Source organism: Eutrema salsugineum, unplaced genomic scaffold (assembly GCF_000478725.1).
Source record: "Eutrema salsugineum unplaced genomic scaffold, Eutsalg1_0 scaffold_8, whole genome shotgun sequence".
NCBI lineage: Eukaryota > Viridiplantae > Streptophyta > Magnoliopsida > Brassicales > Brassicaceae > Eutrema > Eutrema salsugineum.
Window position 1 is genome coordinate 11,171,449 of NW_006256414.1, and position 66,705 is coordinate 11,238,153.

Consider the following 66,705-nt stretch of genomic DNA (forward strand, 5'->3'; position numbering starts at 1 on the left):
TGACGCGACTCCCATGCATTATAAATAAGTTTAGAAGAAAAAGTTCTAGGATTTGCCTTCAATAGCTAATAGAATCTTCATCGAATAAGATAGCCCCCATCGAAAATCCCTTAAACCCAAAAATAAAACTACTAAGACATGATGAGCGAAAGCAAAAACATTTTATTAAAAAGCTGAGTATAAATCGATATGATAGAAGAACAAAGAGGGTTCAAGAGATAGATCTCTATCTCTCTAAACCTAAACACTAAGAAAATGAAAGACAAAAACATAAAAGCTGCAAAAAGAATAAATTGTATGTGTCTCTCTCGGTATATCTCTAGGGTTTCTAAAAACTTGTATTTATATTGTTCAAGTCGTCACTTAGGGTTTCTCTAAATGAGTGGATCATTCTGGGCTTGAAGAATGGGCTTCGGGGTCTGCCAGACCAATCTCTGTGGTCGGGAAGGTTGGGACCATGGTGAAATGGCTGTTGGCCGCGGGTAAGAATGCTTGCCGGCTGGTTTACGGGACATCTTGCTCTTCGCGTAACTTTTGATTGAACTGTTAAAATTTCCAAGATGTAAAGTGTGCTGGAAAGCTGGTTTTTCTATCTTTAAGGTCTCCAAAATTGAGCTGGATCTGAAGGTAAGAAGGTCTTCATTTGGAGGTGAACTTCTGACGGTTTGCCTCTGAGCTGAAATCTGGTATTCTATACATTTTGTTAAGCTTTTTCCTAAGTTTTCGTAAAAGAGTCTTGGAATAAGAAAACATTTGAAAGCAATAAAAAACAGAAAAAGTATTTCAAAAAGATCCACAAAAACAGTTGAAACGTATTTTGTTTTCAAAAACTATAAGGAAAATGCAAAAAGTGTAGATAATGCAAGACTCATGAAAGAAAAGTGGTTAGAAAGGGATGAAATCCTCCCCTAGACTTAAATCACACTGTCCTCAGTGTGAAACAAGTCGAGATTGGATGAGAAAAATGCATAGATATATCGAATTTGTAAGCCAAAGAGAACTTACTTGGATCCGGAATGCTGATGGAGATGGACCAGATCCATTCAGGAAGATGAGGGAAGGTGACAAATTGATAACACCGTATTTTGACCACTTTTATGTATCGTTTTGAAATACTTTTTCTATGTTTTTAATTGCTTTTAAGTACTTTTATCACGTTTTTCTAGTATTTGTAGTTCCAAGACTTTTTTCAGGTAACTTAGGGAAAAGCTTAATAAAATGGATAGAAAACCATATTTTAGCTCAGAGTCAAACCGTCAGAAGTTCACCCCTTATTGAAGGCCTTCTCTACGTCTGATCCAGCTCAAATTTGGATACCTTAAAGATGGAAGTATCAGCTTTCCAGCACACTTTACAGCTTGGCAATCCAACGTTTCAATCAAAAGATACGCGAAGAGCAAGATGTCCCGTAAACCAGCCGGCAAGCAATCCACCCGCGGCCAACAGGCCATTTCCCGCGGTCAGAAGAATCCCGACCGCGGCCAGCAGTCCATTTCCCGCGGTCACAGCCCTCCCGACCGCGGCCAGCCATCTCCGAGCCCGAAGGCCCATTTCTGAAGCCCACAATGATTCCTTCATTTGGAGAAACCCTAAGTGACGTCCAGAGATGTCTTGAGCACTATAAATACATGTCTTATGAACCCTATTTTGAATGAGAGGCTATTTTCTTATTGTTTTAGAATACTTTTTAAGATTTAGGTTTTAGGGAGAGAGAGATTTGTCTCTTGAACCCTTGTTCTTTCTTTTTCAATTTCGGTTTCTATTCTACCTATTAATACTATGTTTTTGATTTCGTTCATTATGTCTGAGTAGTTTTATTGTTGGAATTAAGGGATTTTCAGTGGGGATTTATATGTTCGATGAGGATTCCATGAGCTTTTGAGCCGAATCTTAGAACTTTTTCTTCTGAATTCGTTTTTACTACATGAGAGTAGCGTCATGAACTACAATCTGATCCAGATGCTTGGTGACACGAAAGTGTTCATCCGGTGTCAGATCTAGTTTGGGAGAGCAAAACAAACATAGGAGTGGAAACCTACCTATGGGCGATTTGTGAATGCTGACGAGTCTTAAACAAAATGCATCTCTTCTCTTCCAGGGTCAGAGTGGAAACCTACTGGTCAGGGTTGAGAGAGATAGTTGTCTATGATCACGACAGTGGCGTACTCATACGTCCGTGACTCCAGTTCGAAAAGTTTAAGCTAAGATCTTATCAAATTTACTCTCTAGCAATGTTTTGAATCGTTCGTACCCCTGAGAAAACTTCCCTGAACCCCAACGCTTTCTTCCTTATAGATTCACACCGTTTTTATTTCAAGCTCTACTTCAATATTCTCATTCCTTTTTAGTTAATTTTCATTTAAGCAATTAGAATATCCTTTTTTCTCGTTTTTATTCTTTTTCGTTAAGTTTAGTTATTAGGCCATTTAATGCCCGTAGTTTCTTTTTAGATTTCGTTTTTACATTTTAAACACACCACCCAAACGCCCACAAAACCTTTGGTTCTAGAGTTCCTTACTTTATATTTCTTTCAAAGGCTTTTGCAGGAAAAGATCCTCATTCCCTGTGGATTCGATCCCTAAGTACTACAATCGATCAGCTGTGCACTTGCGGCTATTGATTTCATTTAGGGTAAAACTTGACAACCCACACACCACCACCACATCAAGTTTTTGGCACCGTTGCCGGGGAAGGCACGCGTTTTCTTTTCCGCAAAACCCCAAGAAAGGTTGGTAAATCGACTCTAGAACCCCTTTTCTGCAATTTTCCATTTTTCGGTTATTTTGTTTCCATTTCAGAAGATATGGATCCTATAAATCGAAATATACACTATGAGGAAGGTTTCTATAACACTCCTCAAGCCACCAGACGCAGAGAGAAGCAGTATCTCTGCGCGATCTCTACGAAAAAATTCAAAGCGAAGACTACAGAACGTTCCAGAAGAAGCCCTACGCACCTCAAATGGCAAACCCTAGATATTCTATGTATCGCCTACCTCACCAGGTTCTCCAACAAGATGAGAACGTCCAGCTCAGCAACAGATTGAGTCAGCTCGAAGGCGTAATCAGACAGTTCATAGAAGCTCAAGCAACCGCTACAACTGCTCTAAACGAAAGGATTGACGGGATATCGAAACTTTTCAATGAGAAAATCGATAACCTAGCCTCACAAGTCAATTCAATAGAAGAACGTGCAACCAAGGACGCAGCTATGATCGCTAACAGGTTCAACAACATGGAGGAAGAGCAAGCAAAGCACACCTATGAGCTTCGCAACACCAAAAACAAAGTCATGGACCTGGATTTCAAACTTGATGATGTGGACAAAGCCCTAAACGAAGCTAAGAACGAGTCTTATGACTTTACAGTCAAAGTTTCAGAGAAGGTTTACAAAGTTATTGACAAAACCGAAGAGCTTGACTCAACCATGGACAAAGTAGTCTATGCGCTTGATGAAGTTGAAGAAAAGGTTGAGGAGATCATGCAAGGACTTGGAGAGCAGATTCCAGCAACCAAAACTAAAGACTCAAGTCTAGAGAGGAAGTACATCAAGCCAGAAGACCCAGGAGACCGTCCAGGAAGCAAAGGAGGAAGCAACAGCAGCAGAGGAACTCGGAGACAAATCCCCGCGGTCACGTTGGCTCCAACCGCGGCCAAGAAGCCCTCTCCCGCGGTCGTGTTAGGCCTGCCCGCGGCACATGGTCGTTTTCCCGCGGTCGCGTCACCTGCAGTGAAGGCCAACCGTAAAAACGTTCCAAAACAGTCTCGTTCAGCTCATACAAGCGTCTGTGGGTCTGGTACACCTCCTGGGATGACTAAACCACTCCATCAACAACTGGTTTGCTCCATAAGTACCCAAAAATTTGAAGAAGAGGACAAGTCATGGCCTTGCAACATGGCTTTGTCTTGTGAAGATGAGTATGAAGAACAATACTCTGAAGATGAAGAGTATGGATTGTTTGTAGAAGATCCAAACGCAGGATATTCCTCAGAAGACGGCTCAGGAGAAATTCAATGGATCACAAACAACATCAGTAGAGAGAAGCTAATGGAGTTCAACAACGTAGTCAGGTCATTCCCTGCTCATTTAAGCTTTGATGAAATCTGGAAACTTGGTCGTTTGCAAGTCTTTTTCAGGTACTGCAAGGAGTCTAAAGAGGATATCCATAGATACTTTATGCGAGCTCGATACATGACAACACCAGAAGCAGCTGTCTATGCGATTCACCTCAAAAAGCCGGAAGACTGCAGCCACTACACCAACAAAATCAGCAAAGAAAAGCTCGACGAATTCAATGATGTGGTTCAAAATTTACCTGAAGGAATCACGTTTGCCAGAGCTTGTAAAGACTTCATGATAGGCCACTACTTCTGTGAGAGCAAAGAATCAATCCCTGAGATAGAAGACTTGTTCAATCATGCCAGAAGAGGTAAACCTGTTCGAACACTTCATAAAATAGAAGGTGTAGGTCAGTTTCTTATCTCTTGTTCTATTAGAGGAGAAATGTTTAAAAACGTCCTATGTGATTCTGGAGCTTGTCTTAACATGATGTCCAAGGCAATTGCTTTGAGACTTGGTATTAAACACGTGCGCAGGACTAGAGCAAAGATTAGTCTAGCTGATGATTCAAATGCAACACCTCAAGGAATAGCTCATGAAATTCCTTTGAGAATAGGAGATTGCATAGTGCCTGTCGACTTCTACATTGTCGAAACAAGAGATGCAACATATCCAGTGATTCTGGGATGGTCTTTTCTAGCAACTTCCGGAGCTATAATGGACTGGCCAAACCGGAGGATTTCATTTGCTAATATCGACAAAGATGTCTTCACAGAAGCTGTCCCATACAACAGCAAAGCAGGAAAGCGTTCTGCAACAGAAGAGTTTGAAGAAGAACTTTGGAGTGATGAAGAACCTGCTAGGCAAAGCAAGGAGATGTCGAAAAAGACTTGTCTCAGGACAAGGTCTTCTTCATTGGAATAAGCCACGTCCAACACCAAAAGTCGAGCTAAACGACTTAAAACAGAAGCGCTTAATGGGAGGCAACCCATTTAGGTATTGTTTTCTTTAGGATTTTTCTTTCTTTTTCATTTGATCTTTTTCTTTTTCTTAGTTTCAGGTGTTTCTTATAAAACAAAAAAGCCAAAAAAATCAAAAAACCCGAAAAAACCAAAAAGAAGGATGGTACCTGACTGCTCGGCCCAGCAGGAACCAAGGAGAAGCAGGAAGAGGCCGCGAAATAAGCCCCCACGGTCGCAGACGTTCTGACCGCGGGAAACGTAGCATCGACCGCGGTCGCGTGATCCTGACCGCGGCCAAGCACCCGTTTGCCGCGGTCGCGTGACTCCTGACCGCGGCAATTGGTCGTTGAGATCAAACCCGACCCCAAACCACCCACTTCACCTCATTTCACCTCACCAATCCCCAGTCCACCTCATTCATCACCCTCCACCACCTTCATCACCACCTATCACCTTCCCAAACCCCTTCGAATGAATCCGGTTCATCTCCACCAGCATCCTGGATCCAGGTAAGTTCTCTTTGTCCTTACCAATTCGATTATCTATGCATTTTTCTCATCCAATCTCGACTTGTTTCACACTGAGGACAGTGTGATTTAAGTCTGGGGGAGGATTTCATCCCTTTCTAACCACTTTTCTTTCATGAGTCTTGCATTATCTACACTTTTTGCATTTTCCTTAAAGTTTTTCAAAATCGGTTTTCAAAACAAATTACGTTTTAAAGGGAATGGTGAACATGAATCAATGATAGTTGACTGTGTGCTTTTAGACTGTTCCTAGTGACATGCTCATTCATGATTTAGGACTAGACTAGGCGGTAGCTAAGCACATTTGAAACGAAGTACCCCAGAGGAATTTGAATGATTTCGATTTAGATGAAGGGATACACTAGCTCTGTTTTATTTGGACTTAATTTGGACTTAATTTTCTCATTGAAGCATTAGACCAGGGAAACGAATCATACATTCAGGACTCCTTTATCCTTTTACCACTCTCTGTTGATCCTGAATGGCTAGTTCATCTTTAGCTAGTTCCCCACCTTAACCAATCCTCTTTCAAACCACATGCACTCTTGTTTTCTATTGTCTTATATGCAGATAAGTGCAAAAACGTTGGAGAGAAAGAGGAACGACGCAGTTTTCAGTCACTAAGGACAGAGACCTGCGATTTGCCAGGAAAAGTTTCCGGAAGGATTCAACACAAGAGGAAGCTCAGTTTGCCTTAGAAAAATTTCAAAATTTGGTACAATCTCGTCCTCTAGTCTCTCTCTCTTTAAAAGGCATTTCCTTTCAAAAAAAAAAAAATCCGAAAATAAGAAAAGAAAGGAAATAAAAGCTTTAGAGAGTCTAGAGAGATCGAATTTTAAGTCCCAAAGCAACTGGAGTCTGATTTTATGGAGTTTTGGAGATTGTTTTCTGATTCTCGGAAAGAATCTAAGTATGGGGGAACAGCTGTTTACAACGAAGGAGAAAGGATTATGCAACAACATTTGGTAAGAAGAAGTGACTGAAAACTGTGGTCATCAACAAGTCCTTATCTCTCTTGCGGTTTTGCATATTATCTTGCATCCTCCAGATCTTCAGGTAACCCGAAACACTTTAACTCCACCACTTAAATAGCCCTTTAATGCCAAACGCCGTCTACCCTGGATGATGTCTTTAATGAGAACTCACTATTGAACTTAATGAATGTAGAGAGCTAGTTGACTGGAATCAAGATTTAAATTGTTTAAGTTTTGCATGACGGAAAATGTGGACTAGTATCTCTTGTGCATTGGTGAGAATTTTCTAGACTAAGTTATGGATTGATGCACTATCTTTGGTCCTAGTTTAGGAGTTCATGTCTATGAGATTTGTGCATTCCCTATTTTTGTTTTCACTTAACCAGTTTAGGCTTTTGCTTTGTTTGAGGACAAACAAAGGTTTAAGTCTAGGGGAGTTGATAACACCGTATTTTGACCACTTTTATGAATTGTTTTGAAATAATTTTTCTATGTTTTTAATTGCTTTTAAGTACTTTTATCACGTTTTTCTAGTATTTGTAGTTCCAAGACTCTTTTCAGGTAACTTAGGGAAAAGCTTAACAAAATGGATAGAAAACCAGATTTCACTCCTGATTGAAGGCCTTCTCACCGTCTGATCCAGCTCAAATTTGGAGACCTTAAAGATGGAAGTATCAGCTTTCCAGCACACTTTACAGCTTGGCAATCCAACGGTTCAATCAAAAGATACGCAAAGAGCAAGATATCCCGTAAACCCGTAAACCAGCCGGCAAGCAATTCCACCCGCGGCCAACAGGCCATTTGTCAGAAGCATCCCGACCGCGGCCAGCAGTCCATTTCCCACAGTCAGAGCCCTCCCGACCGCGGCCAGCCATCTCCGAGCCCGAAGGCCCATTTCTGAAGCCCACAATGATTCCTTCATTTGGAGAAACCCTAAGTGACGTCCAGAGATGTCTTGAGCACTATAAATACATGTCTTAGGAACCCTATTTCGAAGGAGAGGCTATTTTTCTTATTGTTTTAGAATAATTTTGAAGTTTTAGGTTTCAGGGAGAGAGAGATTTGTCTCTTGAACCCTTGTTCTTTATTTTTCAATTTCGGTTTCTATTCTTCTTATTAATACTATGTTTTTGATTTCGTTCATTATGTCTGAGTAGTTTTATTGTTGGGATTAAGGGATTTTCGATGGGGATTTATATGTTCGATGAGGATTCCATGAGCTTTTGAGCCGAATCTTAGAACTTTTTCTTCTGAATTCGTTTTTACTGCATGAGAGTAGCGTCATGAACTACAATCTGATCCAGATGCTTGGTGACACGAAAGTATTCATCCGGTGTTAGATCTAGTTTGGGAGAGCAAAACAAACATAGAAGTGGAAACCTACCTATGGGCGATTTGTGAATGCTGACGAGTCTTAAACATAATGCATCTCTTCTCTTCCAGGGCCAGAGTGGAAACCTACTGGTCAGGGTTGAGAGAGATAGTTGTCTATGATCACGACAGTGGCGTACTCATACGTCTGTGACTCCAGTTCGAAAAGTTTAAGCTAAGATCTTATCAAATTTACTCTCTAGCAATGTTTTGAATCGTTCGTACCCTTGAGAAAACTTCCCTGAACCCCAACGCTTTCTTCCTTATAGATTCACACTGTTTTTATTTCAAGTTTTAGTTCAATATTCTCATTCCTTTTTAATTAATTTTCATTTAAGGAATTAGAATATCCGTTTTTCTCGTTTTTATTCATTTTCGTTAAGTTTAGTTATTAGGCCATTTAATTCCCGTAGTTTCTTTTTAGATTTCGTTTTTACATTTTAAACACACCACCAAAACCTCCACAAAACCGTTTGGTTCTAGACTTCCTTACTTTATATTTCTTTCAAAGGCTTTTGTAGGAAAAGATCCTCCTTCCCTGTGGATTCGATCCTAAGTACTACAATCGATCAGCTGTGCACTTGCGGCTATTGATTTCATTTAGGGTAAAACTTGACAACCCACACACCACCACCACATCACAAATGGTAATGGGAGGTGGTGGGAAGTGATGAATGAAGGGCAATGGGACTTGGTGAGGTGGAATGATGTGAAGTGGTTGGTTTGGAGTTGGGTGTCATCTGAACGACTATTGGCCATGGTCAAGACTTACGCGACTGCGGTGAAAGCATGCTTGGCTGCGGTCATAAAGATGCGGCCATGGTCGAAGTGGTCTTGGCCGTGGTCCGGACTCCTGCGACCACGAGGGCTTAAATGCGGTATTTTTCCTGTTTCTCCTTGGTTCCTGCTGAGCCAAGCAGTCAGGGACCATCTTTCTTTTTGGTTTTTTCGGTTTTTTTTTATTTTTGGCTTTTTTTATTTGTAAGAAACACCTGATACTAAGAAAAATAAAAAGATCAATAGAAAAAGAAAGAAAAATCCTAAAGAAAACAATACCTTGATGGCTTGCCTCCCATTAAGCGCTTTTGTTTTAAGTCGTTTAGCTTGACTTTGGTGTAGGACGTGACTTAGTCCAATGAAGAAGACCTTGTCCTAAGACAAGCCTTTTTCAAAGTATCCTTGCTTAACTTAGCAGGTTCATCGTCACTCTAGAGCTCTTCTTCAACTCTTCGGTTATAGGTCGTTTTCCTGCTTGGCTGTTGTAAGGGACAACTTCTGTAAGGACATCTTTGTCGATATTAGTAAATGAGATCATCCGGTTTGGCCAGTCTATGATGGCTCCGGAAGTTGCTAAAAAGGATCATCCGAGAATCATTGGATGTGTTGCGTCTCTTGTTTCAACAATGTAGAAGTCGACATGCACTATGCAATCTCCTATTCTCAGAGGAATGTCATGGGCTATTCCTTTAGGTGTTGCATTGAAATCATCAGCTAGACTAATCTTCGCCCTAGTCCTGCGCAGGTGCTTAATACCAAGTCTCAAAACAATTGCTCTGGACATCATGTTGAGACAGGCTCCAGAATCACAAAGCACATTGTTAAACATTTCACCTTTAATCGAACAAGAGATGAGAAACTGACATTTAGTTTTGACCTTATAAAGAGTTCGAACTTGCCTTTCTTTGTAAGTGTTGGCTGATGTTTCAAATGCTGAATATGACTCACAATAGAAGGCTGCAGCGTCGTATTCAATGATTGAATCTATGTATGGCATTTTGATCTTGTCGTGCATTGGGTCTTCTTGGATTGATGAATCCGCTGAATCCTCGACACATTCCATTGCCACTTTGCAGGGGACACAAGGTATGGGTTCTTCCAAGTCCGTTTCTTCATCTGAAAACTGATTTCTTCCTACCTGAGTTGCTTTTTCAGATGCTGAAGGTTGAGGTTGGGCTGTAAATTTCTGATTGTTTCTTGAAAATCCCGGAGGTGAGTCTGAACAACCAATCCCCGCTGTCAGAGGTCTCACGACCACGGGAAAAAGAGTCTTGACTACGGTCAGAGTAGACGGACCCCCGGCTCCAAATGTGACATGCTCATAGTTTGCTTCTTTTTTCCTTGCAATTGGTACAGACCTGTTCTGGTTCTTCCTTTGGTAGACTACCATCATCTGGTCGTTTCTTGGTTAGTTCAGAACTCATACCAGGGTGATGTTGTGTCTACTCATCAGGGTCTTTGAGAGATTTCTTAGAATAATCTTACAGTCGGCTCAATGTTGGGCATTTGTCCCATTCTTGCATCAATTTCCCGTGCCTTGAGCTGGAGTTTGCTTAGCCTGTACTCGATTTCTTGCAACTCTTCATCTGTCTTCTCTCTATACCAGGAGGCGAATTTTCAATCTCCATGGATCTCCCGTTTTGATACGAAAATATCACTTGAGTTTTGTATGATATCGTACCCTTGCCTTGTCTGTACTACTGCGACTTGATCGATCATTCCGGCCAGGGTTTGTGCGTCCTTGTGGGTTTTCTCTTCCAGGATCCGGACATGATCAGCTATATCATCAAACTTCCTGTTGAAATCTTCAGAGATTGAATCAATCCTCTTGAGCAGGGTGTTTTCGGTGAGGATTTGCTGATCAAGGAACTGGTTTATCATTCCTTCGAGACGTCCCAGGCGTTTGCTGATCCTCAAGTTGTCCTCTTTCTGACTAGGGTTCTGCGGTGGGGGATGGTGGATGTACGTCCCAGAATAGATTGGAGGAAAACCATAGGAATCTTCCCGGCGGCGAGCAGGCTCTCTGTGCCGGTAATACGGATGGTTAGGCTTGGTGTATCAATCCATGTGGCTGAGATCTCAAGCTTGATGTGATGGCTTGAGTACTGTTGTAAAAGCCTCCCTCGTAGTAGGGATTTCGATTTATAGGGTTCATTGGTTCGGGAACTGAAACAAAAAGAACCAAAAATGGAAATAACCAGAAAAACGGTTCTAGAGTCGATTTACCAACCTTTCTTAGGGTTTTGCGAAAAAAAACGCGTGCATTCCCCGGCAACGGCGCCAACAACTTGATGTTGCTGTCGTGTGAGGGTTGTCAAGTTTTTCTCTAAATGAAATCAGTAGCTGCAAGTGCACAACTGATCGATTGTGGTACTTAGGGATCGAATCCACAGGGAAAGCCTTCGAAAGAAATGTGAAGTAAGGAAGTCTAGAACCAGTCGATTTTTGTAGGGGTTGTGGTGGTGTCTTTAAAACGTAAAAACAAATCTTAACGGAAAAATACGGGAATTAAAATGACCTAAAACTAAACTTATAAAAATCAATTAAAAACAAGAAAAGGGCTAAACCTAATTGCTTGTATGAAAATCGGCTAAGTGAATGAAATACTAGACAAAAAACTTGAATTAAAATCGGTGTAAATCTATAAAAAAAAGGGGCGCTGGGTTTTAGGGAAATTCTCTCCGTGGGATGAACGATTCAAAACATTGCTAAATAGTAAATTAAAAAGATCCTAGCTAAAATTTTAGAACACGAGTCACGAACGTATGAATACGTCACTATCGTGATCATAACCAACTATCTCTCTCAACCCTGACTAGTAGGTTTCCACTCTTGCCCTGGAAGAGAAAAAATGTGATATGCTTAAGACTCATCAATATTCACAGCTCTCCCATAGGTAGGTTTCCACTCCTATGGTCGATCTGCTCTTCTCGAACTAGATCTGGCCCCGAATGAAAACTTTCGCAACACCCAAGACCTAGATCAGATTGTAGTTCATGACGCTACTCCTATGCATTATAAATAAGTTTTTTTAAAAAGGTTCTAGGATTCGACTTCAATAGCTAATGGAATCCTCATCGAACATATATAGCCCCAATCGTAAATCCCTTAAACCCAAAAATAAAACTAGTCAGACATGATGAACGAAAGCAAACACATTGTATTAAAAAGCTGAGTAGAAATCGATATAATAGAAGAACAAAGAGGGTTCAAGAGATAGATCTCTATCTTCCTAAACCTAAAAACTAAGAAAATGAAGGACAAAAACTTAAAAGCTGCAAAAAGAATAAATTATACGTGTCTCTTTCGGTATATCTCTAGAGTTCCTAAAAACATGTATTTATATTTTCCAAGTCGTCACTTAGGGTTTCTCCAAATGAGGGAATCATTCTGGGCTTGAAAAATGCGCTCCGGGGTCGGACAGACCAATCTCCGCGGTCGAGAAGGTTGGGACCGTGGTGAAATGGCTGTTGGTCACGGGTAGGAATGCTTGCCGGCTGGTTTACAAGACATCTTACTCTTGGCGTGACTTTTGATTGAATCGTTGGATTTCCAAGCTGTAAAGTGTGTTGGAAAGCTGGTAGTTCCATCTTTGAGGTCTCCAAAATTGAGCTGGATCAGACGGTGAGAATGTCTTCATTTGGGAGTGAACTTCTGACGGTTTGACTCTAAACTGAAATATGGTCTTCTATTCATTTTGTTAAGCATTTTCCTAAGTTTCCTGAAAAGAGTCTTGGATACAAATAATAGAAAAACATAATAAAAACATTTGAAAGCAATAAAAAACATAGAAAAAGTACTTCAAAACGATTCATAAAAGTGATCAAAATACGGTGTTATCACTATTCTACAGAGTAATAAAGGAGATCATATTACTGGACTACCACATGTTCCAGATTCCAATATTTAAGTGCATTTAGGCTAACAGATGGAACAGAGTGAAAGAGGAAGAAGGCTTTACGCTGGTTAATCTCCATATAAAACAATCATCATTTTCAAATGATCCTTTCATTCTGCCATCACAAGCTATACGAAGATGACTATTCACTTTGGTATGTTGTTATGAGGGCACCACCAAGAAAATATCATGAGTTAGAGAGTGAAAGAGGAACAGTGAAAGAGGAAGAAGGCTTTACGCTGGTTAATCTCCATATAAAACAATCATCATTTTCAAATCATCCTTTCATTCTGCCATCACAAGTTATACGAAGATGACTATTCACTTTGGTATGTTGTTATGAGGGCACCACCAAGAAAATATCATGAGTTAGAGACAGAAAAGGATTTTATTTCTGCACAGTTATCAGTCCAACCAATTGAAGATTTAGGCGATCAATCTTCTGATGACGAGAGTTTTTGTGTTAGGGAGTACTGTGAAGGTGTGCTGGTAGAGGATTGATATTCATATCTTTACTGAAAATTTTGGTTGGGTTTCAGGTAATCGAGGAAGATCACCAGTGGAGCTGTTAACCAAGTCTGTTGCAGTAAGCGCCAAAAAGGCTTTGAGGTGAGTCCTTTGAAGTCACTAAATCCAAAGAAAAATAGGAAGCCTGCTCCAGAAGAGAATGAAGGAAGAAGATGGTAATGGCATTGCTGAAGAGGACCAACATAGTAAAGTACCATTGCCAATAGAGGAAGATAAAGTGATTGATGAAGAAGTAGAAGAACACTCACCCAATATAGAAAAAGAATCTTTCCCGCCTTCCGCAAAAAGAGTTTCCAACACTTTTGAAGAAGGTTAGACACAACAATCAGAGACCAAAAAGAGGAATACCAGAGGTCCAACTAAAATGCACAAAGTGGTAAAAGTGGAGTTCACTTCTATAGGCGAGCATGTTGGTAGTGGATCAGTAACTATTTCTTCCTTTCTTGGTCCACTTGTGAGAGAGCATGTGCCAGTACTGGTTGATGACTGGAGACATCTCGATGATCATAAAAAAGACACAATGTGGGAGGAAATTCAGGTTATTTTCTCTTTTAATTGATTGAATATGAGTATATGTATGTATACTATCAGTAAATCTTTTAATGTTTTACTTGGAAATGTTTGGCAGGGGAGGTTCAATTTGAAATAGGAATGGCAAAAAAGAATCTGTATTTAGGTAGATGGGTTGTTTGTGGAGGGCTGATAAAACCGTATTTTGACCACTTTTATGGATTGTTTTGAAATACTTTTTATATGTTTTTAATTGCTTTTAAGTACTTTTATCACGTTTTTCTAGTATTTGTAGTTCCAAAACTCTTTTCAGGTAACTTAGGGAAAAACTTAACAAAATGGATAGAAAACCAGATTTCAGCTTAGAGTCAAACTGTCAGAAGTTCACCCCTGATTGAAGGCCTTCTCACCGTCTGATCCAGCTCAAATTTGGAGACCTTAAAGATGGAAGTATCAACTTTCCAGTGCACTTTACAGCTTGGCAATCAAACGGTTCAATCAAAAGATACGCGAAGAGCAAGATGTCCCGTAAACCAGCTGGCCAGCACTTCCACCCGCGGCCAACAAGCATTTTCCCGCGGTCAGGAGCATCCCGACCGCGGCAAACCATACATTCCCCGCGGTCAGAGCACTCCCGACCGCGGCCTTCAACCTCCGAGCCCAAAAAGCCCATTTCTGAAGCCCACATTTGGAGAAACCCTAAGTGACATCCAGAGAGGTCTTGAGCACTATAAATACATGTCTTAGAAGCCCTAGAAATGGTGTGTAACCTATCACCACCGAAATATTTACTTCATATTCTTATTGTTTTTGCTTTAGCTTTTAGGGAGAGAGAGATTTGTTCTCTTGAACCCTTGTTCTTTCTTTTTCAATTTCGGTTTCTATTCTACTTCTTAATATTATGTCTTTGATTTCGTTCATTATGTCTGAGTAGTTTTATTGTTGGGATTAAGGGATTTTCGATGGGGATATATATGTTCGGTGAGGATTCCATTGGCTATTGAGCTGAATCTTAGGACTTTTTCTTCTGAATTCGTTTTTACTACATAAGGGTAGCGTCATGAACTACAATCTGATCCAGATGCTTGGTGACACGAAAGTGTTCATCAGGTATCAGATCTAGTTTGGGAGAGCAAAACAAACATAGGAGTGGAAACCTACCTATGGGCGATTTGTGAATTAGGACGAGTCTTAAACATAATGCATCTCTTCTCTCCCAGGGCCAGAGTGGAAACCTACTGGTCAGGGTTGAGAGAGATAGTTGTCTATGATCACGACAGTGGCGTATTCATACGTCCATGACTCCAGTTCGAAAAGTTTAAGCTAAGATCTTACAAAATTTACTCTCTAGCAATGTTTTGAATCGTTCGTACCCCTGAGAAAACTTCCCTGAACCCCAACGCTTTCTTCTCCATTGATTTCCTGCGATTTTTCTTTAAGCTTTAGTTCAATATTGTCTTCCCTTTTTAGTTCATTTTCGTTTAAGCATTAGAATATCCGTTTTTATTATTTTTAGTTATTTTCGTTAAGTTTAGTTATTACGCCATTTAATTTCCCCACTCTCTAATATTTCGTTTTACATAAAAAACACACCACCAAACCCCCACAAAACCGTTTTTGTTCTAGACTTCCTTACTTTAACTTATTTCTAAGGCTTTTTGCAGCAAAAGATCCTCCATCCCTGTGGATTCGATCCCTAAGTACTACAATTGATCAGCTGTGCACTTGCGGCTATCGATTTCAATTAGGGTAAAACTTGACAACCCTCGACACCCACATCAAGACCACCATCAATTTTTTGGCACCGTTGTCGGGGAAGGCACGCGTTTTCTTTTCTGCAAAACCCCGAGAAAGGTTAGTAAATCGACTCTAGAACCCCCTTTTCTGCAACTTTCCATTTTTCGGTTATTTTGTTTCCATTCAGAAGATATGGATCCTATAAATCGAAATATACACTATGAGGAAGGTTTCTATAACAGTCCTCAAGCCACCAGACGCAGAGAAGAACACCAAGTCCGAAATCCTAGCTACATGGATCGATACAGCCAGCCAAACCACCCTTACCACCAGCGCAGAGAGAGTGTTCGACGCCGGGAAGATGCTTATGGCCCCCCTCCAACCTACTTAGAGCCACACGCCTATAATCCTCCACTTCAGAACCCTAGTCAGCAAGATGACAACTTGAGGATCAGCAGACGTTTGGGACGCCTCGAAGGAATGATAAACCAATTCCTTGATCAGCAGATTCTCACCGAAAACACCCTGCTCAAGAAAATTGATTCAATCTCTGAAGAGATCAACAGAAAATTCGATGATATGGCCAACCATATTCGAGTTTTGGAAGAACAAACCCACAAGGACACACAAACACGAGCTGGGATGATCCACCAAGTCGCAACAGAGCAGACAAGACAAGGGTATGACATCATACAAAACTCAAGTGATATTGTTCAATCAAAACAGGAGATTAAAGAAGTCAGAGAGTCCACCTTCTGGTATAGAGAGAAGACAGACGAAGAGTTGCAAGAGATCGAGCACAGGCTGAACAGACTCGAGCTCAAAGCACGGGAGATTGATGCAAGAATGGAGCAGATGCCCAACATTGAGCAAATTGAGAGATTTTCTAAGAAATCTCCCAAAAATCCTGATGAAGATGCACATCAACGCCCTGGTATGAGTTCATATGATGCTAGTCTACCTAATAAAGATGCAGGAGAAGTTCGTATCAAGTACAAGAAGGAAGAGACGGACTACGAGCAATTTTCATCCGGAGCCGCGGGTCCAAGCGTCCTGACCGCGGCCAAGAGCAGTTTTCCCGCGGTCGCGACTCCTTTGACCGCGGGAGTTGGTCGATCAGATGTTCCTCCGGGTTTTGAGAGGAAAATAATACACCTTCTGTCCCAACTTCAGCCTCCAGCACCTAAAAAAGCAACTCAGGAAGAAGAGAACCAAGTTTCAGATGAAGAACCAGATGAGCATGAATCATTACCTTGTATGATGGCAAAGGAATGTGTTGAAGATTCAGCCGACTCTTCAATCCAAGAAGACCAGACGTGCAGCGAGATAAAGATGCCATACATTGATTCAATCATTGAATATGACGCTGCAGATTTCTTTTGTGAATCCTATTCTGCGTTTGAGACACCAGCCAACACCTACAGAGAAATGCAAGTTCGAATTCTCCATAAGGTCAAGACTGCAGGTCAGTTTCTTATCTCTTGTTCTATTAGAGGAGAGATGTTTAAAAACGTGCTATGTGATTCTGGAGCTTGTCTTAACATGATGTCTAAGGCAATTGCTTTGAGACTTGGTATCAAACACCCGCGCAGGACTAGAGCAAAGATTAGCTTAGCTGACGATTCAAATGCAACACCTCAAGGAATAGCTCATGAAATTCCTTTGAGAATAGGAGATTGCATTGTGCCTGTCGACTTCTACATTGTCGAAACGAGAGATGTAACATATCCAGTGATTCTGGGATGGTCTTTTCTAGCAACTTCCGGAGCTATAATGGACTGGCCAAACCGGAGGATTTCATTTGCTAATATCGACAAAGATGTCTTCACAGAAGCTGTCCCATACAAAAGCAAAGCAGGAAAACGTTCTGCAACTGAAGAGTTTGAAGAAGAACTTTGGAGTGACGAAGAACCTGCTAAGCAAAGCAAGGAGATGTCGAAAAAGACTTGTCTCAGGACAAGGTCTTCTCCATCAGACTAAGCAACGTCCAACACCAAAAGTCGAGCTAAACGACTTAAAACAAAAGCGCTTAATGGGAGGCAACCCATTTAGGTATTGTTTTCTTTAGAATTTTTCTTTCTTTTTCTTTTGATCTTTTTCTTTTTCTTAGTTTCAGGTGTTTCTTATAAACCACAAAGCCAAAAAAAAAAAAAAAAAAAAAACCAGAAAAGACCAAAAAGAAGGATGGTACCTGACTGTTCGGCCCAGCAGGAACCAAGGAGAAGCAGGAAGAGGCCGCGATATAAGCCCCCGCGGTCGCAGATGTTCTGACCGCGGGAAACTACTCATCGACCGCGGTCACGTAGTTCTGACCGCGGCCAAGTGTTTGGTTGCCGCGGTCGTGCAGCCCCTGACCGCGGCACTTGGTCGTTGAGATCCAAACCTGACCCAAACCACCCCTTTCACCCCATTTCACCTCACCAATCACCCTCCACCTCATTCATCACCTTCCACCACCTTCATAACCACCTAATCACCTTCCCAAACCCCTTCGAGTGAATCCGGTTCATCTCCACCAGCATCCCAGATCCAGGTAAGTTCTCTTTGTCCTTATTAATTCGATTATCTATGCATTTTTCTCATCCAATCTCGACTTGTTTCACACTGAGGACAGTGTGATTTAAGTCTGGGGGAGGATTTCATCCCTTTCTAACCACCTTTCTTTCATGAGTCTTGCATTATCTACACTTTTTGCATTTTCCTTAAAGTTTTTCAAAATCGGTTTTCAAAACAAAATATGTTTTAAAGGGAATGGTGAACATGAATCAATGATAGTTGACTGTGTGCTTTTAGACTGTTCCTAGTGACTTGCTCATTCATGATTTAGGACTAGACTAGGCGGTAGCTAAGCACATTTGAAACGAAGTACCCCAGAGGAATTTGAATGATTTCGATTTAGATGAAGGGATACACTAGCTCTGTTTTATTTGGACTTAATTTGGACTTAATTTTCTCACTGAAGCATTAGATCAGGGAAACGAATCTTACATTCAGGACTCTTTTATCCTTTTACCACTCTCTGTTGATCCTGAATGGCTAGTTCATCTTTAGCTAGTTCCCCACCTTAACCAATCCTCTTTCAAACCACATGCACTCTTGTTTTCTATTGTCTTATATGCAGATAAGTGCAAAAACGTTGGAGAGAAAGAGGAACGACGCAGTTTTCAGTCACCAAGGACAGAGACCTGCGATTTGCCGGAAAAGTTCTCGGAAGGATTCAACACAAGAGGAAACTCAGTTTGCCTTAGAAAAATCTCAAAATTTGGTACAATCTCGTCCTCTAGTGTCTCTCTCTTTAAAAGGCATTTTCTTTCCAAAAAAAAAAAAAAAAATCCGAAAATAAGAAAAGAAAGGAGATAAAAGCCTTAGAGAGTCTAGAGAGGTCGAATTTTAAGTCCCAAGGCAACTGGAGTTCGATTTTATGGAGTTTTGGAGATTGTTTTCTGATTCCCGGAAAGAATCTAAGTCTGGAGGAACAGCTGTTTACAACAAAGGAGGAAGGATTATGCAACAACATTTGGCAAGAAGAAGTGATTGAAAACTGTGGTCATCAACATGTCCTTATCTCTCTTGCGGTTTTGCATATTATCTTGCATCCTCCAGATCTTCAGGTAACCCGAAACACTTTAACTCCACCACTTAAATAGCCCTTTAATACCAAACGCCGTCTACCCTGGATGATGTCTTTAATGAGAACTCACTATTGAACTTAATGAATGTAGAGAGCTAGTTGACTGAAATCAAGATTTAAATTGTTTAAGTTTTGCATGATGGAAAAAGTGGACTAGTATCTCTTGTGCTTTAGTGAGAATTTTTTAGACTAAGTTGTGGATTGATGCACTATCTTTGGTCCTAGTTTAGGATTTCATGTCTATGAGATTTGTGCATTCCCTATTTTTGTTTTCATTTAACCAGTTTAGGCTTTTGCTTTGTTTGAGGACAAACAAAGGTTTAAGTCTGGGGGAGTTGATAACACCGTATTTTGACCACTTTTATGGATCGTTTTGAAATACTTTTTATATGTTTTTAATTGCTTTTAAGTACTTTTATCACGTTTTTCTAGTATTTGTAGTTCAAAGACTCTTTTCAGGTAACTTAGGGAAAAGCTTAACAAAATGGATAGAAAACCAGATTTTAGCTCAGAGTCAAACCGTCAGAAGTTCACCCCTGATTGAAGGCCTTCTCACCGTCTGATCCAGCTCAAATTTGGAGACCTTAAAGACGGAAGTATCAGCTTTCCAGTGCACTTTACAGCTTGGTAATCCAACGGTTCAATCAAAAGATACGCGAAGAGCAAGATGTCCCGTAAACCAGCTGGCCAGCACTTCGCGGCCAACAAGCATTTTCCCGCGGTCAGGAGCATCCCGACCGCGGCAAACCATACATTCCCCGCGGTCAGAGCACTCCCGACCGCGGCCTTCAACCTCCGAGCCCAAAAAGCCCATTTCTGAAGCCCACATTTGGAGAAACCCTAAGTGACGTCCAGAGAGGTCTTGAGCACTATAAATACATGTCTTAGAAGCCCTAGAAATGGTGTGTAACCTATCACCACCGAAATATTTACTTCATATTCTTATGCTTTTAGGGAGAGAGAGATTTGTTCTCTTGAACCCTTGTTCTTTCTTTTTCAATTTCGGTTTCTATTCTACTTCTTAATATTATGTCTTTGATTTCGTTCATTATGTCTGAGTAGTTTTATTGTTGGGATTAAGGGATTTTCGATGGGGATATATATGTTCGGTGAGGATTCCATTGGCTATTGAGCTGAATCTTAGGACTTTTTCTTCTGAATTCGTTTTTACTGCATGAGGGTAGCGTCATGAACTACAATCTGATCCAGATGCTTGGTGACACGAAAGTGTTCATCAGGTATCAGATCTAGTTTGGGAGAGCAAAACAAACATAGGAGTGGAAACCTACCTATGGGCGATTTGTGAATTAGGACGAGTCTTAAACATAATGCATCTCTTCTCTTCCAGGGCCAGAGTGGAAACCTACTGGTCAGGGTTGAGAGAGATAGTTGTCTATGATCATGACAGTGGTGTATTCATACGTCCGTGACTCCAGTTCGAAAAGTTTAAGCTAAGATCTTACAAAATTTACTCTCTAGCAATGTTTTGAATCGTTCGTACCCCTGAGAAAACTTCCCTGAACCCCAACGCTTTCTTCTCCATTGATTTCCTGCGATTTTTCTTTAAGCTTTAGTTCAATATTGTCTTCCCTTTTTAGTTCATTTTCATTTAAGCATTAGAATATCCGTTTTTATTTTTTTTAGTTATTTTCGTTAAGTTTAGTTATTACGCCATTTAATTTCCGCACTCTCTTTTAATATTTCGTTTTTACATTTTAAACACACCACCAAACCCCCACAAAACCGTTTTTGTTCTAGACTTCCTTACTTTAACTTATTTCAAAGGCTTTTTGCAGCAAAAGATCCTCCTTCCCTGTGGATTCGATCCCTAAGTACTACAATTGATCAGCTGTGCACTTGCGGCTATCGATTTCAATTAGGGTAAAACTTGACAACCCTCGACACCCACATCAAGACCACCATCAAGGGCCTCTAAATCTAGGCTTTTTTTCCAAGTTCAAGCTACGAAAAGCAAGGTACAACTACTGAAAACGATTTCAATCCCAAGGTACACCTTGCCTTTTTTCCAGGTAGCTCTTAAAAGGTGGACACCGTCGGCCGGACACAGCAGTATTGCATCGTTACAATTGTTCTTTGAATACTGTGGCGCGCCTTTCAGGTGCTTTAAAACCAAGTAACATCCATAGCTCAGCTTTTAAGGTTTGTATATAACGTGTACTGATTATTGTTAAGCTAATTTTTTTTTCGAGATTAGTTATGTCACAGGACTGTTTGTGTCATTAGGAACAAAGTGATCGATACAGACAACTGAGGAAGGGTCAAATTCCTCACACCACCAGCCACAAAGGAATGATTCGCCTAGCCCATGAGATGGTATGTATGATTATGAAATGAATTAGTTAGTTTTAAATAGTAAATCAGTTTTTGATAACTATTGTTCTGAACTTGTATAAAAAGAACAGTTTGGATCCTATTACAGTTACTAGAAGTAATGTTTGGGTAGCAGGACACATGCATTCTAATGAGAGACCCGTGAGGGAAGAATTTGCGGATACTATTGTAAATGTGATTTAAATTATTACTAATTTTTGTTTCTGAAATTGTTATAGAAACTATATTGTCCATATTAAGTGTAAATTTTGATTTCAGGAAAAAGTCAAGACAATTGATAGTGAAATGGACTCCACATCCACAGATAATATTAGAGAAGATGATGTAAGTCAGGTATTAGGAAAAGACAGACAGGAAGACTTCAAGGGATGGACAGAGGGGCTATTGTTACTAAGTTAGCATTCTTACAAGCTAGAGTCTCACATGTGCAAAAGCTCGAAGCTACTCAAGCATAATTACTTAGCAATCTTGGAGAATTGCAAATTGTGGTTAGTGACTTAGCTGGAAAAAAGGTAAGTATTCCATCTTGTTGCAAATTGTTGTGTCCTAATATGAACTTTTAGTGACTTAGCTGGTAAGATGCCAGCTAATATGTTTCTTGTTATGTTCAACTTTTTAGAGACAGGCTGGTGATGTCTCTAAGTCTGAGTTAATTTACATTAGCAAAGGAGAAATTAGGTGCCAGCTATTGAATTGGTATTCGACTAATGACGTTATTGTTAGAGAAGGAGAATTCTGCTCTAGTGAACCAACATATAGGATAGGTTGAATTTCTCTAGGTCTTAATGTTGCTGCTGTAATTGTGAAGTCTGCATCAGTCGGAGAAGCATACATCTGGAGAACTACTCCAACCATTGTCTCACTTGGTCAAGCTTTAGGAGTTAAAATAGCATCAGTCGGAGAAGCATACGTCTGGAGAACTCCCCTATGGATCTGAGGTAATTTAAATCTGAATTTGTATTCCTTTCAAAGTCATATGGATTAGATTACTAATATAGTATATATTTGCATGACTCTTTAGACTATTGATGTATCTATACAAAAAGTTTATATTTTTGATTAGAATGTGGAAGATGAAGTGATTGGTGAGGGTATATTGTTGTCAACTGACCCAAAAGAATTGGTCAACAATATTACTCTGGGACCGAATGCTGCTGTTGTGAAGGTCAAGCTGGTGGTTAAACCTGATGCCTATTTATGTAGACCAAGTGCTGAAATCTCATTGATGGGTGATGCGCTGAATGAGAACATTTCATGGCCTACTCATAGGATACACTTAGGTAATCTACCTACAAGGATGAATCAGAAAAAAAATCACCTCCGGTAAGTTCTTGCAACTAGGTTTATTTTGATTTGGTTAAATATATATAGCTTAATAGTTATGATAGTAGGTTTGGCTGAGATGAGAATATATATCATCAGTTATGGATTTGTTGATGTTTCTGTGATGTTATATTGATGAAGTTTATAATTTTGACTACTAGAGTGGTAGTAACAGCACTGGTAGCAACAAAGGTGCAAAACAGACTGTGATAATTATAGGCAAAGAGTTTTAGTAGGTCGTGTTTCTTCAACTGATCATGATCCAGCAGAGTGATGTCGTGTCAATTGCGTGAGGGAACAAGTTTGACACTTAACAAAACAAATGAAAGCCGCAAGTGCACAGCTAATCAGTTGTAGTATTTAGGGATCGAATCCACAGAGATTTGTGTGCATTGTATTCTTCTACGGTTTTTAACTTTATGTCTAGACTAAATTGGTTTTTAAAAGTTGGTTGTTTGTCACGAATTAAACTAAAACAAAAGAAAGCAAATAAATCTATCCTAGAAAGCAAGTAAAGAAATCGAATGAAAGGCTAGTAAAGCAAGTAAATATCGAATGAAAGACTAGTAAAGCAAGTAAAATATTGAACTAAGGGAATTGAAATGCAGGTCTAAGTAAGCAAATAAAAATTGATGGGATTGTAAACTATGGCTAAAAACGCTGAGCTTTTGGGAACTCTAAGGGATCATAATCGGTTTTGACACTAGGGTAGATAGATTGGGATTGATGGATATCGATATATAGGGGTTCTAGAGCTAGAGTACGGCGGTATGACTACGTCACTGTCGTGATCATAACCAACTGTTTCTTGCAACCCTGACCAGTAGGTTTCCACTCTGGCCCTGGAAGGGAGAGAACGCAAGAGCTGCACAAGACTCGTCAATACTCACGATCTCGCCGCAGGTAGGTTTCCACTCCTACGGAAAAATCGTCTGTTTCATTCTAGGGCTGATACTTAATGAAAACTTTCGCAACACTAACTATCTAGATCAGATACTAGGTGATCAATCAAGCATACATGCAATAAGAGCAAGAATAAACAGAGAACAGGTCGAAATCTCAGATCTATAAACCTAGATGTCATAATCGATTATGAGAGCCCCTTTCGGGAACCCTAAGCCCAACTCGGGATCTACTCAGACATGGCTGAGGTCGACATCATCATCGGTTTTAATAAAAGTGATGAAAAACAGTAAAGAAAAGAGATAAAAGAAAGATTCTCTATTGAAGAACTCGGACTTGAACAATCTTCTACAAAAATCTCATAAAAACGGCTAAAGGAAAAGGGTTTCTGTAAAGTATGAAGGGGTTCTCTCTAAAAACGACCTAAATGACATGTATTTATAGTCTCCAATACTCCATGGTCTCTAGGGTTCCGGAATTGAGGCGGAGAGTGACTTTGGGCTTCAGATATATGGGCTTTAGTTCGGAGCTTGATGGCCGCGGTAGGGAGTGATGTGCCCGCGGGGATTGGGTGGTTGGCCGCGGTCGGGAGGCTTCTGACCGCGGGAAATAGGTTGTTGGCCGCGGTCGCGTGACTTGCTGGCCGTCTTCGAGTGGCTCCGGGGCTAATGGAATATCTTGAGATCCAATCGTTGGAATGTCTCCAAACCAAGTGCATTTGAAAGCTGGTTGATTCTTCTATAAGTTGTCCAATTTTGAGGGTGATCAGACGGTGAGAAGGTCTTCGTCTCTCCATGAGAGTTCTGACGGTCTGCATTTATCCAAAAGAGTCTTTTTGTTCCAAAAAGTTTGTTTCTTTTCTTTAAAAAACGTTTTTCTGGCAAAAACGGAAAATTTCTGGAAATTTTTAAGTTAACGGGAACTTACCTTTCTTGTTTGCACGTTAGGAAAGTTTAAAACTTACGGAGGATCTCTACGGGTTTTACCGAGAATATTTCGGGAAACACCGGGAATCACCGGGAATCACCAGGAAACACCGGGAAAACACCAGGTAACACCGGAAATCACCAGGCAACACCGGGAAAACACCAGGTAACACCGGGAATCACCAGGTAACACCGGGAATCACCAGGCAACACCGGAAATCACCAGACAACACCGGGAAACTTTTGAAAAATGGCCAAAATCCGAGTTTCCGTCTCAACGACCAACGGCCGCGGTCAGGAGACGCGCGACCGCGGTGATTGAGGGCTTGGCCGCGGTCACATTCACGGTGCTGCGATCGATGCTTCCTTGGCCGCGGGTCGGTCGGTCGCGACCGCGGCTCTTCCTCATGCGGCATTTGTCCAATCTTCTCGTCTTTGCCGGGCCGAGCAGCTAAAAACCTACCTTTTTCTTCTTGGTTTTTCTAATTTTCTGATTTTTTTGTGTTTTTGTTTTATAAAATACCTGAAACTTAAAAGAAAAGAAAGCATAAATTGATAAAAGGAAAAGAAAACTAAAAGAAAGAGTACCTAAATGGGTTGCCTCCCATTAAGCACTTTTGTTTTAAGTCGTTTAGCTCGACGTAAGCATGAGGAATCAGGCTGATTTGAATGGCACTCCACTTGATGTTCCTTTATCACTTCCGGTCGCTGGAGGTTTTACTTCTTCTCCTTGAGGAGCCGTCTTCTTACCTTTACTCTTCTTTCGGACTTTCATATTGTTTAAAACCCTTTTTGTGTTTTCGATCAGCTCCTGGATTTGGTCCTCACTGGTTTCTGTTGCATCTCGTGGAATGATGATCTTGATCTTTGCAAAAGCTTTCGACTTCTCCTTTTCTTTTTCTTTTGACCAGTTTCCTTTGCTTGGAAAATTGTCTAAAATAGTCGGATATTACCTTCTGCGATCCACATTCAGGAAAACAGCATGCCGGTTTGCGTGATCGATTACTGCTCCTACTGTAGCTAGGAATGGCCACCCGAAAATGAGTGGCCTCTCCATGTCTTTATCCATCTCCAGGACTTGGAAATCTGCTGGAACGATTTTGTCTCCCACTAGAACTTGTAGATCATGAATTGCCCCTTCAGTATCTTTTTGAGATGAATCTCCAAAAATAACCTTAACCGTCGATGTTCTCAAGGTTTTTATGCCCAATTTTTCGGCAAATGTCTTAGACATGATGTTGACATTGGCTCCCGGATCACACAGGCAGTCTTGAAACTTGATTCTTGAAATGAAACATTGAAAAACAAAACGTCCTGGATCATCGGCTTTTGTAAGCCTTTGAAACGGTGATCGTTCATGTACCTTAAACGGTGGCTGCTTGGGGTCGATATCCTTGTACAGTGGTACAAAGATTGGGGTTTCTTCTTTCTTTCCATCGGTTCCGGCCTCTTCTTCGGGCAATGTGGTTATGGCGTTGCAAAACTTCTTAGGGTTATCTTCAACTCTTCCTGGAAGAACTCCACTTTGCCTCTTCATAGAGTCGGCTGTTTGGGCGACTTGCACGTCTAGCTTTTTGACGTGCAAAGATAAAGATTCAAACTTACCGTTCAGATCATTGTACATGCAGTCAACTTTCACGTTCACGTCTTTAGATGCTTTTTCGTTCGTCATAACGAGCTGTTGGATAGACTGTTCAAGTCTACCGATTTGTGAAGCTAGCTGGTTCGTCGTGACTCCCTGTTGTTGTACAAATTGATTGTTAAAACCCGTACCTTGGTAGTTATATGGTTGTCGCGGTTGATATGGTACTATTCCTCCGAAGTTTCCACCTTAAAACTTGTTTTGGAAGGATTTTTGCTGAGGTGGGTAGTACTGATCTTGAGGATTCTCCACATTTGGATTGCGGTAAGAGAGATTGTTGTAATTTGCATTTCGGAAGTTGTTGTTGAAGCTATTGTTGGAGCGATTTTGATATGGCACCAGTGCTCCTACGTAGTTCACATCTTCTTCTTGAAAGGCTTGATTAATGTGATCGATATCACTAGGTCCTTCATCTTCTGCGCCATTGTTGGTCTCACAAGCATGGATTGGGCGATTGTTGCTCTTCAGAAGCTGGCTCACCATGTTCTTCAACTCGGTTATCTCCTTGTTGTCTGTTCCGGCTTGCTTCATCGATCGATCATATTCAGGACAATCATTGCTATTGGCTTGAGCCAAATTTTCGATGAGGGCTCTTCCTTGGGCTATCGTCTTTTGTCCAAAATCTCCATTGCTAGATCAAGTGAAAGTTTGTATTTTGGTTGCAAACCTCGGTAAAATGTGCTCAGCAGGCTTGATCCATGAAATCCATGGTGAGGGCAATCACGTTCATACTCCTTAAAACGCTCCCAGGCTTCATAGAAAGATTCAGTTGGCCCTTGTTGAAAGTTTGAGATCTTTGTTCTCAACTGATTCGACCTTGACTTAGTGTAGAAGTGGTTCAGGAAAGCAGTTCTACATTCTTCCCAATTAGTAATCGATCCTGCAGGCAAAGATTTCAACCGACAGTGAGCTTTATCTGCTAATGAAAAAGGGAACAACTTACACTTTAAATAGTCTGGTGGAACTTGGTTTGTTCTCATCATGCTGCAAATTTCTTCAAAGAGCTTGATATGGTCCATTGGGTGTTCAGAAGGAACTCCATGGAATTGGTTTTGCTTCACCAATGAGATGATTTGAGGCTTGACTTCAAACTCATTCCGGTTCGGAAATGGTACTTGAATTGCAGATCGATTCTGAAAATTTTGAGTATGTGCATCAAAATCAGCTATGCGATGGTTCCTGGCTTGTCTTCGGTGTTGATTTGCTGGCGGAATAGGGCGGTTAGTGCGTCCATTCGGCAGCATTCCTTGGTGGTCACCATCGGCTGCATTGATGGGTGCTTCAAGGTCTTCACGTTCTTCTCTCTTGCGGTTCTGGTGGTTTCTTGGAGGAACCTCATCCTCCTCTCCATCTTGTCGAGCATGAGCCCCTCCTCTGTGATCATTCTCTTCATTTTCTCCATGTTCGGACCCGTTTTGGTCCATATTTAAATTTCGATTAATAGGATCTCCAGGCTGGTCGTCGTTGGCCATTCCTTGTGTTCGTCTAAGTCTTCGGAGTTCTCTTTCGTGTCTGTCTATCTCGTCTAGAATTCGAATATCTCCTGCAGGTCTACTCCTGGTATTCATGCAATTCAGAGAAAAACAAAAGAAGGGAAAGATAGTTCAGAAAAACTTTAAGAAAGAACTAGAGATTAGGTGTCTAGAACAGAAGTTAAAACAAGAAAAATAGCAAAAGGCAGCGAAACAAATCCCCGGCAACGGCGCCAAAAACTTGATGTCGTGTCAACTGTGTGAGGGAACAAGTTTTACCCTTAACAAAACAAATGAAAGCCGCAAGTGCACAGCTAATCAGTTGTAGTATTTAGGGATCGAATCCACAGAGATTTGTGTGCATTGTATTCTTCTACGGTTTTTAACTTTATGTCTAGACTAAATTGGTTTTTAAAAGTTGGTTGTTTGTCACGAATTAAACTAAAACAAAAGAAAGCAAATAAATCTATCCTAGAAAGCAAGTAAAGAAATCGAATGAAAGGCTAGTAAAGCAAGTAAATATCGAATGAAAGACTAGTAAAGCAAGTAAAATATTGAACTAAGGGAATTGAAATGCAGGTCTAAGTAAGCAAATAAAAATTGATGGGATTGTAAACTATGGCTAAAAACGCTGAGCTTTTGGGAACTCTAAGGGATCATAATCGGTTTTGACACTAGGGTAGATAGATTGGGATTGACGGATATCGATATATAGGGGTTCTAGAGCTAGAGTACGGCGGTATGACTACGTCACTGTCGTGATCATAACCAACTGTTTCTCGCAACCCTGACCAGTAGGTTTCCACTCTGGCCCTGGAAGGGAGAGAACGCAAGAGCTGCACAAGACTCGTCAATACTCACGATCTTGCCGCAGGTAGGTTTCCACTCCTACGGAAAAATCGCCTGTTTCATTCTAGGGCTGATACTTAATGAAAACTTTCGCAACACTAACTATCTAGATCAGATACTAGGTGATCAATCAAGCATACATGCAATAAGAGCAAGAATAAACAGAGAACAGGTCGAAATCTCAGATCTATAAACCTAGATGTCATAATCGATTATGAGAGCCCCTTTCGGGAACCCTAAGCCCAACTCGGGATCTACTCAGACATGGCTGAGGTCGACATCATCATCGGTTTTAATAAAAGTGATGAAAAACAGTAAAGAAAAGAGATAAAAGAAAGATTCTCTATTGAAGAACTCGGACTTGAACAATCTTCTACAAAAATCTCATAAAAACGGCTAAAGGAAAAGGGTTTCTGTAAAGTATGAAGGGGTTCTCTCTAAAAACGACCTAAATGACATGTATTTATAGTCTCCAATACTCCATGGTCTCTAGGGTTCCGGAATTGAGGCGGAGAGTGACTTTGGGCTTCAGATATATGGGCTTTAGTTCGGAGCTTGATGGCCGCGGTAGGGAGTGATGTGCCCGCGGGGATTGGGTGGTTGGCCGCGGTCGGGAGGCTTCTGACCGCGGGAAATAGGTTGTTGGCCGCGGTCGCGTGACTTGCTGGCCGTCTTCGAGTGGCTCCGGGGCTAATGGAATATCTTGAGATCCAATCGTTGGAATGTCTCCAAACCAAGTGCATTTGAAAGCTGGTTGATTCTTCTATAAGTTGTCCAATTTTGAGGGTGATCAGACGGTGAGAAGGTCTTCGTCTCTCCATGAGAGTTCTGACGGTCTGCATTTATCCAAAAGAGTCTTTTTGTTCCAAAAAGTTTGTTTCTTTTCTTTAAAAAGCGTTTTTCTGGCAAAAACGGAAAATTTCTGGAAATTTTTAAGTTAACGGGAACTTACCTTTCTTGTTTGCACGTTAGGAAAGTTTAAAACTTACGGAGGATCTCTACGGGTTTTACCGAGAATATTTCGGGAAACACCGGGAATCACCGGGAATCACCAGGAAACACCGGGAAAACACCAGGTAACACCGGAAATCACCAGGCAACACCGGGAAAACACCAGGTAACACCGGGAATCACCAGGTAACACCGGGAATCACCAGGCAAAACCGGAAATCACCAGACAACACCGGGAAACTTTTGAAAAATGGCCAAAATCCGAGTTTCCGTCTCAACGACCAACGGCCGCGGTCAGGAGACGCGCGACCGCGGTGATTGAGGGCTTGGCCGCGGTCACATTCACGGTGCTGCGATCGATGCTTCCTTGGCCGCGGGTCGGTCGGTCACGACCGCGGCTCTTCCTCATGCGGCATTTGTCCAATCTTCTCGTCTTTGCCGGGCCGAGCAGCTAAAAACCTACCTTTTTCTTCTTGGTTTTTCTAATTTTCTGATTTTTTTGTGTTTTTGTTTTATAAAATACCTGAAACTTAAAAGAAAAGAAAGCATAAATTGTAAAAAAGGAAAAGAAAACTAAAAGAAAGAGTACCTAAATGGGTTGCCTCCCATTAAGCACTTTTGTTTTAAGTCGTTTAGCTCGACGTAAGCATGAGGAATCAGGCTGATTTGAATGGCACTCCACTTGATGTTCCTTTATCACTTCCGGTCGCTGGAGGTTTTACTTCTTCTCCTTGAGGAGCCGTCTTCTTACCTTTACTCTTCTTTTGGACTTTAATATTGTTTAAAACCCTTTTTGTGTTTTCGATCAGCTCCTGGATTTGGTCCTCTGGTTTCTGTTGCATCTGGTGGAATGATGATCTTGATCTTTGCAAAAGCTTTCGACTTCTCCTTTTCTTTCTCTTTTGACCTGTTTCCTTTGCTTGGAAAATTGTCTAAAATAGTCGGATATTACCTTCTGCGATCCACATTCAGGAAAACAGCATGCCGGTTTGCGTGATCGATTACTGCTCCTACTGTAGCTAGGAATGGCCTCCCGAAAATGAGTGGCCTCTCCATGTCTTTATCCATCTCCAGGACTTGGAAATCTGCTGGAACGATTTTGTCTCCCACTAGAACTTGTAGATCATGAATTGCCCCTTCAGTATCTTTTTGAGATGAATCTCCAAAAATAACCTTAACCGTCGATGTTCTCAAGGTTTTTATGCCCAATTTTTCGGCAAATGTCTTAGACATGATGTTAACATTAGCTCCGGAATCGCACAGGCAGTCTTGAAACTTGATTCTTGAAATGAAACATTGAAAAAAAAAACGTCCTGGATCATCAGCTTTTGTAAGCCTTTGAAACGGTGATCGTTCATGTACCTTAAACGGTGGCTGCTTGGGGTCGATATCCTTGTACAGTGGTACAAAGATTGGGGTTTCTTCTTTCTTTCCATCGGTTCCGGCCTCTTCTTCGGGCAATGTGGTTATGGCGTTGCAAAACTTCTTAGGGTTATCTTCAACTCTTCCTGGAAGAACTCCACTTTGCCTCTTCATAGAGTCGGCTGTTTGGGCGACTTGCACGTCTAGCTTTTTGACGTGCAAAGATAAAGATTCAAACTTACCGTTCAGATCATTGTACATGCAGTCAACTTTCACGTTCACGTCTTTAGATGATTTTTCGTTCGTCATAACGAGCTGTTGGATAGACTGTTCAAGTCTACCGATTTGTGAAGCTAGCTGGTTCGTCGTGACTCCCTGTTGTTGTACAAATTGATTGTTAAAACCCGTACCTTGGTAGTTATATGGTTGTCGCGGTTGATATGGTACTATTCCTCCGAAGTTTCCACCTTGAAACTTGTTTTGGAAGGATTTTTGCTGAGGTGGGTAGTACTGATCTTGAGGATTCTCCACATTTGGATTGCGGTAAGAGAGATTGTTGTAATTTGCATTTCGGAAGTTGTTGTTGAAGCTATTGTTGGAGCGATTTTGATATGGCACCAGTGCTCCTACGTAGTTCACATCTTCTTCTTGAAAGGCTTGATTAATGTGATCGATATCACTAGGTCCTTCATCTTCTGCGCCATTGTTGGTCTCACAAGCATGGATTGGGCGATTGTTGCTCTTCAGAAGCTGGCTCACCATGTTCTTCAACTCGGTTATCTCCTTGTTGTCTGTTCCGGCTTGCTTCATCGATCGATCATATTCAGGACAATCATTGCTATTGGCTTGAGCCAAATTTTCGATGAGGGCTCTTCCTTGGGCTATCGTCTTTTGTCCAAAATCTCCATTGCTAGCTGTATCAAGTGAAAGTTTGTATTTTGGTTGCAAACCTCGGTAAAATGTGCTCAGCAGGCTTGATCCATGAAATCCATGGTGAGGTTACACACCATTTCTAGGGCTTCTAAGACATGTATTTATAGTGCTCAAGACCTCTCTGGACGTCACTTAGGATTTCTCCAAATGTGGGCTTCAGAAATGGGCTTTTTGGGCTCGGAGGTTGAAGGCCGCGGTCGGGAGTGCTCTGACCGCGGGGAATGTATGGTTTGCCGCGGTCAGGAGCATCCTGACCGCGGGAAAATGCTTGTTGGCCGCGGGTGGAAGTGCTGGCCAGCTGGTTTACGGGACATCTTGCTCTTCGCGTATCTTTTGATTGAACCGTTGGATTGCCAAGCTGTAAAGTGCACTGGAAAGCTGATACTTCCATCTTTAAGGTCTCCAAATTTGAGCTGGATCAGACGGTGAGAAGGCCTTCAATCAGGGGTGAACTTCTGACGGTTTGACTCTGAGCTGAAATCTGGTTTTCTATCCATTTTGTTAAGTTTTTCCCTAAGTTACCTGAAAATAGTCTTGGAACTACAAATACTAGAAAAACGTGATAAAAGTACTTAAAAGCAATTAAAAACATATAAAGAGTATTTCAAAACGATCCATAAAAGTGGTCAAAATACGGTGTTATCAACTCCCCAAGACTTAAACCTTTGTTTGTCCTCAAACAAAGCAAAAGCCTAAACTAGTTAAGTGAAAACAAAAATAGGGAATGCACAAATCTTATAGACATGAACTCCTAAACTAGGACCAAAGATAGTGCATCAATCCACAACTTAGTCTAGAAAATTCTCACTAAAGCACAAGAGATACTAGTCCACTTTTTCCGTCATGCAAAACTTAAATAATTTAAAACTTGATTTCAGTCAACTAGCTCTCTACATTCATTAAGTTCAATAGTGATTTCTCATTAAAGACATCATCCAGGGTAGACGGCGTTTGGCATTAAAGGGCTATTTAAGTGGTGGAGTTAAAGTGTTTCGGGTTACCTGAAGATCTGGAGGATGCAAGATAATATGCAAAACCGCAAGAGAGATAAGGACCTGTTGATGACCACAGTTTTCAATCACTTCTTCTTGCCAAATGTTGTTGCATAATCCTTCCTCCTTTGTTGTAAACAGCTGTTCCCCCAGACTTAGATTCTTTCCGGGAATCAGAAAACAATCTCCAAAACTCCATAAAATCGAACTCCAGTTACCTTGGGACTTAAAATTCGACCTCTCTAGACTCTCTAAGGCTTTTATTTCCTTTCTTTTCTTATTTTCGGATTTTTTTTTTTTTTTTGGAAAGGAAATGCCTTTTAAAGAGAGAGACACTAGAGGACGAGATTGTACCAAATTTTGAGATTTTTCTAAGGCAAAGTGAGTTTCTCTTGTATTGAATCCTTCCGGGAACTTTTCCGGAAAATCGCAGGTCTCTGTCCTTGGTGACTGAAAACTGCGTCGTTCCTCTTTCTCTCCAACGTTTTTGCACTTATCTGCATATAAGACAATAGAAAACAAGAGTGCATGTGGTTTGAAAGAGGATTGGTTAAGGTGGGGAACTAGCTAAAGATGAACTAGCCATTCAGGATCAACAGAGAGTGGTAAAAGGATAAAGGAGTCCTGAATGTATGATTCGTTTCCCTGGTCTAATGCTTCAATGAGAAAATTAAGTCCAAATTAAGTGCAAATAAAACAGAGCTAGTGTATCCCTTCATCTAAATCGAAATCATTCAAATTCCTATGGGGTACTTCGTTTCAAATGTGCTTAGCTACCGCCTAGTCTAGTCCTAAATCATGAATGAGCATGTCACTAGGAACAGTCTAAAGCACACAGTCAACTATCATTGATTCATGTTCACCATTCCCTTTAAAACGTATTTTGTTTTGAAAACCGATTTTGAAAAACTTTTAAGGAAAATGCAAAAAATGTAGATAATGCAAGACTCATGAAAGAAAATTTGTTAGAAAGGGATGAAATCCTCCCCCAGACTTAAATCACACTGTCCTCAGTATGAAACAAGTCGAGATTGGATGAGAAAAATGCATAAATAATCGAATTGGTAAGGACAAAGAGAATTTACCTGGATCTGGGATGCTGGTGGAGATGAACCGGATTCATTCGAAGGGGTTTGGGAAGGTGATTAGGTGGTGATGAAGGTGGTGGATGGTGATGAATGAGGTGGAGGGTGATTGGTGAGGTGAAAGGGGGTGAAAGGGGTGGTTTGGGTCGGGTTTTGATCTCAACGACCAAGTGCCGCAGTCAGGGGCTGCACGACCGCGGCAATCAAGCACTTGGCCGCGGTCAGGACTACGCGACCGCGGCCGACAGTAGGTTTCCCGCAGTCAGAACACTTGCGACCGCGGGGGCTTATATCGCGACCTCTTCCTGCTTCTCCTTGGATCCTGCTGGGCCGAGCAGTCAGGTATCATCCTTCTTTTTGGTTTTTTCTGGTTTTTTGATTTTTTTGGCTTTTTTGTTTTATAAGAAACACCTGAAACTAAGAAAAAGAAAAAGATCAAAAGAAAAAGAAAGAAAAATTCTAAAGAAAACAATACCTAAATGGGTTGCCTCCCATTAAGCGCTTTTGTTTTAAGTCGTTTAGCTCGACTTTTGGTGTTGGACGTTGCTTAGTCTGATGGAGAAGACCTTGTCCTGAGACAAGTCTTTTTCGACATCTCCTTGCTTTGCTTAGCAGGTTCTTCGTCACTCCAAAGTTCTTCTTCAAACTCTTCAGTTGCAGAACGTTTTCCTGCTTTGCTGTTGTATGGGATAGCTTCTGTGAAGACATCTTTGTCGATATTAGCAAATGAAATCCTCCGGTGTGGGTAGTCCATTATAGCTCCGGAAGTTGCTAGAAAAGACCATCCCAGAATCACTGGATATGTTTGATATGTCTATGTTTTACATCATTTAGATTGCATTATAGAGTCCTCATCATGTGTTTTCTCATGTAAATTGAGTCTTTAGGCGTCAAAATAGGACTTAGGGCTTGCATTAGGTCCCAAAGAGTTTTGCATGTTTTGAAGTCCTTATCAGGAGCCTTGGAGACCAATTGGAGCCTAAGAAGAGGAACAGGAAAGAAAACGGTGAAGAAAAGGGTCAAAAATGGTGAAAACCGCTTGGAGGAATTTCTCGGCCAAATCTCGTACCGGCTGGTCGGAAACCTCGACCAAAATGTTTACCGGATGCTCATTACCGGCCAAAAACCTTACCGATCGGCCAGAATCGAGTATCGAGTGCAAAAATACCACGGGACAAGTTTTTGACCGAGGCAAGGATTTTTTACGACCAAAAAGCTTACCGCGGTACACAGCCCTCGGCCATTTTCCTTACTGCGGGAAGGTTTTTACGACCAAAAGTTGCCCTCGCCCGCGCAATTCAGAAATCAGCAATCCGGGGAACCTTCCGGTCCGAATCAGTTGGCGGGGTCTTCACCAAAGTTGGCGATAATCAAGCAAAGATTCCAGAACAGTTGGAATAATCCAATTCGGACGAGTGGAGAGAAAGATATGGCTTCCGGAGCGTTCACCAGCCTTGCGCGTACCCGAGAACTGAACGGCGAACTTCAAAGATCATGGCGGACGGAGCCTTTCCTGTCAGAACCAGCTTACCCGGTCTTCATCAAAGTTCGAGATCCATGGAAGATCTTCTCAGAGCATTTGGAATCGCTCAATTCGAAGCAAAGGTTTGGAAGATAAGGTCTCCGGAGTTCACATCGGTCTAACAGTCTATTTTCCGGTAATTTCAATGCGGCGCAAAGATGTGAAATCCAGGAAGCCTTCCGCTCCCCAAGCTCCGATGGTTTCTGCACCAAAGTTCGAGCTTATTGAGTCATCTTTACTGTGGAACTGGTCCCAGAGAAATTGGAGTCGTGAGCTGAAAGTTATCGCTTCCGGAAGGTGACATGGTCGATACAAGCCTAAAATGAGTTGCGATACGCGCTAAGTGTCTTCACAAGCCTCGGTATCTTTACCTTGGCATCACTCAAGTCGAGGCTCATATCTTGGAAGTATTTTGGACCAGACCTCGTCCCAAAGCCTTGGCATGATTAGATCGAGGCATGCATACGTAAAAACTGAAGCTGGAAACGACTAAGTGTTGAGAGTACACCTCGGTGTAATGACCTCGGCGTGCATGCCGGACTGTGTTCTCCCAAGCACCTTGACATCATGACCCCTCGACATTTTATCCCGAGGTCCCTTGTCACAAACCCAGAATCAAGAACAGAGTAGCTCAAGAACACACACGTGAGGATGGATCAAAGACTAGGGTTCATGCATGTTCTTGACGTGTTCTTCACGAGATCTTCATCCGGATCCTGACTCACGTGCACACCTCGGCATGAAGACCTCGGCTTCACTTTCCGACACACCGTGGCACTCACCCATCAACCCAAGAGGGCGGTTCAGTACCCGTTTTGTTCCGGGCTGACCCGCGACACTTTCCCTTTGCTATAAATACATTTTGAGACTAAAAACCTAGTTATCTTATCTCTTACCTGTTTTTAGCTTTAAGAACTTGCCTCTTTTGTGAAAACCAGATTAATCTAATCCGATATCTCGTTTTTACGTCTGAATCTTGTTCTTTCTTTACTCTTCTTTTATTATCAGCATTAAACTCCTAATCATGACCAGCTACACGTCTTGCAAAGGACTTAGTGAGCTCGTTATGATCAGTGAGTAGTCGTTTAAGCGACTTTAGATAAGTAGATTAGGGTGCTTTCAAGGTGGATTAATGGGTTTAGGTGTCTAGTCTTGCATGTTTCATTCCTTAACCGACGAGATCTCTAGGCTGGATCCAAGCACATCACTTGAGGTTCAGATCTGAGACATATCTCGCATCAAAAGTGTTTGTAGAAATTTCTGAACCACTCGGTTAAGGGTTTAAGAGTCTTTCATCGCGAGAGTGATAGTTTGTTCTCTTAAATGACATATTTGAACTGAATCTTATTGCTGATTGATTCGTGCTTCTCAAAAGATATTTTGGTATGAAGGAGGATCAGTTTAGATGTTTAATACTTTCATGAGAAGATTAACATGCCTTGAGTTCAAAGCTAAATGAAACCGCTTGATAAAATGATTCATTAGCCCATTAGTTTAGCTTGGAAGCACCCGAGTCGATTATCTTGTCTAAAGTCTCTTCCTTTATTGCATATTATCATCATCTGAATCACTTGTTTGTTGTTTGCATCTTGCTTAGTTTAAATCTCTACTTTTTATTTACTTTTATTGCTTATTTGCCTGATTATCATCGTCACCAAACTTTTACCTTCTTGTCTTGACTTAAGTGAAAAAATGACATAGGCTAGTGTCTCGTTTACAAGCTTGGTTTGACACCCCTTATACTACTTTGACAAGGGGATTGATAACCCTTCTAAGAGCCTAAAAACTCTTAGTTATCAATTGGCGCCGTTGCCAACTTGTAGGAGCATTAGTCTCTTGTTTGTTCTTGAATTCAATCTTTTCTTTCCTTTGTTTTACTAACTTCTTTCCAAGTTCTTGTTTTGTTTTCAGGTGCATGAATACCAGGTCTCGGAGCACAGGATCGCTTTTCCCATACGACGATAACATCGACAGATTAGAAAGGCGAGCTCGCGAGAGAGAACGGCACTTTGACAGACTTGGAATGGCAGAACAACAGAGAATGGAGCAACAAGCTCAGGCAGCCGAGCACCAGGCTCAGGCTAATCAGGCGCAGGCAGGAAGAAATGAACAACAAGCCTATGTTAATCAGCAACAGGCTCAAAGAAACGAACGGCTTGCTCAGCAAAACCAACACCAAGCGAATAGAAATGAACAACAAGCCCATCATGTTCATCCGCCACCGCCCCAAGTTCAGAGACAACATCCTCCAATCTGTGTTGGAGAGAATGACCGAGCTAATGCGCACCAATACCGAGCTGGAATTCAAGCTCCACCAGTTCAAAACAACAACTTTGAAGTTAAAGCTTCCCTGCTCAATATGGTGCAAAACTCAAAGTTCCACGGTCTGGCTGGAGAAGACCCTCTCGAACATCTAGATCAATTTGATCGGGTTTGCGACTTAACCAAGATAAATGGCGTCTCCGAAGATAGCTTCAAGCTACGCTTGTTCCCTTTCAGCCTCGGTGATAAAGCACACCAGTGGGAAAAGAATATACCGAGGGGTTCTATACAAACCTGGGAGCAGTGTAAACTGGCGTTCTTATCAAAGTTCTTTTCCACATCACGCACGGCTAAGCTCAGGAATCAGATCTCAAGTTTCACGCAGCACAATAACGAGAGCTTTAGTGAAGCTTGGGAACGGTTTAGAAGCTACACTAACCAATGTCCACACCACGGCTTCTCAGAGGCATCACTCTTGAGTACTTTATACCGAGGTGCACTCCCCAAGATCAGAAACCAACTCGATACAGCTTCAAATGGAAATTTTCTTGGGAAAGAGATCAATGCGGCAATGGAACTAGTCGAGAACCTAGCCATGTCTAATGACACGTATGGAGAGGACTTTGATAGAGCAAACCGTACAGAGGGATCTAGTGATGAACAGCGCATGAAAAAGGATATAAGAGAGCTTCAGAGTAAGCTTGACAAGGTTTTGATGGCGACTCAAAAGCCAATACACTTTGTAGGCGAGTTTGATGAGCAAGGGCCAAGTTTTGACAATGTTAATGAAGATGGTCTAACACAAGAGGAGCTGAATTACATAGGGAATCAGCAGAGGTATCAGCGGTTTAACAACTACAACAGTAACCCAAACCTCTCATACAGAAACCCGAATGTCGCTAACCCTCAAGACCAAGTGTACCCTGCTCAACAACAACAACAAAGCTATGCTCAAAAGGGTCCTTTTCAGAATACCTTCCAGCCCAAGCAACAGTTCAGTGGGCAACAGCACGGCTACACTCAGCAGAATCAAGCGGCTCAGAGTAACAACTTCAACAACCAACCGCAGCAACACAAGTTTCCACCAGGGTTCCATCCGCAACCGATGGGTAATCAACAACAGATTCAGGGAACGAGTCAGAATCAAATGGGGAACGACGTATGTGGGATACTACAGCAACTGTTACAGGGCCAGCAAAGGGTTGAGAGCCAGCACGCGACAATGCAGCAAGATATCAGAGAGCTTAAGCAGAATCAAGCTTCTACATCATCGAGAGGCCCGGCTTTACCAGGTAAACCGGAGCCGAACCCTAAAGAGTATGTGAACGCCATCACATTGAGGAGTGGTAAGGAATTACAAACTCCAACGCCTAAGACAAAGCTCATTGAGGCCAATGAGCAATTAGAGGGGGAGGCAGCCTCAGACAATGCGTGTAAAGAAGCGGTCTTAGAGAAGGAACTGATCAAGGACAAAGGAAAAGAGGTGGAAAAGACAACCGAGCTTGAAAAGCCCTATGTTCCACCACCACCTTATCAACCCAAGATACCGTTCCCAAGGCGTTTCAAAAAGAAAATCCTAGACAAGGCCAAGGCAGTCTTTGAGAAACACTTGGAGAACACACAACTCACCTTACCCATTATAGATGCTTTCTTAGCTATACCCCAGCTTGGGAAGTTTCTAAAGGACGCGATCCTCAACAAGACAAAGGAGCTCCAGGGTATGGTGATACTGAGCCATGAGTGCAGTGCCATAATACAAAGAAGATCTATACCAAGGAAGCTATCCGATCCGGGCAGCTTCACTCTGCCGTGTGCTTTAGGTCACCTGAAGTTCTCAAACTGTTTATGTGACCTTGGAGCTTCTGTGAGCTTAATGCCTTACACGGTGGCCAAGAGATTGGGATACAAAAGCTACAAGCCAGCCAAGATCTCTCTTGTATTAGCTGATAGATCGGTTATATTACCGGTGGGGTTGCTTGAGGATCTACCTTTGAGGATCGGTGAGATAAAAATCCCCACGGACTTCATAGTTCTTGAGATGGACGAGGAACCATTAGACCCCATCATCTTGGGCCGACCGTTCTTAGCAACCGCAGGAGCCATAATAGATGTGAAAGGAGGAATGATTGAACTACACATCGGTTCCGAGACTTGAAGTTCAACGTGAAGGAAATGATGAAGAAACCGACCATTGGAGTTCAGGTCTTCTATGTGGAAGTAATGGAGGAGCTGGCTGATGAGCTCCTTGAAGAGTTGAACGCAGAGGATCCGTTACAAGTGGTCTTAACGCGGGAACAAAGCGAGCACGGGTACTTGAACGAAGAAAGCGAGGTGTACAAGCGTCTTTTGAACCAACCGAGGGAACTTGGAGCTGAGGCGAGGTTTTTGGAGCTCCACACGAGCAGCCTCGACATCCTAGACAGCGAGGGATCCACGGAAACAGAAGAGACACCTCGGGATATCATGGCCGTGACAACTCATACCGAGGCCGATGGTAAACCGCGCGAGAACGAAGCAAAGGCAGAGGAAGCTGTTCCTGGCCAATGCAACTTTGATGCCGATTGGAATGAGGCAGACGCACCCCCTGTTGAGCTCAAGCCTCTACCAACAGGGCTCAGGTATGCGTTCTTAGGTCTGAACTCTACTTTTCCTGTGATCATAAACGATAGCTTGCTTGAACATGAAGAACGTGCATTGATTAATGAAATAAGGAAATTCAGGAGAGCCATAGGGTATTCCTTGGCTGACATTAGAGGAATCTCTCCTGATATATGCACCCACAGGATCCACCTAGAGGACCAAGCCATGTCCTCTATTGAGCACCAACGTCGACTTAACCCGAACCTCAAGGAGGTGGTTAAGAAGGAGATACTAAAGCTCCTTGAGGCAGGGATAATTTATCCAATCTCTGACTCTCGATGGGTATCTCCTGTACACGTTGTGCCCAAGAAAGGTGGAATCACGGTGGTGAAAAACGATAAGGATGAACTCATAGCCCAAAGAACTATAACCGGCCATCGCATGTGCATTGACTATAGGAAATTGAATTCTGCATCAAGAAAAGATCATTTTCCTTTACCATTCATTGATCAAATGCTTGAACGGTTAGCTAATCATCCTTATTTTTGTTTTCTCGATGGATACTCGGGGTTCTTTCAAATACCTATAGACCCCCGAGATCAAGACAAAACGACATTCACCTGCCCTTATGGCACTTATGCTTATAGAAGAATGCCATTCGGTTTGTGTAATGCACCGGCCACTTTTCAAAGATGTATGATGCACATTTTCTCTGATCTAATTGAAGAGAAAGTTGAGGTGTTTATGGATGACTTCTCCGTATACGGCTCCTCTTTCTCCGAATGTCTTGCTAATCTTTCTCAGGTTCTCAAGCGGTGTGAGGAGCATAGGCTTGTCTTAAACTGAGAAAAGTGTCATTTCATGGTCCAAGAAGGCATTGTCTTGGGACACAAGGTATCAGAGAAAGGCATTGAGGTGGATAAGGCCAAGATCGAGGTGATGGTGAACTTGCAAGCCCCGAATTCTGTGAAAGGAATAAGAAGCTTCCTTGGCCACGCTGGGTTCTATAGACGGTTCATCAAGGATTTCTCCAAGATAGCCAGGCCTTTGACCAGGTTATTGTGCAAAGAAGTGGATTTCAACTTTGATGAAGAATGTGAGGAAGCGTTCAAGAGAATCAAGGAGGCTTTGATCAGTGCATCGATTGTACAAGCCCCTGATTGGTCTTTACCATTTGAAGTGATGACCGATGCATCTGATTATGCTGTAGGAGCTGTCTTGGGACAGAAGAAAGATAAGAAGCTCCATGTGATCTACTATGCCAGCCGCACTTTGGACTCGGCTCAAGAAAAGTATGCCACCACCGAGAAAGAAATGCTTGCCATTGTGTTTGCATTTGACAAATTCAGGAGTTATCTAGTGGGATCAAAGGTCACGGTTTACACAGATCACGCGGCCTTGAGGTACCTGATGTCTAAGAAGGACGCTAAGCTGAGGCTTTTGAGATGGGTCTTATTGCTCCAAGAATTTGACATGGAGATACTTGATAAGAAGGGCATTGAAAACGGAGCCGCAGATCACCTCTCAAGGCTGAGGATTGAAGAACAGGTCCCAATAGATGATGCTTTACCCGAGGAACATCTCATGTTAGTCCGGTCTTACTTAGAGATGGAGGAAGCCAATACGATCAAGGAAAGAAGCCTTCCATGGTTCGCGGATCTTGTGAACTACTTGTCTTGCGGATTAGAGCCACCAGATCTTGATACTTATCAGAGGAAAAAGTTCTTTAGAGATGTGATGAGGTATCATTGGGATGAGCCGTATCTTTACGTGCTTAACAAGGACCATCTCTATAGGCGATGCTTGGCCGAAGAAGAGATCCATCCAGTGCTACAAGAATGCCACGGCTCATCGTATGGTGGTCATTTAGGTACGTTCAAGACAGTTGCCAAGGTTCTACAGAGCGGTTTCTGGTGGCCGACCATGTTCAAAGACGTCCAAGAAGTGGTCTCGAGGTGTGAAGCTTGTCAAAGGCACGAAAACATATCCAAAAGGAATGAAATGCCCCAAAACCCAATCTTTGAAGTGGAGGTCTTCGACTGCTGGGGCATTGATTTCATGGGTCCCTTTGTAAACTCATATGGGAATCAATATATCCTTGTGGCAGTGGATTATGTTAGTAAATGGGTTGAAGCTGTTGCATCTCCGACCAACGATTCAAAAGTGGTGGTAAAACTCTTCAAGAGTATCATCTTCCCACGGTTTGGAGTACCAAGAGTAGTCATCAGTGATGGGGGGAGCCATTTCATCAACAAGACTCTTGAGAGTCTTTTGAAGAAGCACGGAGTAAAGCACAAGGTGGCCACCCCTTATCATCCCCAAACCAGCGGCCAAGTGGAGGTTTCCAACCGTCAGATAAAGGCCATTTTGGAGAGGACCGTGAACTCATCCAGGAAGGATTGGAGCAAGAAACTTGACGATGCTCTGTGGGCTTACAGAACCGCCTACAAGACCCCCATTGGGACTTCACCATTTAACTTGCTCTATGGGAAAAGCTGTCATCTACCGGTTGAGTTGGAATACAAGGCCTTGTGGGCAGTGAAACTTCTGAACTTTGACATCAAGACCGCACAAGAAAAGAGGGTTTTACAGCTTCATGAGCTTGAGGAGATTCGGTTAGATGCTTTCGAGAGCTCTAAGATCTACAAAGAAAGAACCAAGGCGCTCCATGACAAGAAGATACACAAGAGAGAGTTCAAAGAAGGGGACCAAGTTCTGTTGTTTAACTCAAGACTCAAGCTGTTCCCTGGGAAGCTGAGGTCTAGGTGGTCCGGTCCGTTCACGATTCTTGAAGTAAGACCCTATGGAGCCGTGGTTTTGAAAGGAAAAGATGGACAAGGCTTTGTGGTAAACGGCCAGAGGGTAAAGCATTACTTGGCATCAGAAACAAGGGAGGGAGCTACCTCAGTTCCTCTACTTGAACCGGAATCAGCCTGAAAAGGTATGAAAAGTCAAACTTAGCGACGTTAAACAAAGTGCTCTTGGGAGACACCCCAAGCTTATCCATGTACATATTTCGTTTTTCATCTTCTTTTTCTTTTTATTTGAAGCTGTTTGAAGGGTTTGTTAAGTGTTTCAGGAGCTAGACAGTGAACCTTGAGGGTGAAAGTGAGAGAAAGCTTGAAAAAGACACGGCCTGATGAATTAAGTCAAAGAGCATACATAGCCTCGGTATCGACCCTCGGTATATTCATACCATGGTCATCTTTTACCGAGTGAAAGCTTGAACCTCAGCTAGATTCCTCGACTTAATTTCATCATGGTCGTGTCTGAGAAGTGCTATGGTAAAATAACTAAGTGTGGGGGAGGCTCACGGTGTAAACACCTCGGTATACCGAGGGGCGATGTTCACTTAAAACGGTCAAAAACCTTGATCCGAGGCCGCGACCAGTTTACACCAAGGCCAGCCTGTTTAAACCCCCAAGCCTCACGTGTTCTTTGCTAAAAACAAGTGACCTCGGCATGATGCCCTCGTGGTGGAGAGTGCCGAGGCACTCGGTTTCAAGAAATGATCAAAAGCAAGAACACATGAAACACTTAGGACGAAGAAGGGCTTTGCGAGGTCCAAAGAAAAGACGTGAAAGCTATGGGGATTTACTCGTTGGCATGGGCTCAGACAACTCGGCTTGGTGCCCTCGGGGTGGAACAAGTCGAGGCAGCTCAGAGTAACACGAGAAAATATGGCTTGGTCCGTACAGCCCACGTCATCCCCATACCGCGTCCATTTGAAGGGTTGCGCGGCATTTTGAATTTAAACACTCGGTCAACATAGTTTTTGGCGCGGTCAACGGCTGGAGCTGGAGCAGAAGGGGGGACCAGTCCCACAACAGTCCAAATGCCAGCTGGAAAGCGCGCTCCAGCCCATACCGACCTCCATACTTGGCCAAAACGCAGAGTTTGCCCTCTAGACTCTTTTCTCTGCATTTCACGAACACAACTCACTCATTTCTCGTTCATTTTGCGTGATTCCAAGCGTTCTAGACTCGTTAGGGTGTTGTCTACTCTGCATAGGCATCTCGTTCAGCTTAAATCTTGCATTCCCAAAGGTATTTGCATCTTAAAGAATTCATCTTTTTCCTTCATTCTTTGCGAGCTTAGATGTTTGTAAAATGTGGAATCGATTCCTTTAGAATATATCGGCCTTTGGGAACAATTTTTTAAATTCCACCAGGGTAGACAACATACGAAAAACCGGCCTTTGCATTTAAAATCACTTATTCTTGAGTTTTTAAAATTCTTGAGAAAATGCGCTTGGAATCGGTCTTAATGACAATTTGTGTTTGAGCTGAAATGTCTAGATAACTTGTCTCTAATCGGTTGTTCTGGCTTGTTCTTACTTTCCTTGATGTTTGAAAAAGCTATGAATATCAGTTCTGCTAGAGAAAAAAGTTTTGTACTTGCCAATCTTGAGATGAATTCTTTAAGATGCAAATACCTTTGGGAATATACTTGGCTCTGACGGTTCCTTTGAGAATCTCCCTTGCAGATGACCGGAGACCGAACCGTTCCTACCCACGAGACAAACAGAAGTGCGGGCCAGAAGAGAGTTTTGAAGGGTAAAGCCGTTGCCGTGCCACGTAGTGGAGAGACCAGCAAGAAACCCTCGATGCGACCCGATGACGAGCCAACCCCCAAACGAGCAAGAAATACTGAGCTCACTCTGGCACCAGCTCTCGAGTCAAAGAGGAACGGGAAGAAGGCAGCTGTGGGATCTGATGACGACGAGCCCGGAGCTTTAGTCCCTTATGTAGACAACGGTGACAAAAAGTCCAAGAAAGAACCAAAGGCCGAGCCCGAGGATGAGCACTACCCAACCACTGAGGAATACTTGGACCACTTTAACTCAATCAGAGTGGCTCAAGGTCGATTCCCTGACTTGGAGTTGCTGAAGAAACTCGAGATACTTGATGACGTGACCCTCATTTTTTAGAATATGGGCTTGGCAAAGTTCTTTGAGATGAGCGATGTTGCCTATGAAGGGATTACACAGCAGTTTCTTGCAACCTTGGAGGTCATCATTTACCCCAAGAGAGATCCAAAGCGTTTACATGGCAAAGGATTCGGCCACATTGAGTTTGACATGGATAGCGTGCACTACAAGGTCAGTTTCAAGGAGCTTGATGAAATCTTTGGGTTTGAAAGGAATGGAAGCTCGCTTGACAAGTTTGTGTACCCTCGTGATGAGTTGGCCGCATTGTGGGAAACGATATCTTTTGGACCCTACCTCGGAGGCAAGAGCAAGACAAGCTGCATAAGGAACCCTGCGATCAGATACACAAACCGCGTCCTAGCATCAACATTCTTCTCGACCTTTAACCCTGGTGTTATTCACACGGCCGAGCTTGAACTATTGGGACTCGGACTGAAGCCGTTAATCACTCAAATGAAGAACAAGAAAGAGTTCCGAGGGCCGCTGCATGTACCATCATTGGGTGCATTCTTTGCCATTCAAATGCTCACTTATCGGCACAATGTATGGTGCGACCGCAAGAAGCGAGGAGCAAGAAGACTTCAGAACGGTTGGATAGTCACCAAGGATCCTGAGGGCTCAAGGGTTTATATTCCCTGATTCACCAAAGAAGCCGAATCTCATTGATGAGTTATACCTAAGCAAAAGTGGTTTCTTCGGAGGCAAGTCAGGGGATAAATGGGTTTACAACTTCACCCTACTGCATAGAGACGGCACGCAGGTTCTACTGCCTAACCGAAGCCTCACCATGCTCGACAAGCAGTGTAACGTCTCGTTCTACGTTCTCAAAGACCAGTTGTATAACCCAGCTTTCGACCCACCAACACGCAAATGCACCAAGGCAGCACCTAGCAAACCCGAGAACACTAATGGCCCGGAAGATTGTGATAACGAGGAGCAGAGACAATATGAGAGAAGGATCGGAGCAGGCCGCTATCACTTTGATCCGCAAGTGTGGGGTGAGCCTGAATACCACACCAAGAAGCTGTATTCACGAGTGAACACCCTCCAAAAGTGGTGTAAGTGGCAAGACAAAACCATCCATGCATTGGTGGATTGTGTGAGGCATTTGAAGAAGAAGGTAAAGCAGCTCACGAGGCCATCCTCGCCGGATAGGAACTCAGCGACCTCAACCGCACCGATTACAGAAGAAGGAGTTGGAGAAAGCTCAAACGCGAGGAACCCGGAGTTTCTACCAGGCAAAGAAGACTGGATCGATCCAGCCACGGCTTTCCTGCCTGAACCCTCAGAAAGCAGCCCACCACGTCAGCCCACTCCATCCTGCTCAACATCGAATCCCTCGCACTACTTGGGATCCGTCCTCTCCGACTAAGGTATCGACTTCAAACCTTGTACATATGCATCTTGTATATATCATCTTGCATTCGTTCAGTTTGTCTTTTCACTTCTCTCACACGCTTTTATAACACAAGGGACTGTGTTATCTAAGTGTGGGGGAGGAGCTTTGTGTTTTCTGATCTTGTTTTCTTTGTTCTTATTTGACTTTTGCATTCTTGAGTCTCATTTAGCTTAATACATGTGATAAATTACATCATTCTAGTTGCATCTCGCATTTTAAGATCGAGTCTAGTTGCATCATGTAGGATTGCATCAGTGCAAGGAGCAATGATAGATTTTTTCCTAGAGAGTAAATCACTTGAGAACTTGAACTAAATATGCTTGTGAAACTCATTATGTGCTTGTAAAGCTTGAAACGATTTGAATCTGAGAAACAAGTTTGAATTACACTCAACTCTAGCTAAGTGATAACCTTGAACTTGAAATGTAAATATCTTCTGATGCATTGCTTGAATAGGCTTGTGGATACCGATATACATACTTGAGCTAGAATCGTTGTTTTTACCACCCTCCTTCCTTAGCTCAAGTAGCTGAATCCGCATCATGGATCAGTTCCCTCACCTTGAACCCATCTTTCTTTCGAGCCAATGTTTGCGTGTGAATTGTAAGGCCACCTTGGACTGAACTTGGCAGAAAGTGTTAGGTTTAGAGCAACAAGGGCATGGCTCATTGAGTGATATGTTCCAACATCAAGGAACCAAGAGTATTGGTGAGAAATAAGTGTGGGGGAAAAGACTTGTTGGTGAGTGGAAAAAGGTGAGCTGAGTGGAGAAGAGGAAGTGGAAATAGCTAGGGGAATGAAAGAAAAAGAAATGAGTCTTGGAGTTTTGAGTTAAAGAAAGTGAGCTCAAATGTTTTGAAAAGAAAGAAAAAGAGCTAGAGGTTGCAAAAGAGAAAAAAGAGCTGTGTAAAGTTGAACTCCAAGACTTGAGAGTGAAAATGAAAAAAGTCCCCTAGTGAAAAGAAAACGATTGTGAAGAGTGAGGATTCTGAGAGGGTGAGCAAGTGAGAAACGCTTTGAGTGGAGTGTGGGGTGTGATGAGTCTTGCCCTTGTATGCATCGGTTGCTTTTTACCTTTAGCATTCTGCCGAAGTTTGGTCGTTCATAGAGAGATCCCTGTTGCATTGCACCCGCTTGAATATTGATGAGATCATTTTTATCTCATGACCTTACCCTAGCCAAGCCAGCCTATTTGAACATTGCATCATTTGATTCACCGGTTACGAACTTAATGAATGTGAAAGAGTTGAATGTGATAATGACTTGTGGAGATTCCGTGTTTTAGTTGGAAAATATCCGAGTATAGCTTTGCATTGCATATTTGAGCATGAATCCGAGTTCTCTTGTGGTCACTTCTCTCTAAAAAGGAAATATGAGCTCCATCTGCATTACAACCTCTCTCTCTCATTTGTTCTTTTTGCTTGAGGACAAGCAAAGGACAAGTGTGGGGGAGTTGATATGTCTATATTTTCCATCATTTAGATTGCATTATAGAGTCCTCATCATGTGTTTTCTCATGTAAATTGAGTCTATAGGCGACAAAATAGGACTTAGGGCTTACATTAGGTCCCAAAGAGTTTTGCATGTTTTGAAGTCCTTATCAGGAGCCTTGGAGACCAATTGGAGCCTAAGAAGAGGAACAGGAAAGAAAACGGTGAAGAAAAGGGTCAAAAATGGTGAAAACCGCTTGGAGAAATTTCTCGGCCAAATCTCGTACCGGCTGGTCGGAAACCTCGACCAAAATGTTTACCGGATGCTCATTACCGGCCAAAAACCTTACCGATCGGCCAGAATCGAGTATCGAGTGCAAAAATACCACGGGACAAGTTTTTGACCGAGGCAAGGATTTTTTACGACCAAAAAGCTTACCGCGGTACACAGCCCTCGGCCATTTTCCTTACCGCGGGAAGGTTTTTACGACCAAAAGTTGCCCTTGCCCGCGCAATTTATAAATCAGCAATCCGGGGAACCTTCCGGTCCGAATCAGTTAGCGGGGTCTTCACCAAAGTTGGAGATAATCAAGCAAAGATTCCAGAACAGTTGGAATAATCCAATTCGGACGAGTGGAGAGAAAGATATGGCTTCCGGAGCGTTCACCAGCCTTGCGCGTACCCGAGAACTGAACGGCGAACTTCAAAGATCATGGCGGACGGAGCCTTTCCTGTCCGAACCAGCTTACCCGGTCTTCATCAAAGTTCGAGATCCATGGAAGATCTTCTCAGAGCATTTGGAATCGCTCAATTCGGAGCAAAGGTTTGGAAGATGAGGTCTCCGGAGTTCACATCGGTCTAAAAGTCTATTTTCCGGTAATTTCAATGCGGCGCAAAGATGTGAAATCCAGGAAGCCTTCCGCTCCCCAAGCTCCGATGGTTTCTGCACCAAAGTTCGAGCTTATTGAGTCATCTTTACTGTGGAACTGGTCCCAGAGCAATTGGAGTCGTGAGCTGAAAGTTATCGCTTCCGGAAGGTGACATGGTCGATACAAGCCTAAAATGAGTTGCGATACGCGCTAAGTGTCTTCACAAGCCTCGGTATCTTTACCTTGGCATCACTCAAGTCGAGGCTCATATCTTGGAAGTATTTTGGACCAGACCTCGTCCCAAAGCCTTGGCATGATTAGATCGAGGCATGCATACGTAAAAACTGAAGCTGGAAACGACTAAGTGTTGAGAGTACACCTCGGTGTAATGACCTCGGCGTGCATGCCGGACTGTGTTCTCCCAAGCACCTCGACATCATGACCCCTCGACATTTTATCCCGAGGTCCCTTGTCACGAACCCAGAATCAAGAACAGAGTAGCTCAAGAACACACACGTGAGGATGGATCAAAGACTAGGGTTCATGCATGTTCTTGACGTGTTCTTCACGAAATCTTCATCCGGATCCTGACTCACGTGCACACCTCGGCATGAAGACCTCAGCTTCACTTTCCGATACACCGTGGCACTCACCCATCAACCCAAGAGGGCGGTTCAGTACCCGGTTTGTTCCGGGCTGACCCGCGACACTTTCCCTTTGCTATAAATACATTTTGAGACTAAAAACCTAGTTATCTTATCTCTTACCTGTTTTTAGCTTTAAGAACTTGCCTCTTTTGTGAAAACCAGATTAATCTAATCTGATATCTCGTTTTTACGTCTGAATCTTGTTCTTTCTTTACTCTTCTTTTATTATCAGCATTAAACTCCTAATCATGACCAGCTACACGTCTTGCAAAGGACTTAGTGAGCTCGCTATGATCAGTGAGTAGTCGTTTAAGCGACTTTAGATAAGTAGATTAGGGTGCTTTCAAGGTGGATTAATGGGTTTAGGTGTCTAGTCTTGCATGTTTCATTCCTTAACCGACGAGATCTCTAGGCTGGATCCAAGCACATCACTTGAGGTTCAGATCTGAGACATATCTCGCATCAAAAGTGTTTGTAGAAATGTCTGAACCACTCGGTTAAGGGTTTAAGAGTCTTTCATCGCGAGAGTGATAGTTTGTTCTCTTAAATGACATATTTGAACTGAATCTTATTGCTGATTGATTCGTGCTTCTCAAAAGATATTTTGGTATGAAGGAGGATCAGTTTAGATGTTTAATACTTTCATGAGAAGATTAACATGCCTTGAGTTCAAAGCTAAATGAAACCGCTTGATAAAATGATTCATTAGCCCATTAGTTTACCTTGGAAGCACCCGAGTCGATTATCTTGTCTAAAGTCTGTTCCTTTATTGCATATTATCATCATCTGAATCACCTGTTTGTTGTTTGCATCTTGCTTAGTTTAAATCTCTACTTTTTATTTACTTTTATTGCTTATTTGCCTGATTATCATCGTCACCAAACTTTTACCTTCTTGTCTTGACTTAAGTGAACAAATGACATAGGCTAGTGTCTCGTTTACAAGCTTGGTTTGACACCCCTTATACTACTTTGACAAGGGGATTGATAACCCTTCTAAGAGCCTAAAAACTCTTAGTTATCAATGTTGCATCTCTCGTCTCGACAATGTAGAAGTCGACAGGCACTATGCTACCTCCTATTCTCAAAGGAATTTCATGAGCTATTCCTTGAGGTGTTGCATTTGAATCGTCAGCTAAGCTAATCTTTGCACTAGTTCTGCGCAGGTTTCTAATACCAAGTCTCAAAGCAATTGCCTTGGACATCATGTTAAGACAAGCTCCAGAATCACATAGCACGTTTTTAAACATTTCTCCTCTAATAGAACAAGAGATAAGAAACTGACCTACACCATCGATTTTGTGAAGTGTTCGAACAGGTTTACCTTTTCTGGCATGATTGAACAAGTCTTCTATCTCAGGGATTGATTCTTTGCTCTCACAGAAGTAGTGGCCTATCATGAAGTCCTTGCAAGCTCTGGCAAACGTGATTCCTTTAGGTAGATTTCGAACCACATCATTGAATTCATCGAGCTTCTCCTTGCTGATTTTGTTGGTGTAGTGGCTGCACTCTTCTGGTCTTTGGAGGTGGATTGAATAAACAGCAGCATCAGGTGATGTTCTGGGAAAAGTCAGACGTCTGGCCCTCCCAAAATAGGTTCTGATATCCTCCTTTGTCTCCTTGCTATACCTAAAGAAAACTTGCAAACAACCAAGATGCCATATATCATCGAAACCTGTGTAAAGAGGGATTGATTTCACAAACTTGTTGAATTCAATGAGCCTTTCTCTGGAGATTGGTGCTCTCAATTCCATCATTTTGTCTGGATTCCCTCCTTCTATGAACAGACGATAGTCTTCATCTTCTAGGTAGTGCCCTTCATATTCATCTTCATATGCTAAGACTATATTGCAAGGGAGTACCTCATTTTCTTCTTGAGATGTTTTGGAGTTGATAGCATACACCGTCTGCTCCTGAGGAGGGGTTTTGACCATCCCAGCAGATGTATCAAATGAGCATTGACCTGTGGGAGTTGAAAAGGGCTGAAGGGCATCTGAAGGAGTGCTGGCCGCGGGTAGAAGCTCCACGACCGCGGGTGAAGAGGGCTTTGCCGCGGTCAGGATGTTCACGACCGCGGCTGGAAGCTTGTTGGCTGCGGTCACGTGAGTTCCGACCGCGGGAATGAGGCTCCGAGTTGTTTCTTCAGTTTCGTCTGCTCCTCTGCCATCTGAACTGATTCCTGCACCTTCTAACTCCGTCTTCTCCTCTTTTAGGCTAAGATCTTCGATGAGAAGCGTCGAACCATTCGTTTCACATCCTTGAATAAGCTTTTCGACCTTCTTTTCGATTTCGGTGAGGGTATAGACTACTTCGTCCACAGTGGAGTCTATTGTCTCTGCTATCTCTTGAACCTTGTGTACTCCATCCCAAATCTCTTGCACATAGGAATAGGTTTGGTTGTTGTGGTAGTTAATAGTCTCTTCTGCTTCACCAAGTTTGATCTCTAAGGTGCGGATGCTCCAACCGGCTTTGCGAATGCGAACTTTGTGTGCTCCAACTCGTTCTTCGATTGCTTTCATCCTCTCCTGCACGGTTTCGGCACCTTCGTTTAGCTGGCTTTCGACGGTCTTGACTTGAGCTGAAAGATCTTCAAGCTTTCTCTTAAAGAGTATTGACAAGTCGTCAATTCTCTCGTCAATTTTGGATCTTGCTTGAACGTCGAGTAAGTGCGAGACTGCCAATTCTAGTAGCTCCAATCGGTGAATAGGTTATACGTATTCATTCTTGTGAGGCAGCCGACGAGCAGGTTGTTCAGGGTTGGCCATTTGAGGTGCGCAGGGTTCCTTCTGGGACGTTCTGTTGTCTTCGCTTTGAGTTTCTTCGTAGAGATCGCTTAGATGCTTCTCTCTGCGTCTGGTGGCTTGAAGAGTGTTATAGAAACCTTCCTCATTTTGTTTATTTCGATTTATAGAATCCATATCTCCTGAAATGGAAACAAAATAACCGAAAAATGGAAAGTTGCAGAAAAGGGTGTTCTAGAGTCGATTTACTAACCTTTCTCGGGGTTTTGCAGAAAAGAAAACGCGTGCCTTCCCCGGCAACGGCGCCAAAAACTTGATGGTGGTCTTGATGTGGGTGTCGAGGGTTGTCAAGTTTTACCCTAATTGAAATCGATAGCCGCAAGTGCACAGCTGATCAATTGTAGTACTTAGGGATCGAATCCATAGGGAAAGAGGATCTTTTGCTGCAAAAAGCCTTTGAAATAAGTTAAAGTAAGGAAGTCTAGAACAAAAACGGTTTTGTGGGGGTTTGGTGGTGTGTTTAAAATGTAAAAACGAAATATTAAAAGAGAGTGCGGAAATTAAATGGCGTAATAACTAAACTTAACGAAAATAATTAAAAATAATAAAAACGGATATTCTAATGCTTAAATGAAAATGAACTAAAAAGGGAAGACAATATTGAACTAAAGCTTAAAGAAAAATCGGTGTAAATCAATAGGGAAGAAAGCGTTGGGGTTCAGGGAAGTTTTCTCAGGGGTACGAACGATTCAAAACATTGCTAGAGAGTAAATTTTGTAAGATCTTAGCTTAAACTTTTCGAACTGGAGTCACGGACGTATGAATACGCCACTGTCGTGATCATAGACAACTATCTCTCTCAACCCTGACCAGTAGGTTTCCACTCTGGCCCTGGAAGAGAAGAGATGCATTATGTTTAAGACTCGTCCTAATTCACAAATCGCCCATAGGTAGGTTTCCACTCCTATGTTTGTTTTGCTCTTCTAAACTAGATCTGATACCTGATGAACACTTTCGTGTCACCAAGCATCTGGATCAGATTGTAGTTCATGACGCTACCCTCATGCAGTAAAAACGAATTCAGAAGAAAAAGTTCTAAGATTCAGCTCAATAGCCAATGGAATCCTCACCGAACATATAAATCCCCATCGAAAATCCCTTAATCCCAACAATAAAACTACTCAGACATAATAAACGAAATCAAAGACATAGTATTAAGAAGTAGAATAGAAACCGAAATTGAAAAAGAAAGAACAAGGGTTCAAGAGAACAAATCTCTCTCTCCCTAAAAGCTAAAGCAAAAACAATAAGAATATGAAGTAAATATTTCGGTGGTGATAGGTTACACACCATTTCTAGGGCTTCTAAGACATGTATTTATAGTGCTCAAGACCTCTCTGGACGTCACTTAGGGTTTCTCCAAATGTGGGCTTCAGAAATGGGCTTTTTGGGCTCGGAGGTTGAAGGCCGCGGTCGGGAGTGCTCTGACCGCGGGGAATGTATGGTTTGCCGCGGTCGGGATGCTCCTGACCGCGGGAAAATGCTTGTTGGCCGCGGGTGGAAGTGCTGGCCAGCTGGTTTACGGGACATCTTGCTCTTCGCGTATCTTTTGATTGAACCGTTGGATTGCCAAGCTGTAAAGTGCACTGGAAAGCTGATACTTCCATCTTTAAGGTCTCCAAATTTGAGCTGGATCGGACGGTGAGAAGGCCTTCAATCAGGGGTGAACTTCTGACGGTTTGACTCTGAGCTGAAATCTGGTTTTCTATCCATTTTGTTAAGTTTTTTCCTAAGTTACCTGAAAAGAGTCTTGGAACTACAAATACTAGAAAAACGTGATAAAAGTACTTAAAAGCAATTAAAAACATATAAAAAGTATTTCAAAACGATCCATAAAAGTGGTCAAAATACGGTGTTATCACAGGACAATCATTGCTATTGGCTTGAGCCAAATTTTCGATGAGGGCTCTTCCTTGGGCTATCGTCTTTTGTTCAAAATCTCCATTGCTAGCTGTATCAAGTGAAAGTTTGTATTTTGGTTGCAAACCTCGGTAAAATGTGCTCAGCAGGCTTGATCCATGAAATCCATGGTGAGGGCAATCACGTTCATACTCCTTAAAACGCTCTCAGGCTTCATAGAAAGATTCAGTTGGCCCTTGTTGAAAGTTTGAGATCTTTGTTCTCAACTGATTCGACCTTGACTTAGTGTAGAAGTGGTTCAGGAAAGCAGTTCTACATTCTTCCCAATTAGTAATCGATCTTGCAGGCAAAGATTTCAACCAACGGTGAGCTTTATCTGCTAATGAAAAAGGGAACAACTTACACTTTAAATAGTCTGGTGGAACTTGGTTTGTTCTCATCATGCTGCAAATTTCTTCAAAGAGCTCGATATGGTCCATTGGGTGTTCAGAAGGAACTCCATGGAATTGGTTTTGCTTCACCAATGAGATGATTTGAGGCTTGACTTCAAACTCATTCCGGTTCGGAAATGGTACTTGAATTGCAGATCGATTCTGAAAATTTTGAGTATATGCATCAAAATCAGCTATGCGATGGTTCCTGGCTTGTCTTCGGTGTTGATTTGCTGGCAGAATAGGGCGGTTAGTGCGTCCATTCGGCTGCATTCCTTGGTGGTCACCATCGGCTGCATTGATGGGTGCTTCAAGGTCTTCACGTTCTTCTCTCTCGCGGTTCTGGTGGTTTCTTGGAGGAACCTCATCCTCCTCTCCATCTTGTCGAGCATGATCCCCTCCTCTGTGATCATTCTCTTCATTTTCTCCATGTTCGGACCCGTCTTGGTCCATATTTAAATTTCGATTAATAGGATCTCCAGGCTGGTCGTCGTTGGCCATTCCTTGTGTTCGTCTAAGTCTTCGAAGTTCTCTTTCGTGTCTGTCTATCTCGTCTAGAATTCGAATATCTCCTGCAGGTGTACTGATATATTCATAAATTGCATCATTTAATGTACATATTCTAGTCAAAATCATGTCTCATTTGCATGCATTTTAGGTCTTTAGGCATTGTTTTAGGACTTAGGAGATTGCATTAGGTCCAAGAGAGTTTTGCATGTTTTGGAGTGTTAAACAGGTGCTTTTGGAGCCAATTTGGAGTGGAGGATATGATTCAGATGAAGAAATGGAGTTGGAATGATCAAAAATGGTGAAAAGGAGCAATTTTGGGTTTCTCGGCAAAATGGTGTACTGAAGGTCGAAGGTTCTCGACCAAAATCCTTCCCGCGGGTAGCTTTCTCGGCCAATAACACGTACCGCGGTCAAGTCTCTCGGCCAAAATCTCCGGGTGCAGACACGTTTCCGAAATCGCCTGTCCGGGGAACCTTCCGGTCAGATTTAGCTGTCGAAGTCTTCATAAAGGTTGGAGATAATTGAGTCAAGAGTCCATAACAGTTGGAATCAAGGCATTTGGACCACAGAACTGAAAGATATGGTAATCGGAAGACGAACAGGTCTCGCACTCATTCCGGAGCAATCCGATACCCCTGAATGATCGCCTGTCCGGGGAGCCTTCCGGTCCGATTCAGACGGCGGGTGCTTCATAGAAGTTGGAGAGCATTGCATCACGGTCTCTTAGCAAGTAGAATCGTGGAATTCGGACGCGTGAGCAGAGAGATAAGCTTGTCGGAAGGAACCCCAGTCTCGCAGGTATTCCGGACCGAGCAGATCAGTTCTAAAGGATGCGAAGGACGGTGCACTTCCAGGCCGATTTAGTTTCCGGGTCCTTCATGAGAACCATAGACATTTGAGTCTTCTTTCCAGAACGTCCAAGAGCATACAATTCGGATCTATGAGCAGAAAGATACAGTCTCCGGAATGGACACATGTCTAGACGCCTCTCTCTGGTCGTGTACATGCACTGCAAAGATGTGCCCTCCAGGAAGCCTTACACTTCCCAAGCACCGAAGCTTTCTTCACCAAAGTTGGAGATAAATGAGTCCTCTGTCTTCTGCAACCGAAATCATTCAATTCGGACAAGTCTCATAGGAGTTACACTCTCCGGAATGCGAAGTGGTCTAAGCTGCTCTGGATGCTGCGAGTTGGAGAGGAAGGAGACCAAGCCGCAGCAACACTCGCAAATCACTCCGACTTGAGCCTGCGACCTAGGTGCAATAGAGACCAACCCGCACAGTTTGTACATTCCCCAGAAACCGCCTTAGCCCTGCGAGTTGGAGAGGAAGGAGACCAAGCCGCAGCAACACTCGCAAAACACTCCTACTTAGGCGTGCGGCTAAGACAAGGCGATTCAGGCTTCACAAGACAAGTCTTCATCTACTGCGACTTAGGTGTGCGACCTGGGACATACTGGACTGACCCGCAGGATTTCCACTTGACCCAACTGAGCCGGGTCAGTACCCAGTTTGTCCTGGGCTGACCCGGTTCATTAGCACTTAGTATATATAGCTTTTTGGAGAAAAACCCAAGGGGATCATCTTCTCTCTTAGTTTCTCTCTAGTTTTCTTTCCTTTTTAGTGTAAAAACGTTTTGGATTAAGAGAGATCTCAAGGATTTAATCAATCTAAGTCTGTTTGTCATCATCTCATCATTTCATTTCTGCTTCTAATCATGATTAACATCATCTCTTGCAAAAGATTAGATGTGTTCTTCATGATTAGTGAGTAGTCATCTTTTAAACTTCTAGGTGTGTAGATTAGGGTGCTTAGATGTAGATTAATGATTGTTTAAGCTTAGATTCTCTTCTCCTTTCCTTAGTTAGCTGATCCTAATGCTAGATCCTTGCACATCACTTGGGTCTAGAATCTGGGTTTTTCATGCACCAAAAGTGTTTGATGAAATGCCTGAATGAAAGCTAACTAAGGGTTTATGCATTAATGTCATGGGAATGATTGTTAAATGCATGAATGGCATATTAGAACTGTTTCTTAATGCTCATTGATTCATATTTCACAAATGATGATTTGGTTTGAAAATGGATTAGTGTAGAGGTTAGTGCCTTCATGAGAGGATTAATCTAGATTAGAGTTCTAAGTTAATTGGAATTTGAGATCATGTGATGCTTGCTTTATCTTTCTGTATAAGATTCAGTCTTTCTTAGCTCTTATTTTGGTGCACAAAGAGGCTGTCTGGTCATGTTAGACTTGGAACCTTATGCTTGTTAATTGCTTATTCACTAATGGGAATTAGTCTTGAATTGGTAATTAACAAAGGGATTTCTGTCATGAGAATGAATTAATCTGAATTGGAAGTCTAGACTAAAGATTTGCAAGTGTTGCATTGTTTGCTTAGCATCATGAATTCACATTTAAAGCACCCTAATCAATGATCACATCTAGAGGTTTAGCTTTCTTTTTATTTGAATTTGAGTGTTTGTTTAGTTTCTCTTGCTTGTTTAATTCTTAATTACTGTTTGTTCTTGCTTGTTTTGTTATATGCTTTTAGATAATCTTGGTTACCAACTCATCTGCTTATTAGACTTGGATTAAGAATTGATCCTCATAGTTCTAGTGTCTAGAATCTCTCCATTTGGATTGATACCTCAAGTGCTACAATGACATGAGTAGTTGAGGAATTGATCAAGGATTGAAAAATTCCTACTATCAATTTGGCGCCGTTGCCAATTGGAGAGTTCATTCTAGCATTAGGACTTTGGATCTTCTTGAGATCAAGTCATTTTCTTTTGTTTTACTGATTACCTTTCAAGTGCTATCTTTGTTTTCAGGTGTATGAACACCAGAAGTCAAGCAAGGAGACAAAGAGAAAGAGCTGAGCACATTGAGAGGTTGGGTATGGATCAAGGGCAACAGGCTCATGGTGGTAATGGAAACCACCAGAATCAGGAAGAGCCACCACCTCCACGTCCAAGACAAGTTGTGGGAGCTGGTGATGAGGCCAATGCTCAGGGTCAAAGACATGGGATTCAAGCCCCAACACCTGAAAACGATTTTGAGATCAAATCTGGCCTGATCAACATGGTGCAATCAAACAGGTTCCATGGCTTGGCATTAGAAGACCCATTAGATCACATTGACAACTTTGATAGAGTTTGTGATCTAACTAAGATGAATGGAGTGAGTGAGGACAGTTTCAAGTTGAGGCTATTTCCTTTTTCTCTAGGAGACAAAGCTCATCAGTGGGAAAAGTCTCTACCTCAAGGATCAGTCACAACTTGGGAGCAATGCAAAAGAGCATTTCTAACCAAGTTCTTCTCTTCATCAAGAACAGCAAGGTTAAGAAATGAAATCTCAAGTTTCATTCAGAAGAACCATGAATCGTTTTGTGAGGCTTGGGAAAGATTTAGAGGGTATACCATGCAATGCCCTCACCATGGATTCTCAGATTGTCAGCTGCTAAGTACATTCTACAGAGGTACTTTACCACAGGTCAGACTTCTCTTGGACACAGCTTCTAATGGTAATTTCATGACCAAGGAAGTCAATGATGCCATGACCCTAGTGGAGAATGTAGCTCAGAGTGATGAGCTTTATGGATCAGACTTTGAAAGGAATTCAAGAGGGGCTGTGAGTGCTGAAGAGGAAAGGACAAGGAAAGCCATCAAGTCTCTCACTGAGAAGCTAGACACACTTCTCTTAGATTCTCATCAGTCAGCCAAATTTGTTAGAGATGTGAATCATGTGTTTCAAGACACATTTCAAAAGGAAGACATCACAGCTGAGGTGAACTTTGTAGGTGGCCAACAAGGTTACCAAAAGGGCTTTACCTACTACAAGAATCCCCCAAACCAGAACTTCTATCCTCAAAACACTCAACAACAAGGTTTTGTCCCTCCCCAACAACAAAGTCCCCAACAGAACTCAGAGAATAAGGATCAAGAAGTGCAGAACCTGCTCCAGCAAATCCTCCAAGGTCAAGCAAGTGGTGCCATGGACTTTAACAAGAAAATGGCAGAGATTAACAACAAGGTGGATTGCAGTTATTCTGATCTTTTATCTCAGCTTTCAACCTTGGCTTCCAAAGTCAAGACTCTAGAGAACAACAAGGGCCACTGCAGTTCTCAAGCTCAAAAATCTTTACCAGGGACATCAATTGCGCATCAAACAGAATACTGCAATGCAATCCTCTCAAATGATGAGAATCATGCTGCTGTCCAAGAAATTGAGGACCTTCTCCATGGCAATGTCTCAAGTGACAAATGCCTGACAAAAGATGATGAGGACGCCATCATAGATGAGTTTGAGTTCCTGTTCTGTGATCTCAATGAGGACATTGAGAAAGAAGGTGGGGAGACAGCTTGTTTTGATATGAAAAAGAATGATTCTGAGATTGCTGAAGGAAAGGATCAGAGAATGGTTCAAGGAAGGACATCTGATGGAGTCTCTAGCACTGGCTCAACAAGGCTGAAACCCAAATCTATTCCCAAGCTAGGCAATCCAGGAAAGTTCTCCATCTCATGCTCTCTTGGAAATTTGAAAGTGGACAATGCTTTGTGTGATTCTGGATCAAGCATCAGTGTAATGTCTTTAGACATGGTGGAGAGACTAGGGATCAAGAGTCTTAAGCATCACCCCATGTCAATCACCTTTGGAGATTCATCCTCAAAGAAACCATATGGAATCCTTGAAGACTACCCATTGAAAATTGGTGAATGCACAGTTCCAACAGATTTTGTAGTTATGAAGATGAAGAAGACAAAAGAGCTACCTCTTTTGCTTGGAACTCCATTTCTGAACACCACAGGAGCAAGGATGGACTTTGATACTCAAAGAGTGGTGCTTGCTAAGGTAGATGATGAAGTATCTTATCCTCTTAAGCCTCCTCTTGCTGGGTTTTGTGGAGTTATATCTGATGATTCTGATGAGTTGAAACATTATGGGATGATGTATGTGGGGAGTATTGGAACTATAGAAGAAGCTATACCCCTTGCATCTGTTGAGAAAAAGAAAGAATCCCTAATAAGACCTGATCTTGAGTTTGAAGGGGATTTCTTTAGTGATGATGAAGCTTGCTTGGAATCTCTATCTCCTACACCAAGTGAGAAGGAGATCAGCAGCAACAAAGGCAATGGCTCAGGGTCTCAAGACAAGAACCCACCAAGAACCAGACCATTCACTCTTGAGTCATCTTCTCAGGTCTTAACTCTCACTCCTTGGAAGTTTGTTGGTGGAGCTGTTGAATACAAGGTTAAAGGCAATGGAAGATCAAGACCATTTGCCAAAGTCAGAGCTATCCTCACACCAGAGTTCATAGACAAAGGATCTGATGGTGTCCAAGAGATGATGAACAAGGACCTCAAACTTGAATTCATGGACAAGACCAGGAGCACCAAAGCTCCTCCTCTCCCTTACTGAAAACAGGTTTTTGAAAGTCAAACTTAGTGACTTTAAACAAAGTGCTCTTGGGAGACACCCCAAGCTTATCCTTGTATATAATCTTTTTATTCTTTTCTCTCATTTCTTTTCCTTTTTTAGGATCTTTTGATGGGTTTTGTGAGTTGGTCTCAGGTACTAAGTGATCTTTGGAGGACATAGCTCAGTGATGAATGGAAAGAAGCATGTGAGAGAGCTGAGAGAAGTGTTTAAGGCCAGAAAAACGTTTAAGTCCCAAAAGCTGCGGCCTAGGAGTGCGGGTCAGAAGAGAAGAGCCCAGGCCGCAGCAAGGTTCGGAATTTACTCCGGCCTGGGCGTGCGACCTGGAAAGAGGAAGGCCAGGCCGCACAGAAAGAAGGGAACCCAAAGAGATTAAGTCCCAAAACCTGCGAGATAAGCGTGCTACCTGGGAGTAAAGAAGACCAACCCGCAGCAAGACTCGGAATTTACTCCGGGATGGTCGTGCGACCTGGAAAGAGGAAGGCCAGGCCGCACAGAAAGAAGGGAACCCAAAGAGATTAAGTCCCAAAACCTGCGAGATAAGCGTGCTACCTGGGAGTAAAGAAGACCAACCCGCAGCAAGACTCGGAATTTACTCCGGGATGGTCGTGCGGGTCAGAACAGAGGATGGCCAGGCCGCAGCAAAAGATGAACGGCCAAAATGCCTAAGTAACAGAAGCTGCGGGATAGGAGTGCGGGTTAGACATAGGATGACCAGGCCACACATCGAACCCCTCCTACTCATTGGGGTCTGATTTCAACAGCCACTAGGTAACACTCAAAACCTTGTAAATAGCATGTAGACTTTCTTTTTCTTTTGCATTTTGCCTGTTTGCTTTGGTTTCACTTCTTTCTCATACTTTTATAACACAAGGGACTGTGTTATTTAAGTGTGGGGGAGGAGTTTTATCCTTTACTAATCATGTTTTCTATTTTCTTATTTTACACTTTGAGTCTTGAGTCACATTCTAGTGCATATTCATCTAAGTGCATATAAAAACCAAAAAAATGGAAAAATCTGAAAACTTTTCACAAAAAAAATGAGCATGTAGTTGCATTCTCATTTTTAGGATTGAGTCTAGATTGCATTTGCATGTAGGTTGCATCATATGCAAATGGGAGTAATGATAGGTTCTTTCCTTGAGAGTACATCACTTTGAGAATTTGGATTAAATATGCTTGTGAAATGACTTCTGTGCTTGCAAGGCTTGAAATGGTTTGAATCTGAGAAGCAATTTTGAATTGAACTCAACTCTAATAAGTGAAAACCTTGAACTTGACATGAAATTATCTTGTGATGCATTGTTTGAATAAGCTTGTGGATACCTATATACATATTTGAGCTAGAATCCTGTTTTTACCACCCTCTTCCTTAGCTCAAATAGCTGAGTCTACATCTGGATCAGTTTTCCTCACCTTGAACCCATCCTTCCTTCAAGCCAAATGTTTGTGTGTGATTGAAAGGCCACCTTGGATCAAACTTAGCAGAAAGTGTTAGGTTTAGAGCGACAAGGGCAAGTCTCATTGAGTGTTAAGTTCCATCATCAAGGAGCTGAGAGATTTGGTGAGAACTAAGTGTGGGGGAATACTTGTTGGTGAGTGGAAAAAGGAGAGATGAGTGGCAATAAAAGGAGAATGGTGAGAACTAGGGGATAGAAAAGGAAAAGAAATCAGTCTTGGAGTTTTGAGTCAAAGAAAGTGAGCTCTAGTGTTTTGAAAAGAAAAAGTCTAGCCTCTAAATGAAAAGAAAAGAAAAGAAGCCCAAGAGCTCAAATGTTTTAAAAAAGAAAGAAAAAGAGGCTAGAAGTTACAAAAGAAAGTGAAAAAGAGCTATGTAAAGTTTGAACTCCAAGATTGAGTGTGAAAATGAAAAGTGAGTCCCCTAGTGAGAGGAAATTAGTGTGGAAAGTGAGGTTCTTGAGAGGTTGAGCAAGTGAGAAAGCTTTGAGTAGAGTGTGGGGTGGGATGAGTCCTTGCCCTTGTATGCATAGGTTGCTTTTTACCTTTAGCATTCTGCCAAAGTTTGATCATTCATAGAGAGATCCCCTTGCTGCATTGAACCCACTCAGGCGCTGATGAGATCATTTTAGTCTCATTACCTCACCCTAGCCAAACTTTGCTTGTTTGAACATTGCATCATTTGATCCACTTGGTAAAGAGCTTAATGAATGTCAAAGAGTTGAGGAATAAGAGAACTTGTGGAGATTACTGTTGAGTTGATACATCAGAGTATGGTCTTGCATTGCATATTGAGCATGAACTTGAATTCTCTTAGTTGTCACTTTTTTCTTTCAAAGGAAATATGAACTCCCAATGCATTCAACCTCTCTCTCTCATTTGTTCTTTTTGCTTGAGGACAAGCAAAGGATAAGTGTGGGGGAGTTGATATATTCATAAATTGCATCATTTAATGTACATATTCTAGTCAAAATCATGTCTCATTTGCATGCATTTTAGGTCTTTAGGCATTGTTTTAGGACTTAGGAGATTGCATTAGGTCCAAGAGAGTTTTGCATGTTTTGGAGTGTTAAACAGGTGCTTTTGGAGCCAATTTGGAGTGGAGGATATGATTCAGATGAAGAAATGGAGTTGGAATGATCAAAAATGGTGAAAAGGAGCAATTTTGGGTTTCTCGGCAAAATGGTGTACTGAAGGTCGAAGGTTCTCGACCAAAATCCTTCCCGCGGGTAGCTTTCTCGGCCAATAACACGTACCGCGGTCAAGTCTCTCAGCCAAAATCTTCGGGTGCAGACACGTTTCCGAAATCGCCTGTCCGGGGAACCTTCCGGTCAGATTTAGCTGTCGGAGTCTTCATAAAAGTTGGAGATAATTGAGTCAAGAGTTCATAACAGTTGGAATCAAGGCATTTGGACCACAGAACTGAAAGATATGGTAATCGGAAGACGAACAGGTCTCGCACTCATTCCGGAGCAATCCGATACCCCTGAATGATCGCCTGTCCGGGGAGCCTTCCGGTCCGATTCAGACGGCGGGTGCTTCATAGAAGTTGGAGAGCATTGCATCACGGTCTCTTAGCAAGTAGAATCGTGGAATTCGGACGCGTGAGCAGAGAGATAAGCTTGTCGGAAGGAACCCCAGTCTCGCAGGTATTCCGGACCGAGCAGATCAGTTCTAAAGGATGCGAAGGACGGTGCACTTCCAGGCCGATTTAGTTTCCGGGTCCTTCATGAGAACCATAGACATTTGAGTCTTCTTTCCAGAACGTCCAAGAGCATACAATTCGGATCTATGAGCAGAAAGATACAGTCTCCGGAATGGACACATGTCTAGACGCCTCTCTCTGGTCGTGTACATGCACTGCAAAGATGTGCCCTCCAGGAAGCCTTACACTTCCCAAGCACCGAAGCTTTCTTCACCAAAGTTGGAGATAAATGAGTCCTCTGTCTTCTGCAACCGAAATCATTCAATTCGGACAAGTCTCATAGGAGTTACACTCTCCGGAATGCGAAGTGGTCTAAGCTGCCTTAGCCCTGCGAGTTGGAGAGGAAGGAGACCAAGCCGCAGCAACACTCGCAAAACACTCCTACTTAGGCGTGCGGCTAAGACAAGGCGATTCAGGCTTCACAAGACAAGTCTTCATCTACTGCGACTTAGGTGTGCGACCTGGGACATACTGGACTGACCCGCAGGATTTCCACTTGACCCAACTGAGCCGGGTCAGTACCCAGTTTGTCCTGGGCTGACCCGGTCCATTAGCACTAGGTATATATAGTTTTTTGGGAGAAAAAAACCAGAAGATCATCTTCTCTCTTAGTTTCTCTCTAGTTTTCTTTCCTTTTTAGTGTAAAAACGTTTTGGATTAAGAGAGATCTCAAGGATTTAATCAATCTAAGTCTGTTTGTCATCATCTCATCATTTCATTTCTGCTTCTAATCATGATTAACATCATCTCTTGCAAAAGATTAGATGTGTTCTTCATGATTAGTGAGTAGTCATCTTTTAAACTTCTAGGTGTGTAGATTAGGGTGCTTAGATGTAGATTAATGATTGTTTAAGCTTAGATTCTCTTCTCCTTTCCTTAGTTAGCTGATCCTAATGCTAGATCCTTGCACATCACTTGGGTCTAGAATCTGGGTTTTTCATGCACCAAAAGTGTTTGATGAAATGCCTGAATGAAAGCTAACTAAGGGTTTATGCATTAATGTCATGGGAATGATTGTTAAATGCATGAATGGCATATTAGAACTGTTTCTTAATGCTCATTGATTCATATTTCACAAATGATGATTTGGTTTGAAAATGGATTAGTGTAGAGGTTAGTGCCTTCATGAGAGGATTAATCTAGATTAGAGTTCTAAGTTAATTGGAATTTGAGATCATGTGATGCTTGCTTTATCTTTCTGTATAAGATTCAGTCTTTCTTAGCTCTTATTTTGGTGCACAAAGAGGCTGTCTGGTCATGTTAGACTTGGAACCTTATGCTTGTTAATTGCTTATTCACTAATGGGAATTAGTCTTGAATTGGTAATTAACAAAGGGATTTCTGTCATGAGAATGAATTAATCTGAATTGGAAGTCTAGACTAAAGATTTGCAAGTGTTGCATTGTTTGCTTAGCATCATGAATTCACATTTAAAGCACCCTAATCAATGATCACATCTAGAGGTTTAGCTTTCTTTTTATTTGAATTTGAGTGTTTGTTTAGTTTCTCTTGCTTGTTTAATTCTTAATTACTGTTTGTTCTTGCTTGTTTTGTTATATGCTTTTAGATAATCTTGGTTACCAACTCATCTGCTTATTAGACTTGGATTAAGAATTGATCCTCATAGTTCTAGTGTCTAGAATATCTCCATTTGGATTGATACCTCAAGTGCTACAATGACATGAGTAGTTGAGGAATTGATCAAGGATTGAAAAATTCCTACTATCATGTACTCCTGGTATTCATGCAATTCAGAGAAAAACAAAAGAAGGGAAAGATAGTTCAGAAAAACTTTAAGAAAGAACTAGAGATCAGGTGTCTAGAACAGAAGTTAAAACAAGAAAAATAGCAAAAGGCAGCGAAACAAATCCCCGGCAACGGCGCCAAAAACTTGATGTCGTGTCAACTGTGTGAGGGAACAAGTTTTACCCTTAACAAAACAAATGAACGCCGCAAGTGCACAACTAATCAGTTGTAGTATTTAGGGATCGAATCCATAGAGATTTGTGTGCCTGGTATTCTTCTACGGTTTTTAACTTTATGTCTAGACTAAATTGGTTTTTAAAAGTTGGTTGTTTGTCACAAATTAAACTAAAACAAAAGAAAGCAAATAAATCTATCCTAGAAAGCAAGTAAAGAAATCGAATGAAAGGCTAGTAAAGCAAGTAAAATAACGAATGAAAGACTAGTAAAGCACGTAAAATATCGAACTAAGGGAATTGAAATGCAGGTCTAAGTAAGCAAATAAAAATCGATGGGATTGTAAACTATGGCTAAAAACGCTGAGCTTTTGGGAACTCTAAGGGATCATAATCGGTTTTGACACTAGGGTGAATAGATTTGGGATTGACGGATATCGATATATAGGGGTTCTAGAGCTAGAGTACGGCGATATGACTACGTCACTGTCGTGATCATAACCAACTGTTTCTCGCAACCTTGACAAGTAGGTTTCCACTCTGGCCCTGGAAGGGAGAGAATGCAAGAGCTGCACAAGACTCGTCAATACTCACGATCTCGCCGCAGGTAGGTTTCCACTCCTACGGAAAAATTGCCTGTTTCATTCTAGGGCTGATACTTAATGAAAACTTTCGCAACACTAACTATCTAGATCAGATACTAGGTGATCAATCAAGCATACATGCAATAAGAGCAAGAATAAACAGAGAACAGGTCGAAATCCCAGATCTATAAACCTAGATGTCTTAATCGATTATGAGAGCCCCTTTCGGGAACCCTAAGCCCAACTCGAGATCTACTCAGACATGGCTAAGGTTGACATCATCATCGGTTTTAATAAAAGTGATGAAAAACAGTAAAGAAAAGAGATAAAGAAAGCTTCTCTATTGAAGAACTCGGACTTGAACAATCTTCTACAAAAATCTCATAAAAACGGCTAAAGGAAAAGGGTTTCTGTAAAGTATGAAGGGGTTCTCTCTAAAAACAACCTAAATGACATGTATTTATAGTCTCTAATACTCCATGGTCTCTAGGGTTCCAGAATTGAGGCTGAGAGTGACTTTGGGCTTCAGATATATGGGCTTTAGTTCGGAGCTTGATGGCCGCGGTCGGGAGTGATGTGACCGCGGAGATTGGGTGGTTG

General features: G+C 42.2%; 4 non-coding genes across 4 annotated transcripts; 2 read left to right on the forward strand and 2 right to left on the reverse strand.

Moving 5' to 3' along the window:
- The first annotated feature begins 26,822 nt into the window (after positions 1 to 26,822).
- LOC112082301 lies at positions 26,823 to 26,928 on the forward strand. Its single transcript, XR_002896961.1, has one exon. It is a non-coding gene; the product is annotated as a small nucleolar RNA R71 (small nucleolar RNA).
- A 10,972-nt stretch (positions 26,929 to 37,900) lies between these two features.
- On the reverse strand, positions 37,901 to 38,007 carry LOC112082264. The gene has a single exon (XR_002896923.1). It is a non-coding gene; the product is annotated as a small nucleolar RNA R71 (small nucleolar RNA).
- A 16,218-nt stretch (positions 38,008 to 54,225) lies between these two features.
- LOC112082315 lies at positions 54,226 to 54,331 on the forward strand. Its single transcript, XR_002896974.1, has one exon. It is a non-coding gene; the product is annotated as a small nucleolar RNA R71 (small nucleolar RNA).
- A 4,008-nt stretch (positions 54,332 to 58,339) lies between these two features.
- LOC112082708 lies at positions 58,340 to 58,446 on the reverse strand. The gene has a single exon (XR_002897327.1). It is a non-coding gene; the product is annotated as a small nucleolar RNA R71 (small nucleolar RNA).
- Positions 58,447 to 66,705: the final 8,259 nt, after the last annotated feature.